This window comes from Nicotiana tabacum, chromosome 4 (assembly GCF_000715075.1).
Source record: "Nicotiana tabacum cultivar K326 chromosome 4, ASM71507v2, whole genome shotgun sequence".
NCBI classification, from domain to species: Eukaryota; Viridiplantae; Streptophyta; class Magnoliopsida; order Solanales; family Solanaceae; genus Nicotiana; species Nicotiana tabacum.
Window position 1 is genome coordinate 95,359,682 of NC_134083.1, and position 72,089 is coordinate 95,431,770.

Sequence of the window (72,089 nt, forward strand, 5' to 3'; positions counted from 1 at the left end):
TGATATAACTAGGGCTCAACTTGACCTTCTTGTCGAACCTCATCACACACTTCATGGGTGAAACTCAGAGCAAAACTCGCTCTCCAACCATGAAGGCAACATCACGAATTCCCCGATCGGCATAACTCTTCTGTCTAGAGTGGGTTGTACGAAACCGATCCTGAATCAACTTGAACTTCTCCAAGGCATCTCGAACCAAATTCGTGCCTAATAACTTATCCTCTCCCGGCTCAAACCACCCAACTGGAGAACGACATTGTCTCCCATATAGGGCCTCATAAGGGGCCATCTGAATGCTCGACTAGTAGTTGTTGTTGTAGGCAAACTCCGCAAGTGGCAAGAACTGATCCCAAGAACCCCACGAAATCCATAACACAGGCACGAAGAAAATTCTCTAATATCTGAATGGTGTGCTCGGACTGTCTGTCCGTCTGGGGGTGAAATGTTGTACTCAACTCAACCCGTGTGCCTAACTCTCACTGCACAGCTCTCTAGAAATGTGATATAAACTGCGTGCCTCGGTCAGACATGAAGGATACTGGAACGCCATGCTGTCGGACAATCTCACGGATATAGATCTGAGCCAGCTGCTCAGAAGAATAGATAGTCACCGCCGGAATGAATCGAGCCGAATTGGTCAACTTGTTTACAATCACCCACACCGCATCAAATTTCTTCTGAGTCTGTGGGAGTCCAACAAAGAAGTTCATAGTAACATGCTCCCATTTCCGCTCAGGAATCTCAAGTCTTTGAAGCAAGCCGTCTGGCCTCTGATGATCATACTTCACTTGTTGACAATTTAGGCATCGAGCTACATACTCCAATATGCCTTTCTTCATTCTCCTCCACTAATAGTGTTGCCTAAAATCCTGATACATATAGCGGCACCCAAATGAATGGAGTACCGCGAACTATGGGCCTCCTCAAGGATCATCTCACGCAACCCATCCACATTGGGCACACATAATCATCCATGCATCTGCAACACATTGTCATCTCCAATAGAAACCTCTTTGGCATCGTCGTGTTGTACCGTGTCCTTAAGGACAAGCAAATGGAGGTCGTCATACTGACGCTCTCTGATGCCATCATATAAATAAAAGCGGGAAACCATGCAAGCAAGAACTCGACCAGGCTCTAAGACATCTAATCTAACAAACTGGTTGGCCAAGGCCTGAACATCCATGGCTAGTGGCCTCTTTGTTGTCGGTAGATATGCTAAACTTCCCAAGCTCTCCACCTTTTAACTCAATGCATCAGCCACCACATTAGCCTTCCAGGGATGATATAAAATAGTGATATAGTAGTCTATAAGCAACTCTAACCATCTCTGTTGCCGAAAGTTAAGATCCTTCTGTTTGAACAGATGCTGAAGGCTCCGGTGGTCAGTATAGGCCTCACAAGGGACACCATACAAATAGTGCCGGCAAATCTTCAATACATGAACAATAGCTGCTAATACTAAGTCGTGGACAGGATAAATCTTCTCATCGACCATCAACTGCCAAGACGCGTAGGCATCACCCTGCCATCTTACATCAACACCGCGCCAAGCCCAACACGTGATGCATCACAGTACATAGTGTAAGACCTCAAACCCGTAAGTAACACCAACACTGGGGCTGTAGTCAAAGAAGTCTTGAGCTTTTGAAAGCTCACCTCACACTCCTCGGATCATCTGAAAAGAGCACCCTTTTGGGTTAATCTATTCATAGGTGCAGCAATGGACGAGAAACCCTATACAAAATGGCGATAATACCCAGCCAAACCAAGGAAATCCCGAATCTCAGTAGCTGAAGACGGTATGGACCAATTCTGAACCGCTTCAATCTTTTTCGAATCTACCTTGATCCCCTCACTCAACACCACATGACCCGAAAATGCCACTGAATCAAGCCAGAATTCATATTTTGAGAATTTTGCATACAACTTCTTCTCTCTCAAGGTCTGGAGCACGATCCTCAGATGTTGCTCATGATCTTCCCGACTGCAGAAGTACACCAAGATGTCGTCAATAAACACAATGATGAATGAATCAAGATGTGGCTGGAATACACTGTTCATCGGGTGCATAAATGTTGTTGGGTTGTTGGTTAGCCCAAATGACATCACAAGGAACTCGTAGTGACCATACCGAGTCCTAAAGGCAGTCTTCAGATTATACGGATCCTGAATCTTCAGATGATGATACCCTGATCGAAAATCAATCTACAAAACACTCTAGCACCCTGTGGCTGATCAAATAAGTCATCAATGCGCGACAATGGATATCTGTTCTTCACTATAACCTTGTCCAACTGCCGATAATCAATACGTATGCGCATAGAACCATCCTTCTTCTTCACAAACAAAACTGGTGTACCCCAAGGCGATATACTAGGCTGAATTAAACCCTTATCAAGCAAATTTTGCAACTCCTCCTTCAACTCTGTTGGGGCCACACGATATGGTGGAATAGAAATGGGCTAAGTTCCCTGTAACAAGTCAATACCAAAATCGATATCCCTATCGGGCGGCATGCTCGGAAGATCTACTAGAAAGTCTCTCACTACTGAAACTGACTCAACGGTAGGAGAATCAGCACTAACATCTCTCATGAAAATTAAATAAGCATTACACCTCTTCTCAACCATCCTCTGAGCCTTCAGAAATGACACAACCCTGCTAGAAACATAATTCAATGTACCCCTCCACTCCAACCGTGGTAAACCTGGCATAGCCAATGTCACGGTCTTGGCGTGAAAATCTAGAATAGCATGATAGGGCAACAACCAGTCCATGCCCAAGATCACATACAAGTCTACCATACTGAGTAATAATAGATCAACTCGGGTCTCAAAACCACCTATACAACTAAACACGACCGATACACATGGTCCACAACAATAGAATCTCTCATAGGCGTGGATACATAAATATGAGAACTCAAGGAATCATAAGATATATCCAAATACAGAGCAAAGTAAGATGATACATATGAATAAGTGTATCCCGAATCAAATAAGACTGATGCATCTCTATGACAAATCGGAACCATACCTGTGATGACTGCGTCTGAAGTGACTGCCTCCGTCCTACATAGAAAACATAGAATCTGGCCTGCCATCCCCCTTTAGGGCGATCTCTACCCACCCGTCCCCTACCCCTAGCTGGTTGTGTGGGTAGAGCGACAACTAGAGCAGTAACCATGGGTTGTGAAGCCTGTGGACCTGGATGAATTCATGGAGCCTGAGTAATCTATGGAGGTACACCCCTCCTGAGTCTGGGGCAGTCCCTCACCATATGACAGGTATCACCAGACTCAAAGCAAGCTTTCGGTGGGAGTGGCTGTTAAGACTGGCTCGGGCCTGGTCAGCTAGACTGACCGTCAAAGGCACCCCGTGTAGAAGGTGCACTAGAAAGTGGCTGAGCAAAGTGTGCAACCTGAGACCTTGGAATAGACAAAGCACCACTAAAAGCTGGAAGTTCTAAATGAACTAGACGACTCGCATAGCCTCTACCATGACGGGCTACAACTGCGGTGCGGGCACCACTATATCTACCAGAATCTTGAGGCCTCTTAGCCTCCCTGTCTTCTCCCTTACAGCCCTGCATACCCTCCAATCTTTGTTCGATCTCTACCATCTGCTGATACGGAGTATCTATCTCCAACTCTTGAGCCATGCTGAATCTAATGACATAGTTAAACCCCTTGATGAATCAACGGACTCGCTCTCTGACTATGAAAACAAAGGCAAGTGCATGTCTGGACAAATCACTAAATCGGAGAGCATACTCTAACACTGTCATAGTACCCTTGCGCAGCTGCTCAAACTCCCCGCGCCATGCATCCCGAAGGGTCTGGGAACAAACTCTCTCAAGAATATTTCTAAAAATTGAGTCCATGTAAGTGAAGCAACATCGGCTGGGCTACTGTAAGGCCCCATAAAATTTCACCTAAAATTCGGGGTTTCGTGGTGCCGAGGTAGAATAAAGTGTTGAACAGTGCGTTGGGGAGTTAAAGAAAAGTTTTGGCAGTGTAGGGCATTTTCTACGGTACATTCTACGATCACTGAACTAATCTGCGAACCGCAGATCTGCCACAGAATGAAGCAGAAACATGAGTTAATATTAGGACCACTATGCGGTCCATTATGCGGCCGCATAATCATTTCGCGAGCCGTACAATCCATCGCAGATCCAACATAAATATTTCTGGAGGGAAGTTTTGCGACGCATTTTGCGACCACAGAATTAGTTTGCGGATCGCAGACCTGTTGCAGAGTGATGCCAAAATGCCCAATTCCTGAGGGCCATTATGCGGTCCATTCTGCGGGCCGCAGAAGCGTTATGCTGATGCGACCGCAGATCTGCATCGGGGCTTCATTTTTCTAATTTTTTTAACCCGACCCTATTTCGATATATAGTCATTGAAGACCATTTGTAAGGTAAAAACCTAATAGTTTTAGAGAGAGAAAGTGCCATAGAGTGTGAGGGAAAGTTCCTAAGATTACTGTCCATCAATATTTGCTCAAAGTTGGAGAATTCACAAGGAGAAACTCACAAGTTCTTCATCCAAGAGGTAAGGTTCCATGTCCTAGTCTCAATTTCGAATTTGGGGTAGAAGATGGTTAATGAGGGGTGTGATTCTTGGGTGTGAGAGTGTATCTATATATGCATGTACAATCATGAGTTGTGAGAGGGTGGTTGAGCTCAAATGGGTAGACCTTGGGTTGTGGGGTGAAAGAAATCCACCATAGGAGAAGCTAGAAATCATAATGTCCACCTAGTGTTTGATAAAATGCTCAAATGTTCTAAAAACATGAACTCCTCCCTAATTTGTGTTCAATCTTGTTATATCTCTAAATAGATCAAAGTTGCTAGGACTTCCCGAACTATGTAGTGAATTAAGGAAAGCTCAAAGCGAGGTATGTTGGCTAAAGTCCTCTTTTAGAATTGAACCCCACAATGGCCTTGTAAGTCCTGTGTTGCTCATTATAAATTGACTATTCTGAATAAGCCTTGTGTCAAAAGATATATGCGTTCAATATGTATTCCTAATGCTCTTGTTATGTTGAGTTACTATTTGAGAATGTGATTTAAGCATGTGATGTGTGTTAATATGTTATAACTTTAAGTCGTGATTCAAATGAAAGCTATTATGCCAAATTGTGTAAGAAATCTCTATATGCTTAACATTCTTATTTGCTCACATGTGGAATTAAAGTCTTGAATATAAATGCTTTGTTATTGATGATCCGTGATGATGTTTGAAAGTGAAAGAGATGAACGTGAAATATGAAATACGGCCAACGTTCCAAGAGTGATATTGTGTTATTGCCATTGGTGACAATGAAATGAATGATATATAAAAGATAATGAAATGAGTTTTCAATCCTTTAAATAAATAAACACCCTAGGAGTATCGTTAGTCATCGAGCAAGGGTAGGTTGAAATAACCTAACCCTAAAACTATACATGCCGGTGTAGGGGTGAATTGTGATTGTACCCATTTATTAGGATGAGATTTATGTGATGAGAATATTCCACTTTATTGGTATGAGATGATTGCTAGAAAAGGGTGATGTCGATCCACACGGCATTGTGTTGAGATGGCCTAGCCGGTCGGGTCGTGATCGGACGCCATGCCGCACACATGGTGGTGATTGTGCTTGCGATTATGATTGAAACAATGATTGATATTAAGGTAATGTTTGTGATTGTGGTTGATGTCTTTGGGTGAGACGGCCTAGCCGATCGGGCCGTGATCGGACTCTGTGCAAAAATCACGATGGTATATTGGTGATAAGATCTCCCAACCAAAAATATGGAAATTTACCTGAAAACTTGTCTTGCTCCTAACTTGATGTTTTTGTATTGTTTGAGGCTCTCATTGATTTTATGATTGTCCTTCCTTCTGTTATCATTCGTTCTATTGGGAGGGTGTTTAGTCGTTCATACTAGTACTATTCCAAATATACTAACGTCACCTTTGTCGGGGGGGCTGCATCTTTAATGGATGCAAGTGGTTCCACGGTAGGTGGCTTTAATCAATAATAGCGGTACACCCTCTTTCCAGCTGACTTGGTGATCCCCACTTTATATCGGGGTCGTATATCTTTTGTTCCTTGTGTATTATGTTTTGAAGTATAGCCGAGGCCTTGTTTCCGGCACTATCATCATACTCTTTTGTGTCTATTATAGGCTCCGTAGACATAGTGTGGGTGGTATGTTGGTGTTGGGGAAGTCAAACTAGCAATGTTTTATTTGTATCACACGTTCCATTTCAAACTATGAAAGTGTATGTATTTTGAACTTTATAAATGATATAACTAATGATAAGGAATCGGTGTTGTTCACATGATCCTCCCTATTGTCTAATTAATGAAATGGATCTTTCCTTTATTTGTGAGTGAGTTCGGGTAGAAGGCATTGTACTGGCTTGCTCGGCCAGGTTATCTCGGTTGAGCATTGGTCGCGCTCCCCGAGGTCGGAGCATGATATCTACCCTCCTTGTAAGCCCGCCACCACTGATACGCTGCTCCTGGTAGCTGGAATATAGCAAAAGCAACTCCGCTCATCTCTATAATACCCATGGTGCGGAGAATACGGTGGCACTTCTCTAGAAAATCATGTGCATCCTCTAAAGCTAAGAAACGGAAAGTAGGAGGATGATACTTCTTGAACCTCTCAAGTCTAAGCTGCTCCTCCTCAGATGCCACTGCCCAAACCTCGAGCTCAACCGGAATAATAGTTTGAGCTAGCATAACCTCTGGGACCCAATCAACATGGACCCGTTGCTATGGAGTACGGGCCGTGGGAGTCTAAGCTCTTCCCTCAGCCTGGGATGTGGTTGGTGCAAGTGGAATTAACCCTACCTGAGATAGAGTACCGAACATGCTCAAGAATTGTGCGAGGGTCTCCGGAAGTGCACGGGTGCCAACATGCGCCTCAGGTGACTGTCCCCCAATCGAAGCTACTGGTGGCTCCGCTGTCGCAGCTCGGGCAGGTGCTCTAGCCGCATGATGTGCCCCTCCTCGGCCTTTGCCCCGGCCCCGGCCTCTCGCAGCTTTAGCAGGGGTTGCGGGTGTCTGATCGTTAGATCTAGCAATACGTGTCCTCACCAGCTGTGAGAGAATAGAAAGTCAAAATTTAGTTTTCGAAGTCAACTAATTCGCACGATAAGGAATAAATGAAGTGGAGTTTTCCTAACAGTTCCGTAGCCTCTCGAAGATAAGTACAGACGTCTCCGTACCGATCCGCAAGACTCTACTAAACCTTCTTAAGACTCGTAACACCAATGAATCTAGAGCTCTGATACCAACTTGTCACGACCCCAGTTTCCTACCTTAGGATGTCGTGATGGTACCTAGTCTATAAGACTAGGTAAACCTAACATTAATAATAACTTAACAAAAATAATCAAACAGAAATACTAAAGCAAGTCTGATAAACTCAAATAAACTCCCAAAATAAGATCTCAACAACATATTTTCCAAAACCGATGGAACCGAGTCATAAGCTCTACAGATCTAGAATATCTACAACTCTGTCTGAATGGAAAATACAACAAAAAAGAAAGATAAGGGAAGGTGACTCTGAGGCCTGTGGACGCCGAGCAGGTATACCTTGAAGTCTCATCATGACAGCTACAACCAAATACTAACGTCCAGGATGGGCAAATGTACCTAGATCTGCACAAAAAATGTGCAGAAGCATAGTATGAGTACACCACAACGGTACTCAGGTAAGTATCAAGTCTAACCTCAGTAGAGTAGTGACGTGGCCAGGTCAAGACACCTACTAGGATATAAACTAGACAGTATAAAAATGATAACGTGCAGTAATAGAAGACGGAGGAATAAATGATATGAAACAAGTTAATAGCATAGACTACTGACAGAATTGTAAGCATAGAGTAACATAAAGGAAACAATTAAAGGGAACCAAAAAAGTCAAATGCGGACAAAACTGATAAGACCAGCCAGAATAAAAGCAACAAGAAGTGTTCCGCCAATAACTCTTTATACAACATGAGATAAACAACAAGAATTACAAACAAGGTACCGCCTCGTATACAACAAGAATCACAACTGCGGTACCGCCTCGTACACAACAAGAATCACAACCGAGGTATCGCCTCGTATTCAACTTCCACAATTTCAATTACAATCTTTCCTTATATCACGCCGCATATGCAAATAGCAATAATAACAATAGCATGGACAACTCACGTGCAATCACCCCGACAATCCTCTCAACAATCCCACATGTGCCAAGAACATAACAACACAATATAATAACTCGCACCACATGTGCCCATATACCACAATGTTTCCATAACAACAATTCCAATACCATAACCACACATAGCCCACGGCTCAACAACATCGAGTACAACAAGAACGACAATAACATGAGGGTGCGATAAGTAAATCAACACAAGAATTATGACAATACAATGAAACGGAAGAATAAGCTCAACAATGAAAGACATAACAAGTAATGACTTCAAGTAAGAGTAGTTCAACAATAAAAGAGATAACATGTAACAACGACTTCAAATAAGAATAAATCAACAATGGATGAGATAACATGTAACAACGACTTCAAATAAGAATAAATCAACAATGGACGAGATAACATATAACAACGACTTCAAATAAGAATAATCAACTATGGAAAAGATAACATGTAACAATGTCCTCAAATAAGAATAAATCAACTATGAAAGATATAATATGACAATAAAAGAGGCAACAACTCCAATTAAAGCATATATGAGTATATTTGGCAACAAAAGATAGAACATGAACCAACAACTTCAAATAAAGCATATAAGAGTAAATTTAACAATAGAAGATATAACATAATATGGCAACTTCAATTTAATGTATATAAGAAACCTAAGAATCTAAACCAATCAAATTTCCACATATAAGTCTGTGTACACACTCGTCACCATGTGTATGCATCTTTCACGTAATTCAATTAGTGCAATCAAACCAATTCCTACGGGGTAGTTCCCTACACAAAGTTAGGCAAGATACTTACCTCAATTAGGCCAAGTCAACACTCAAAAATAGCTTTTCTTTTAAAATTCACCTCTGCTTGGCTCAAATCTAGCCAAAAACGACTTAATAATATCATACAATGCAAGAGAAACCAATTCCCATTAACAAAGCTATGATCTTTGTACAATTTCTCAAAAGTCAACAAAAGTCAACCTCAGGCCCACCCGGTCAAAACTCGAGTCCAAGGATAGATTCCGACTACCCATAATCCTACGAGTCCATATATATATTTTATTTTCAAATTGGAGTCCAAATCGGCTCTTAAAACTCAAATTTTCATTTTTAAAAACTTTAATAAAAATCCCCAAATTTCCTCTTTGATTCTCATACATTTGATGTTCAATCTAGTATATAATCATGAAATATAGTTCGAAGTTGATTAGAATCACTTACTATCACGAACCCAGTTTCCTACCTTAGGATGTCATGATGGCACCTAGTCTCTAAGACTAGGTAAGCCTAATATTAATAATAACTTAATAGAAATAACCAAACAGAAATACCAAAGCAAGACTGATAAACTCAAAAAACTCCCAAAATAAGATATCAACAACATCTCTCCCAAAATCGGTGGAACCGAGTCATAAGCTCTATAGAATAATCTAGAATGTCTACTATAACACAGTCTGAATGAGAAATATAACATAAATGGAAGATAAGGGAAGGTGACTCTGAGGTCTGCGGACGCCGAGCAGTATACCTTGAAGTCTCCGGATGACAACTACTACCAAACACTAACGTCCGGCATGGGAAGACGTACCTGGATCTGCACAAAACGATGTGCAGAAGCGTAGTATGGGTACACCACAATGGTACCGAGTAAGTATCAAGTCTAGCCTCGGTAGAGTAGTGACGAGGCCAGGTCAGGCACCTACTAGGACATAATAAACATAATGAAAATATAATAACGAGAAGTAATAGAAGGCGGAGGAATAAATAATATGAAACAAGTTAATAACATAGACTAATGACAGAATTGTAAGCATAGAGATAACATAAAGGAAGCAATTAAAGAGAACCAAAATAGTCATATGCGGGCAAAACTGATAAGACAAGGAAGAATAAAAGTAAAAAGAAGAGTTCCGCCAATAACTCTCTATACAACATGAGATAAACAACAAGAATCACAAACGAGGTACCGCTTCGTATACAACAAGAATCACAACCAAGGTACCGCCTTGTATTCACCTTTCATAATTTCAATCACATTCTTTCCTTAAATCACCGCGGGAGCCTTACATATTGTTTTAAAAATCATTTTTCCCGAAATGGCTACCCGCGTTTTAGCCCACCTTATCACACCGCGTGGCTTCAAGTAGTTCCCCTACTAGCAACACGCGTATCAACACCACCTTATCTCACCGCATGCGTATCAACCCCAAGCTTTATACCACTGCATGCGTATCAATATCACAACATAATCAGAACTCGCACCACAAGTGCCCATATGCCACAACTTGCCAAAAGAATCAACAATAACAATGTTCCCACAACAAATAGCTCATGGCTCTCATGGCTCAACCACAATCTGTACAAGAATCTCAACAATAACACAATAAATGTGAATAGCTCAATTAGAAAGATAAATCTCAATAATTAACAACTTCTCTTCAATGGGATAACGGCTTTCTCAACTTCAACACCAATAACTCAACAATAAGATATATCACGAAATAACAATTTCAATTACAAGTAATTCAAAAATTTAAAGATGTAACAAAACACAAGAAAGGCAATAACTTCAACTAAGCATATAAGAGCAATTAGCAAATAGGAGGTGAAACAAGTGTTAATGTCAATAAAGCATGTAAAGGTAGATTAGCACATGAAAGGGTGGATTTAAAATGAAGATATAACATGTTAAGACAATTCAATTAAAAGCATGAAACGAGTCTAAATAGCCTAAACCGGACAATTACCAAATATAGCCCATATACCCACTCGTCACCTTGCGTACACGGCTTTCATATAACACAATTAGCACAAACAAACCAATTCCTAAGCGGTAGTTCCTCCACACAAAGTTATGCAAGATACTTACCTCAACTAGGCCAACTCAACCCTCAGAAATAGCTTTTCCCCGAAAATTCGCCTCCTCACGGCTCAAATCTAACCAAAATTGACTTAATATCATCAAACAATGCAAGGAAAAATAATTACAATAGATAAAGCTATGATCTTTACACTTTCCCAAAAAGTCAACAAAAGTCAATTCGGGGCCCGCCCGATCAAAACCCGTGTCCAAAGGTAGATTCCAACTACCCATAGCTTCACGAGTCCATATATATGATTTGTTTCAATATCCGAGTCCAAATCGACTCTGAAAACTTGATTTCTCATTTTTTTCAAAAACTTGACAAAATTTTCCAATCTTTCCTCTTTGATTCACATGATTTGATGTTAAATCTAAGATATACTGATGAAATATAGTTGGCAATTGATTAGAATCACCTATCCAATATTAGTAGATGAAAATCCCATCTCCTAATCGCCTCCTACCGAGTGAGAAATGAGGTGAAATCCCGGCTTCCCAGCCCTTATGACCAACTGTAGATGTCGCATTTGCGACACAGGGTTCGCAATTGTGAACCCTCACTCAAACCAATCAAAATCTGATTTCTAGTTCACTATTCTTATGATAAGAATTTATGTCTCATTCATGTGAAAGAAAGACCGTACAGACTCCGGAGGGGCTCCTTCAACCCAAGCGCTATATCAAGCCAATCATGGCATAAAATCAATGAAACTTGTTGCGGCGTACAGCCCGATCCCATAAATATCCTCACAATCAAGCCCTCGGCCTCACTCAGTCATCAACCTCTCCAGTCTCTCGGGCTCTCAATGTCATGAAATATCATCCCAAAATAATTATGTGATGTATCAATATGTAACAACAGAGACTGAGGTATAATATGAAATGAATGAACATGACTGAGTATGAAATTACAATGTAAGAAAATAACTCAACAGCAGTAACGACCTCAATGGGTCCCAACAGAGTAAGCATGTCGCCTAGGCATGGTTTCTAACATAATCACACTCAATAGTTCTAGTACGTAGATTTCGTTGTTATAGATATGACCAGGTAGCTACACAGTACCACAGAAATAACGGAATTACAACTTACACGGTGCACGCCCACACGCCCGTCACCTAGTATGTGCGTCACCTCAACACCAATCATACAACACATAATGTGGGGTTTCATACCCTCAACACAAAGTTTAGAAGTGTTACTTACCTAGAACAAGCCAATTCTAATACCGAGCAAGCCAAGCGATGCTCCAAAAATGCCATCTACGCATAGCAACCTCCGAACGACTCAAAACTAGCCAAAAACAACTCAAATACATCAATTAGTGCCCAAGGAAACAATTCCAAATGAAAAAGGTCGAATCTTTAATCAAAAGCCCAAAATCGGCCAAAACGTCCAACCCGGGCCCACACCTCAAAACCTGACAAAATTTATAAAATCCAACAACCCATTCAATTATGAGTCCAACCATAGTAGTTTCACTCAAATCCGACTCCAAATCGATGTTCAAAACTCAAAAATTCACATTATGTAACTTTAGGATAAAACCCCCAAATTTCTCTTTTGGAACCATCAATCAAATGCTGAAAACGCAGATAGATTCATGATATAAAATCAAAAATAGGTAGAGAAAACTTACCCCAGTCCACATGGTGAAAATTGCATCAAGAATCGCCTCAATCCGAGCTCCATAGCTCTAAAAATGCAAAAATGGTCGAAACCCCCGAAATAGAGTACTTTATACTTCTGCCCAGGCATCCTCTTACGCGAACGCGGGAAGTCCATAACGTTCGCGATGAACAAAAATACACTGCCACCAAAAGCATTACGCGTTCGCGATGCACCCCATGCGAACGCGATGACCACTAATGCAAAGCTTCACGAACGCGACTCACCTTTCGCGATCGCGTTGAAGAATTATCCAACTCCCAGCAGCCAAACCTCAACACTACGCAAACGCATAGCAATGGATGCGGACGAGAAGTCAAAAATCTTCAACTCAGTGCGAACGCGACCTCAGAAACACAAACGCGAAAAACAAATAGCTCCACTGACCAAACACTTTCGCGATCGTGGCGACACCTTCATGATCGTAAAGAACGCCAGAAGCTACAGGTAACAGCAGAAAAACCAGCAATGCAAAGCCATTTGAAATGATCAGAACTACGTCCGAAATTCAACCGAGCCCCTCGGAACCCCGTCCGAACATAACAACAAGTTCCATAACACAATGCGGACCTACTCGAGGCCTCAAAATACACATAACAATATCAAAACGATGAATCACACCTCAAATCGAAATCTATGAACTTTGAACTTTTCAACTTCAATAATGCGTGCCGAAACAAAGAAAATCAACCCGGAATGAACCCAAATTTTGCACACAAGTCCCAAATGACAAAACTAAGATATTCCAATTCCCAGAATCACAATCCGGATCCGATAACAAAAGGTCCACTCCCGGTCAAACTTTCCAAAAATCTAACTTTCGCCATTTCAAGCCAAATTCAACTACGAACCTCCAAATCACAATCCGGATGCGCTCCTATGTCCAAAATCACCGAACTGACTTACCGGAACCATCAAAACTCCGTTCCGGGTTTAAATTCACAAAAAGTCAAACTTGGTCCACTCTCCCAATTTAAAGCTTCAGCAATGAAATCCACTCTTCCAATTCGATTCCGAATAACCTGAAAATCAAAACTGACGATTCACATAAGTCATAATACATCATACGGAGCTACTCGTGCCCATAAACTACCGAGCGAAGTGCAAATGGTCAAACTGACCAGTTGGGTCGTTACATTCTCCCCCACTTAAACATACGTTCGTCCTTGAACGTGTCCAGAGTTGTTCTCAAAGTCATCAAACCGCCGTGTAACCATACCATGCACATACCCGGGGGTGATCTCACGTCACCCTATCCCATAGGTCTGATAAAACAACATAACTGAGATTTCCTTAATTCAACTTAGCCCATAAGCCTTAGAATCCAATTTCCAACATCCGGAACTTTTTATAAGATCAGAATCTCGCATCAACACTTTGTATAAGTTTGAACAAGTTGTACCAAGCCATAACCATAACCCGAGATGTAATCACATGATATACCGCATAACTCAAATACTCATAGCAATGATTTCTAATCACAACAGCTGTCCAAAACGACTCTATTCCGGTAATAAACCTCATGTCAAACCAAACCTCGTCCTAAAACCTTCGTACACTGTCGATGATGAAAGAAACACGCGGAAACTCATAACCATTCATCAGACCAACAAGTCAAGGAGCTCCCTCTACTTCAACAAGAACTATAGCCAATTCCTAAGCTGACTTCTGAAAGCACCCATCCTAGATCTGACGACTTCATCTTATCAAATACTAACTACTCTACTGACAAGCAACACCAATACTACCCAGATCCACAAATCGTGCAATCCATGCACCAAGAAGCAACAATCCAAATGTACTCAATCACGAAAATGATTCAAACAAGAGAATCGTCCCGCAAGCTCAACGGGTACCACCAAAACGCAATGCTAAGAACCCATCACACACCGTAGAACCATAACACACGAATCTAACACAAAGGATCATATCTCAACATAACTCTGCCGCAATGCGCGAGCCCATCCAAACACTGACCCATATGAGATACCTCGAGCCACCATGCTCAAAATTAATAACCACGCACAATTCGACATCAAGTACCGAAGGTGCATGACCATAACCACGGAGAAGCAAATGACACAATGTCACACAATCCCGAAAGAACATAACCAATGTGCAATCAATCATGCATCACCCAAATACGCATCTCGCATAAATTTCGCTATAAGACCCCAATAGAACTGCACCATGTGTGCATACAACCAACGAATCACAACCCCTCGTAGCATAGAAGAGTAACTCACAGAACGTATCAGAACACGAATAAGCTTAACACCAACCGAATGGCACATCCCTCAACAATGGCAGTACGGAGTCGACCAGTTTGACCCGGTGTAGAATACACATACCTATTGGGCTTACCAATGAACCCCAAAATAAACTCTGACCTCCCACAATAGATAAATAACCCTCCAAAGGTCCACAATAACTAAATCATAACACTTACTATCATCTGGCTAGCTCTGGCCACAACTTCATAGCCCATAACCACGAAACAATCTGCTCCTGAAAACTCCCGATTTCCAAATCCATAGAACACACGAATCACCATTTCTAATTACATATCCACCTCCCGAATGTATAACACATCTCTCATACACGATCATCCCTCGAGGAATACTTCTAAAATTCTTCCGTGCCACCTAACAAAATTTGAATATCAGCAGTGGATCAACCAGGAGAGTGTCACAGTACCAGTGAAGTATCCATAATTCAAAACACATTGCCCCTTCTGAAATGTATACTCTCATCAAGCCATACCAAATAGTAATATCATTTACCTAGTCATCTAAAACCATCCATGCTGCCTAATAATTTTATGACCTTCCTTTCAAAACTGAACTGTGATCTCGCTCAGGTAAATCTCAATCCCACACAACACATCGCATATATCATGCCATCATATGAAAAATACGAGAACTTCATAGTCCACTACGATTCATAAGCAACTACATACTCAATTAGCCAAGGACCTTCCATTTGTTTTCAGCGAGGAGAAAATCATTATACACCACATGCTCCTCACGCCAGTAGGAAATATACTCCTCGAACCGTGGTAGAAACCATTGAGAACTCTTCGAAGCCAATTTGCACATAATCAAGATATCATAACTAAATCTCTGTAACTCAACCCATCCACGCAGGTCGCCAAAACCCAAGAGCATTGCCACGAAACACATGTAGAGACTAGCCACATCATAAGTACCTAAATAACCGATTATATCTATTATTGTGCTGATCCAACCTATTACCAAGTTGTCCTAACTCTCCGAGTTCTTTCTGAATTACCTTCAAATTGATAGTTCTCCTCACCATAATACCACGATCCTCAACCAAAACTCACCACACAAGAGACCCTAGTATAAAACCACAATGCCCAATGGCCCATAAGCCGTTGACTTCCCTATTAAGCACCCTAAAGCACCACAAACAGGACACCTTCCTAAATGCTGAAATGTAGAATTCATAATGATATAGAAATGCCACAAGTCTCGACACCATCCAATGTAAATCTCAGTTTCTAGCCATATACAAATCCTGAAAATTCCCAATTGCTACATATAAATCTTGAATCCATTAGAACCATTATCGAGAGTCATCTACTCTACTCCAATCTCAATTCAACCGACTAAACGGATCGAATGACTTGTTCCCTCTTAGCACACCAACACCCTAAGAAGTAACCCACACTCCTAAGCAATCGAGAAAATTCCTGCTCCATGCATACTACATCCTTCACAAATAACCACGCACTTATTTTATGATTCCCATATACCCATAGAGTGTATTACAACTTGTATCCAGAAATTCCTTTACACGCATCATCCTCGATCTCAACCTCTGCAAGTCATAACTGATTCACTAGTAAACCTCAAACCGGAACCAATACAACACATAACCGTGCAATAAACTCGTCGATACCAGACTTCCCCACTTGGATCAAAGCCATAGAACAAAATAGTCGATAACATCACGATACCCATACTCTATTACTGCCAGAATCCCGCATTGAAGTTAAACTAAATCCTTCGTAAGCTCATGTAACACAAACTATATAATACCTCAAATCGTCTGCAAATCTCGCATTCATCCTCGTAATAGTCAGGTCAACTGTTAAAACCGATCCAAACTCAAATCGCACAAATATACCCCACTGGTAGAAAACAAAGCCACCACACAAAGTTATAAAAACCACACATTTGTAGATTACCATGCAGGTTATAACCCACCTGCTTAGCCTCAAACTGAAATCTCTTTATACCTTTTCACAGCCACAACTACTAAGCAATCACTTAATCTCCATGAGTCTGATCTCCACAATAAGACATGAGAACCTATTTTAATCCAGCATTAAGCAACAGAAAGGATCCTTTAATGCACTCATACTTGAGATTATATGTCACATCAAAACGAAAATCAAGCACCCAATGGCCCTTCCTTTACATTTCAAGGAAACACTTCTCGTCATATTCAAATCATCTTAACACATCCCGCAGTTACATCATACTCATCACAAAGCCATTCTGCCGCTCATCGAGCCACAAATTCCACTCGTAGGGACATAAACAAAAATAAAGGTCGAAATGTACAGGTTACAACTGAAGCTACCGAGCTTAAGCTGCGGTCTAACCATGGCCTCAAGTCCTCCAGACTGGCCCATCACCAAAACACAGAATACACATCTCGAACCTCGTTTATAGAATCATAAGCCGACGATGCACAGCTGATATAGAGCGCTTATGTGCGCATGCGAATGCGCGGAAGGAATTCAAAGAGTTATGTCTCAAGGTGAATCAATTCCGCACGATAAAGAAAGAACGATTAGAAGAATATGTCCTAAATTCCCTGTAGCCTCTCGAAGATAGGTATGGACATCATCATACCGATCTGCAAAACTTTACTAGACACTTGCTCATGACTTATAGAACCTATGAACCTAGAGCTCTGATACCAACTTGTCACAACCCAAAATCCAACCTAGTCGTGATGGCACCTAACCCAACCCATCAGGTAAGCCAATTAACCACTAACCAATTCCAATGACAATTAATAAAGCAATTAAGTAAAGAAATATCTGAATCTTATACATTCCCCAAGGTTTGGTAGTACAAATCGTGAGCTTTTAAGAATAGAGTTTACAAAGATGGTATGAAATAAATACATTATCTATTCGAAAAGGACATAAACAGAATTTTATAGATCTAAGGCTACCATGAACAAGAGGCAGCTGCAACCGGAACGCAGGTACATCTTCAATTACGACTACCGTCGATCATAGTAATGTCAGTAGTCAATATATGCACGCAACCGACCCCATGTACTCAATAAGTAACAAACCTAACCTTAGGTTAAAAGTAGTGACAAGCTAGAACAAAGGTCGGGTCCAATACCAATATCCCACAACAAATCATAACAGCATAGTATAAGTAATAAAAGGAGTATCTCAGAAATAACATGCTCAGCTCGTTTATAGTTCCAGAAAATAGGCATATTTTTCAAGTATCTCAGTGAAAACCCAAATGTTTTACCGAAATTGCCAAAAATATGAGTAAGTTTGAAAACTGTGATTTTCCCCAAAAATCCTTTTAACAATCAATAAGGTGTTTCATTTTTCCTTTCAGATAGCAAGTGTAAGATGTCTCTCTATGCCCATATGTCAAAATGTATGAGAAGTCATAAACAACGTGATACTATACAGCATAAGGAAAAATGCATCTCTATGCCTGTATGTAAAATATACATACCAAATTCATTGCAAATCAGTGATAAAGACCATATGCATACTCTCAGAGTATCAATTCACTCAGTCCTCTCAGTCACTCAGTCCTCCCAATTACTGAGTCCTCACAGTCACTCAGTCCTCCCAATCAATCGGCACTCGGCACTCTCCCTCAGTAGGTATCTGCGCTAACTGGGGATGTGTACAGACTCCGAAGGGGCTCCTTCAGCCCAAGCGCTATATCAAGCCAATCATGGCATAAAATCAATGAAACTTCTTACGGCGTACAGCCCGATCCCATAAATATCCTCCCAATCAAGCCCTCGGCCTCACTCAGTCATCAACCTCTCCAATCTCTCGGGCTCTCAATGTCATGAAATATCAGCCAAAAATAATGATGTGATGTATCAATATGTAACAACAGAGACTGAGGTATGATATGAAATGAATGAACATGACTGAGTATGAAATTGCAATGTAAGAAAATAACTTAACAGCAGTAACAACCTCAATGGGTCCCAACCGAGTAAGCATGTAGCCTAGGCATAGTTTCTAACATGAATCACAACTCAATAGCTCTAGTACGTAGATTTCGTGGTTACAAATATGACTAGGTAGCTACATAGTACCACAGAAATAATGGAATTACAACTTACATGGTGCACACCCATACGCCCGTCACCTAGTATGTGCGTCACCTCAACACCAATCATATAACACGTAATTCGGGGTTTCATACCCTCAACACAAAGTTTAGAAGTGTTACTTACCATGAATAAGCCAATTCCAATACTAAGCAAGCCAAGCGATGCTCCAAAAATGCCATCTATGCGTAGCGACCTCCGAAGGGCTCAAAACTAGCCAAAAGCAACTCAAATACATCAATTAAAGCCCGAGGAAACAATTCCAAATGAAAAAGGTCGAATCTTTAATCAAAAGTACAAAATCAGACAAAACGTCCAACCCGGGCCCGCACCTTGAAACCCGAAATAATTTACAAAATCCAACAACCCATTCAATTTCGAGTCCAACCATGCTAGTTTCACTCAAATCCGACTCCAAATCGATGTTCAAAACTCAAAAATTAACATTATGTAACATTAGGCTAAAACCACCCAAATTTCTCTATTGGAACCATCAATCAAATGCCGAAAACGCAGATAAATTCATGATATAAAATCAAAAATAGGTAGAGAACACTTACCCCAGTCCACATGGTGAAAATTGCCTCAAGAATCGCCTCAATCCGAGCTTCATAGCTCCAAAAATGCAAAAATGGCTGAAACCCCCAAAATATAGTACTTTATACTTCTGCCCAGGCATCCTCTTACGCGGACGCGGGAAGTTCATCGCGTTTGCGATGAACAAAAATGCACAGCCACCAAAAGCACTACGTGTTCGCGATACACCCCCACGCGAACGCGATGACCACTGATGCAAAGCTTCGCGAACGCACACTACTAGAATTTCGCCAAAACCCGACCAAGGTCGACCGACCAACTTTGGTCGGTCAAACAACCAACCAAAAAACCGACCAAAGTTGGTCGGTTTTTCAAAATATTTTATTTTTTAATTTTTTTTACGAGACCAACCAACTTTGGTCGGTTTTCTTTGGCTCAAAAATGCGGGAAACTATTTTTGAGTCCTGCGAAATTTATTTTTCAACAAACCGACCAACTTTGGTCGATTTTTTAATTAAAATAAATAAAAATTAATATTAAAAAAACCGACCAAAATTGGTCTATTAATTCGGCCGGTCATTTTAAAAAACTGACCAACTTTGGTCAGTAATTTTACTTTTTAATAAAACCGACCAACATTGGTCGATTATTTTCGTGCGAAAATACAATTAAAGAGTATAAATCAAATAAAAGACAGTCTTAAAACAAAATGCACCAATGGTCTAATGGTAGAATAGTATCCTGCCACAGTACAGACCCCGGTTTGATTCCCAGATGTTGAATCTTTTGATTACATAATTAAAATACCGACCAACGTTGGTCGGTTTTTTTTGCAATTTTTGTTTATTGAATTTAATTGACCGACCAACTTTGGTCGGTATGCCTTTCCGACCCCTAAAATACCGTCCACACGTAAATGGTCGCGTTTTGGTCGGTTATTGGCCATTACCGACCAACGTTGGTCGGTTGTTTTGGTCGGTTTTTACAGGATTTCTAGTAGTGCTCCTTTCACGATCGCGTTGAAGAATTCTCCAACTCCCAGCTGCCAAACCTCAACACTACGCGAACGTATAGCAATGGACGCGGACGCGACGCGACCTCAGAAGCACGAACGCGAAGAACAAATTGCACCATTGACCAAACACCTTTCGTGATCGCGGCTACACCTTCGCGATCGCGAAGAACGCCAGAAGCAACATGTAACAGCAGAAAAACCAGCAATGCAAAGCCATTTGAAATGATCCGAACTACGTCCGAAATTCAACCGATCCCCTCGGGACCCCGTCCGAACATACCAACAAGTTCCATAACACAATACGGACCTACTCGAGGCTCAAAACGCACATAACAATATCAAAACGATGAATCACACCTGAAATCGAAATCTATGAACTTTGAACATTTCAACTTCAATAACTCGTGCCAAAACATAGCAAATCAACCCGGAATGAACCCAAATTTTGCACTCAAGTCCCAAATGATAAAACGAAGCTATTCCAATTCCCGAAATCACAATCCAAATCTGATAACAAAAAGTCCACTCCCGGTCAAACTTTCCAAAAATCCAACTTCCGCCATTTCAAGCCAAATTCCACTACGGACCTCCAAATCACAATCCGGACGCGCTCCTAAGTTCAAAATCACCCAACGGGCTTACTGAAATCATCAAAACTCCATTCCGGATTCAAATTCATAAGAAGTAAAACTTGGTCCACTCTCCCAATTTAAAGCTTCAACAATGAAATTCACTCTTCCAATTCGATTATGAATAACCTGAAAACCAAAACCGACGATTCACATAAGTCATAATACATCATACGGAGCTACTCATGCCCGTAAACTACCGAGCGAAGTGCAAATGCTCAAAACGACCGGTTGGGTCGTTACATACTCCCCCACTTAAACATACTTTCGTCCTCGAACGTGTTCAGAGTTGTTCTCAAAGTCATCAAACTGTCGTGTAACCTTACCATGCACATAACCGGGGTGATCTCACATCACCCTATCCCATATAGGTCTGATAACACAACATAACTGAGATTTCCTTAATTCAACTTAGCCCATAAGCCTTAGAATCCAATTTCCAACATCTGAAACTTTCTATAAGATCAGAATCTTGCATCAGCACTCTATATAATTCTGAACAAGCTGTATCAAACCATAATCATAACCTAAGATGTAATCACATAATATACCGCATAACTCAAATACTCATAGCAATGATTTCTAATTACAGCAGTTGTCCAAAACAACCCAATTCCGGTAATAAACCTCATGGCAAACCAAAAATCATCCTAAAACCTTCGTACACTGCCGATGATGAAAGAAACACGCGAAAACTCATAACCATTCATCAGACCAACAAATCATGGAGCTCCCTCTACTTCAACAAGAACTGTAGCCAATTCCTAAGCCTACTTCTGATATTATCCTTTCAAATATACCGCAATCAAATCCGATAGCACCCATCCTAGATCCGACGACTTCATCTTATCAAATACCAACTACTCTACTGACACGCAACACGAATACTACCCAGAGCCACAAACCATGTAATCCATGCACCAATAAGCAACAATCCAAATATACTCAATCACGAAAATGACTCAAACAAGAGAATCGTCCCGCAAGCTCAATGGGTACCACCACAACGTAATGCTAAGAACCCATCACACACCGTAGAACCATAACACACGAATCTAACACAAAGGATCATATCTCAACATAACTCTGCCGCAATGCGCGATCCCATCCAAACACTGGCCCATATGAGATACCTCGAGCCACCATGCTCAAAATCAATAACCACGCATAATTCGACATCAAGTACCGAAGGTGCATGACCATAACCACGGAGAAGCAAATGACACAATGTCACACAAACCCAAAAGAACATAACCAATGTGCAATCAATCATGCATCACCCAAATACCCATCTCGCGCAAATTTTGCTATAAAACCCCAATAGAACTGCACCATGTGTGCATACAACCAACGAATCACAACCCCGCGTAGCATAGAAGAGTAACTCACAGAACGTATCAGAACACGAATAAGATTAACACCAACCGAATGGCACATCAAAAAGAAATATCTGAATCTGATACATTTTCCAAAGACTGGTAGTACAAATCATGAACTTCTAAGAATAGAGTTTACAAAGCTGGAATGAAATAAATACATTATCTATTTGAAAAGTACATAAACAGAGTTTTATAGTTCTAAGGCTACACTGAACAAGAGGCAGCTACGACCGAAATGCATGTACATCTTTAATTCTGGCTCCCGTCGATCACAGCAACGTTAGCAGTCAATATCTACATGCAAGTGACCCTATGTACTCAGTAAGTAACTAACCTAACCTTAGGTTGAAAGTAGTGACGAGCTAGAATAAAGGTCGGGTCCAATACCAATATCCCACAATAATTCACAACATCGTAGTATAAGTAATAAAAGGAGTATATCAGAAATAACATGCTCAACTCGTTTATAGTTCCAGAAAATAGGCATGTTTTTCAAGTATCTTAGTGAAAAACCAAATCTTTTACCGAAATTGTCAAAAATATGAGTAAGTTTGAAAACTGTGATTTTTCCCAAAAATCCTTTCAACAATCAATAAGGTGTTTCATTTTTCCTTTCAGATAGCAAGTGTAATATGTCTCTCTATGCCCATATGTCAAAATGTATGAGAAGTCATAAATGATGTGATACTATACGGCATGAGGAAAAATGCATCTTTATGCATGTATGTCAAATGTGCATACCAAATGCGATGCAAATCAGTGATAAAGACCATATGCATACTCTCAGAGTATCAATTCACTCAGTCCTCCCAGTCACTCAGTCATCCCTATCACTCAGTCCACACAGTCACTCAGTCCTCCCAATCACTCGGCACTCGCACTCAGTAGGTACCTGCGCTCACTGGGGATGTGTACAGACTCCGGGTGGCTCCTTCAGCCCAAGCGCTATATCAAGCCAATAATGGCATAAAATCAATGAAACTTGCTGCGGCGTGCAGCCCGATCCCATAAATATCCTCATAATCAGGCCCTCGGCCTCACTCAGTCATCAACCTCTCCAATCGCTCGGGCTCTCAATGTCATGAAATATCAGCCCAAAATAATGATGTGATGTATCAATATGTAACAACAGAGACTGAGGTATGATATGAAGTGAAAGAACATGACTGAGTATGAAATTGCAATATAAGCAAATAACTCAACAGCAGTAACGACCTCAATGGGTCCCAACAGAGTAAGCACATAGCCTAGACATGGTTTCTAACATGAATCACAACTCAATAGCTCTAGTATGTAGATTTCGTGGTTACAGATATGACCAGGTAGCTACACAGTACCACAGAAATAACGAAATTACAAATTACACGGTGCACGCCCACATGCATGTCACCTAGTATGTACGTCACCTCAACACTAATTATATAATACGTAATTCGGGGTTTCATACCCCCATCACAAAGTTTAGAAGTGTTACTTACCTCGAACAAGCCAATTCCAATACCGAGCAAGTCAAACGATGCTCCAAAAATGCCATCTACCATGTAGCGATCTCCGAACGGCTCAAAATTAGCCAAAAGCAACTCAAATACATCAATTAAAGCCCAAGGAAACAATTTCAAATGAAAAAGGTTGAATCTTTAATCAAAAGCCCAAATTCGGCCAAAACATCCAACACGGGCCCGCACTTCGGTACCCGACAAAATTTACCAAATCCAACAACCCATTCAATTACGAGTCCAACCATACTAGTTTCACTCAAATCCGAATCCAAATCGATGTTCAAAACTCAAAAATTCACATTATGTAACTTTAGGCTAAAACCCCCAAATTTCTCTTTTGGAACCATCAATCAAATGCCGAAAATGTAGATTGATTCATGATATAAAATCAAAAATAGGTACAGAACACTTACCCCAGCCCACATGGTGAAAATTGCCTCAAGAATTGCCTCAATCCGAGCTCCATAGCTCCAAGAATACAAAAATGGCTGAAACCCCCGAAATAGAGTACTTTATACTTCTGCCCAGGCATCCTCTTACGCGAACGCGGGAAGTCCATCGCGAGTCCATCGCGTTCGCGATGAATAAAAATAAACTGCCACCAAAAGCACTATACGTTTATGATACACCCCTCGAAAACACGATGACCACTGATGCAAAGCTTCGCGAATGCGACTCACCTTTCGCGATCGCGTTGAAGAATTTTCGAACTCCCAGCAGCCAAACCTCAACACTACGCGAACGCATAGCAATGGACGCGGATGCGAAGACAAAAATCTTCAACCCAGTGCGAACACGACCTCAAAAGCACGAACGCGAAGAACAAATAGCTCCACTGACCAAACACCTTTCGCGATTGCAGCTACACCTTCGCGATCGTGAAGAACGCCAGAAGCAACAGGTAACAGCAAAAAAACCAACAATGCAAAGCCATTTGAAATGATCTAAACTACATCTGAAATTCAACTGAGCCCCTCGGTACCCCGTCCGAACATACCAACAAGTTCCATAACACAATACGAACCTACTCGAGGCCTCAAAACACACATAACAACATCAAAATGACGAATCACACCTCAAATCGAAATCTATAAACTTTGAACTTTTCAACTTCAATAACTTGTGCCGAAACATAGCAAATCAACTCGGAATGAACCCAAATTTTGCACACAAGTCCCAAATGACAAAATGAAGCTATTCCAATTCCCGGAATCACAATCCGAATCGGATATCAAAAAGTCCACTCCCGGTCAAACTTTTCAAAAATTCAACTTCCGTCATTTCAAGCCAAATTCCACTACGGACCTCCAAATTATAATCCGGACGCACTCCTAAGTCCAAAATCACCCAACGGACTTACCGAAACCATCAAAACTTCATTCTGGACTCAAATTCACAAAAATTCAAACTTGGTCCACTCTCGCAATTTAAAGCTTTAACAATGAAATCCATTCTTCCAATTCAATTCCGAATAACCTGAAAATCAAAACCGACGATTCACATAAGTCACAATACATCATACGGAGCTACTCATGCCCGTAAACTACCGATCGAAGTGTAAATGCTCAAAACGACCGGTTGTGTCGTTACAAAAGTCAACCTACAGTCAAACTTATCAAAATTCTAAGCCTTTAAATTGCCAACCTTCGGTAAAACATGCCAAATCAACTTAGGGACTTCTGAATTCAATTTCGGGCATACGCCTAAGTCCAAAATCATGATACGAACCTACCAGTCATCAAAATACCATTCCGGGGTTGTTTTCACAAAAATCAAACCTTGATCAATATTTGCAACTTAAGCTTCTTAAAAGAGAATCACTCATCAAAATAAATCCCGAAACATCCGAAAATCGAGTCCTACCATGCACGAAAGTCATATTATACAATATGAAGCCACTCAAGACCTCTAACCACATAACGGAACGCTAAAGCTCAAAACGACTGGTCAGGTCATTACATTCACCATTTATTAAACAAATGTTAGTCCTTAAACGTGCCAAGAGTCTTTCTCAAGCCATCATATTACTGCATAAACTCATCATACACATGCCCACGGGTGATCCTACATCACCCAAATCCACATAAGCCCGCCAACATCATCTCAACCGAAGATTATTCCTTCCACTCATATCGATAAGCCTTAGAACCAAATTTTAACACCCATTAAGGGCCCTATTATCACACAAACACACTATAAAATCCTCAACTAGCTGCAATAACTCATGCATACATCCACAAGGTATGACCATACGACAAAACACATCACCCATATGGAACCCAGGTACCTTAGAATAACGGTCATAGACATGTATTTGTAATTAGGTATAGTGATGACTAAATTTAGCACATCAATAGTTTCACAAAGAGTCTATCATATTTAATCAAGTTGTAATAGGCTGAGTCATGGTTTCTAGCATTGAAATTTGTGTCCATACTATTATAGAAGTCAAGTAAGACAATAGGTAAGAAACTCACGTAGTCTAACAAGGCACAAAGAATCATACATTCTACCACAAGCATGGATAACATTGTACATGCATATACGATCGTCACCTCACATATATATTACCCCCGAATGTAGCAAACAATATCATTTTATTAGGATAAATTCCCTCAATAAAGTTAGGCAAGTCACTTACCTCTTTTTTGAAACAAGTCAACAATAAACCACTGTTTTCCCTTTTAGAACAGGCCTCTGAACCAATCAAATCTAGCCAAATATCGTCCAAACAATTCAAAACAAGCTTAAAAAACTACCCACGAATAAAAAAAAGGTTTGATTTTGATCATAATTAAAAAAGTCAACAAAAAGTCAACCCATACCCACGTGGCCAAAATCCGATACTCAGACCAAATGCCGATTACTCATTCACCCCCGAGCCAGGATATGTAATTTGTTTCGAAATTCAACCTCAAATTGAGGTCTAAATCTCAATTTTATAAAATTCCTAAATTCTACCCAAAATCCACAATTTCTACTTTGAAATTCATAGATTTGATGATACAATTCATGAAAAAGTAATTAAAATTGATTGAAAACAAGATAAAGTATGAATTTGGGAAGAAAATGCTCTTCAACAATCGCCTCTATAGGGTTTAGGGTTGAAAAATGGTGTAAAATGAGCTAAGTCCTGAAATTTCCCACATTTTACCCAGCTGCAGATGTTGAAATTGCGAACTCTTTTTCGCAATTGCGACGTTCTCAAAAGCGAACAACAGGTCACAATTGCGGACCAGTCTCTGAGCCTTTAGCTATCACAAAAGCGATAAGATTATCACAAATGTGAACCCTGTGCAGCCGCAAATGCAAAGCTGCCCAAAATTCCCATTGTGTCACAAATGCAACAAGCTCTTCGCAAATGCGGAGACCCCCTATCCGCAAATGCAATACAAACTTCGCAAATGTGAAGCGTCCAGCCTAGCCCCCACATCGCAAATGTGAGCTTAGCATCACAAATGCGAAGCTTGCATTTGCGAACAGGTCTTCGCAAATGCGAGACCTGCAGGTCAGTTGCACCAGCAATTCTTCTAAGCCAAAAACCAGTCCGTTAAGTATCCAAACCTCACCCCGAGACCCTCGGTCGCTATCTCAAATCATCAAAATAACATCAAATGTCAAGAATTGAGCACCAAAACTCAAGCTTTTTCAACTCTGAAACTCAATTTTCCAATTTTTCACATAATGCGCCGAAATGCACTCGGGTCACCAGGGACCCCAATCAAACATACGTACAAATTCAAAATTATCATACGAACCTACCGGAATCGTCAAAATATTGATCCGATGTCGTTTACTAAAAATATTGATTGTGGTCAACTCTAGTCATTCTTAAAGTCAAAAAATCACATTTTCTTTAAAAATCTGCATTTAAGTTTTTTGAAAATCAACACGGACCACGCATGCAAGTCATAAATCATCAAATAGAACTATGAAAAGTCTCGGATATAGAAAGGAAAGCTATTACTCAAAATGACCGATCGGGTAGTTACAAAGGTTATTTGTAGTATTGGAAGTTTAAATACAAGTTTAGATACAGATTTCTTGGATACATGTTTATTGGAAGTTAAGCTACGTACAACCATTTTTTTAAATACAGGTGTCTTGGATAAACTGTTTTTATCATAGGTCTGAAGCCTAAAATCTTTCACAACTTCTTCATCCTGCTCTAAGATCTATAGCAAAGTGATTTGCATTCGGTTCAATATATGTAAGTTGTAACTTTACTCACTGCAACAAATGCCGACAACTTAGTTATACCTCTTTTGCTAATATCATTGCAGTCAGCCAGAAGCAGATAAACACTACCTTTCTCTGACCAAATTTCACATCAACAACAAGACTAAAGGTCGTCCCTTATGAATTCTGCTTTTTCTTTCGAACAAGCCTCCAAACCAATGGAATTTAGCAAACAAATATTCAAATAATTCAAAATAAGCTTTAGAAACTACCCACAAATGAAAATGGTTCCATCTTGACCATTATTGAAAAATTCAACAAAAGTCATCCTCGGACTCAGGTGGTCGAAATCCGAGATTCGGACCAAATCCCGATTACCCATTCACCCCCGATCCCAAATACGTAATTTGTTTCGAAATTTGACATCAATTCGAGGTCTATATCTCAATTTTATAAAATTCCTAAATTCTACCCAAAATCCCAATTTCTACTTTGAAATCCATAGATTTGAAGATTACATTCATGAAAAGTAATTGAAATTGATTGAAAACTAGTTAAAGTTGCTTACCAATGAATTTGCAAAGAAAATCCTCTTCAAAAAGAGCCTATTTGGAGTTTAGGGTAAACAAATGGTGTAAAATGAGCTAAGTCCCAAAATTTCCCATATTTACCTAGCTGGAGGTATTGCATTTGTAATTCCGACGTCCGCAAATGTGAACCACTGATCGCAATTGCGATCAGTACCTGAGCCTAAGAAATATTGCAAATGCGAAAATAACTAGGCATTTGCGAAGGTCTCTTCCCTTGCAAATGCAAACTAAGAGCGAAGCTCTCCAAAGCTGCCCAGTGTCGCAAATGCGACACACCAGTCACAATTGCGATGACCTAGCCCTTTGCCAATGCAGCTCCAACTCAAATGGAAGTGCCCCAATCCCAGCCCCCTTCTCAAATTTGATACATTGACCGCAAAAGCTATGCTCGAAAATATGAGCTGGAGGTATTGCATTTGTAATTCCGACGTCCGCAAATGCGAACCACTGATCGCAATTGCGATCAGTACCTGAGCCTAAGAAATATCGCAAATGCGAAAATAACTTGGCATTTGCGAAGGTCTCTTCCCTTGCAAATGCAAACTAAGAGCGAAGCTCTCCAAAGCTGCCCAGTGTCGCAAATGGGACACACCAGTCACAATTGCGATGACCCAGCCCTTTGCAAATGCAGCTCCAACTTTGCAAATGGAAGTGACCCAATCCCAGCCCCCTTCTCAAATTCGATACATTGACCGCAAAAGCGATGCTCGAAAATATGAGCTGGACCTTGCAAATTCGAGATCTGCAAGCTCACACCAACAACAACTGATACTCAAATATTCTAAAACATTCCAAAACTCACCCGCAACTCACCTGAGCCCCTCGGACTGCAATACAAACATTCACACAAGTGTATTAACGTCATGCAAACTCGCTCTCTAACTTAAATCATCAAAATAACATCATATATCAAGAATCTATCATCAAAACTCAAAATTTTCAACTTGAAACTCAACTTTTGCTAGTTTTCACAAAATGATCTGAAACTCTCTCGGGTCACCCCGGGACCCCAACGAAACATGCGTACAAGTCCAAAAATATCATACGAACCTACCGAAATCGTCAAAATACTATTCTTATGTCATTTACCAAAAACATTGACCGTGGTCAACTCAAGACTCATTTTAAGTCAAAAATCACATTTTCTTTAAAATTTCACACATACTTTTCGAAAAACGACACGGATCATACACACAAGTCATAAATTATCAAATAAAGCTATGAGAGGTCTCGGAACACAAAAAAAGCTACTAGTACTCAAAACGACCTATCGGGTCGTCATATCACTTGTCTCGAAAATGAACTTCTCTTTACTTGAATCTCTAAAACCCACTCAAACAATATCTGTTAGCCTCAATCTATTTAGGAGAACTATTCCCTTAATTTTAGGAAGTTTCGAAGTCAAAGTAAACTTTTAGTCAAATCCAAAACCGATCACGGGTGAACTATGCAAATCTCAAATTTAAGTTCAAAAATTTATTACCCATAAGTTATGAAATTTAAATATATAGTTGAAATAGAATTTTAATATCAAACACTAATCCAAATCCTCAATTTACCATTTTTAGTTATGTTTAAAATACCCAATTTTTAACCTCATAGAACTCATGATTTAACTATTCAAATTGCGTAATAGTCACATGTAACATTGGGTCAAGTATAAGGAACTCATGCCTTAAATCTCAGGTCAAAACTCCATCATTTCAGATCTCATGCACAAGCTCAATATTTTCAAAGCTAGTGTAAATAGATGTTGAAATCGAACTTCAGCTATTTATACAACTACATGTCCTTCTATGCGATCGAGACCCTAGGTCATGCAATTGCGATGTAGTTGTAGCCTACTCTATGCGGTTGCGATCGAAACCTCACCTTCGTGATGCATGTGGGGCTAACACCTTGCATTCGCTTCTCTAGCTCCATGTTTGCGATGAACAAATGCCCTGACTCTATCTGGCACCCTTAACCTTAAGCGCTCATGACCCTCTTCATCATAATCGCGATGAGCACTTCTCCCTATGCTTCGTGGTCACGTCTAGTGCTGCTCGATTTGCGATGAATGCACCAGTACTACAATATCTACAATTCCAAACATGTAACTTATGGTTCCAAAACACTCCTGAGGCCCTCGGGTACCAAATCGAACGAACACACAAATTCAAACATATAATATGACCCTGTACGGAGTCTTAAATCATGCAACAGTACATAGATATTCAAAAGGAGGCATTGAGTTATTACATCAACCGAACAAGTTGATTCACAGTAGTTTAAATTTTGTGAATTGTTATAATGGGTAAAATTCAGTTACTTTCATGTGACATAAAGAAATTAATTTTAATGTGATAATGATAAAGTTCAATTACAATAATGAGAGATAAATAATTTTGTGATTTTATCGTTATAGCGGGTAAAGTTTAATAACCAAACATAAAATTAATCTGTCAGTTGTGATACCGAACCAGTGATAAACTTGATGACATTTTAAACTTAAAAATTTTCAATAGTTAGCTATGAAGGATTGAATGCACTAGTAAATTGTTTGTAAGAACTCTTTAATTTTTATCAATATACTAAAGTTTTCAATTCTTTTTTCCCTTTCTTGGTTAATTATCGAATATTTATATACTATTAGGGAGGTTTATGGTATTTTGAAAAACTTCTAGTACGTGGACAATCACCTTGTAAATGACCTCCTTTTCCAACATTTTCAATTTCTAAGTTAGAAATAGCTAAGTACCTACCATTTCTTTTCTCTGTGATCAATTGATCACAACACTATCCGAAATAAGTAAAAAGGATTCATTTAATTACACACACACACACACACACACACACATATATATATATATATATATATATATATATATATATATATATATATATATATATATATATATATATATATATATATAGAGAGAGAGAGAGAGAGAGAGAGAGAGAGAGAGAGAGAGAGAGAGAGAGATGATAGAAAAATGATTGTGTGATGCTAAAATTTGAACTATGGCATCTTGCTCACTACTCTGCACGAGTAATTGGTCCAGTAAGTAATATTAATGGTCATCTAATCAATTATTAAGGTGACATTGGACATTACTTTTCAAACTAGAGGAAAAAGCAAGAAAAGTCAAATTTAGTCAAAAGCATTATTCAATTACCAATATTTTTTAGTAACTGCACAAGGAATAAATGAAAAATGTCAAACAAATTCCAAAAAACAAAAGATAAAATATAACTATTTGGATATAAATATAGTATTTGATTCATACATCTATCTGGTTGATAATTTTATTTTCAATTTTATAGAATCTTAAAATAAATTACATGTGTCTGTTTATTATTTTTATAATTTGATTGAATCTCCTATGCTTCATGCTAATAATTGATGTAACTACTTACTAAAAAATCAACACTACTAACTTCAAAATCATGTCCTATCTCTATTATAAAAGGAGAAGCTATTAAACACTTATAAGCACTTCTATAGAGAAAAAAGTACTTACAAGCAAAATATATCATTGTTTAAGATGGCAAAATCAACTAATTCTATGGGCTACATCATTATTGTCTTTTTTGTTCTTTTTTCTCCATTAACTCTAGCAACACTATCATATGCACCAGAAGCAACATCACCGATAATGTCATTAAAGCTGTCTACCGCAAGTCGTAGCACTCGTGTGTCTGTTTCAGGTAACTTAGTTTTAAGGATTTTTTTACTTTTTTTCTTTTTTGATTATTATTGTCCTCATATTAATAGAAAATATATTTTCAACTCAAAATGTGCATATATAACTAAATGTATACATGATGTATTGATGTTGAATATATTTAACTATTCAAAATCACATTCACATTTCAGAATGTTTAAATTTGATATTTGGATGTCAGAATGTCCTGATAGTTTTTTAAAAAACAAATACGCTAAATGATTGAAAGTCTTCTAAGTATAATTATTTTATAATCAAAATTTTGGTTTCTAAATACATACTCTCTCGTTGATTTGGATCGGCTCATCATGTTTTCTTCTATTATATGAGGAGTCTTTATGATAAAAATTTTAATTTTTTGATATATTTGTTTGGACAATTTCAGGTTGCTTTGGATTATGTAAAAAATTCAAATGTTGCAATTGCCAGGCCGAGTTTCCCTATTTATGCATCTCATGTTGTTGAGAATGAAAATAAAATAAATCATGTTTTTGTTACCATGATGTGGTTAACAACTAATATATGATGAGTGGCCAATAAAATTATTATATGTATTTGAAGCGTTCATTTAATAAAAGCAATTGCAATGAATGATTATCATATTTATGCTAAAAGAGCTATGTTTGTACGTTTTCTTTTTCGTTTTTGCTCTTACTTTCATTTCCCCCATACGTATGACAAGGTTTTCACGAGAACAAAAAATTAAAAAGACAACAAAAAATTTCAAAAAAAATAGATAGATAGAATGACATAACATTTCGGGGGAAATAACATAACAAAGAGAGATTTCCGCTACAAATAACGAAAATAAAGAAATCACAATAGAACAAAATAAAGAAAGACAGAAAAGAACTAACTGAAATAATTTGTTGCAACATATTGTTCTCTTCAATTAAAATAAAAATATTCTATTAAATAGATGGGTATGTTTAACTCTTTTCCCTATATTTTTTTTAAATTTCGTATAAGGGGCCTCTCATATGTCCATCAACAACTCAAATAGAACAACTCTCTTGAGTAGAAAATTTTCTATACTCCATTTCATATAGGAACGCTATCATACGTTTATCACTAATTCAATAAGAATTTCTCTTATGGTTCACAAATTTGATCAATGACTGACATAGCTTGCCAAAAATAACATCAGCCAAACCAAATAAGAAGAATATCTAAGATAATTGCTGCATATGCACCTATGCTTCAATGAAATTCTTCACATTCTTGATCCACATCAAGTATTCTCTGCTGTCCTTTTTGATCATGTACTCGTGCAAGAAGTTTGTTGTGCTGGGCTTGATTCCCCTGATCTCCAAATACTTGTGAAATGCTTTCTGGAGGTTCTCATCCAAATCCCTGATGAAAAACAGTTTAAGTGTTTCAATTAGTACCAAAGGCCTAGGCGAAAAGAAAATTCATGTCTAGCCCAAATATAGATGAAGGAAAGTTGAATAAAATTTTGTGCTCGTTTACAGCACCAATACTTACGAGAATTCAGGTCCTTCATAAGCAATCTGTTCATCAGCTGCATCAGGGTCTTTAATAGCTAGATGGTCAATTACAACCTCATCAGGATACGCTGTGCAACCAAACTCCAAACATGGACCATTCCTCTTAGACACTCTAACAACAAGGGGAAGTTGAGATTGAGCGGGCCTTTCAGCATCATCATTGTCATTGCCATCCTCATCGTCGTCACCAGTAACAAGATCAGGCATATGAACTTCAACATTTATACTTTCACCGTGATACTCTTTAGTCAAGGATATAGTCTGCTGTCCGGGATGGTCTTCAAGCTTAAAGGGGAAACCCTCAGGCACCTCATCAGCCTAAAAATATCAAGCAAGATGATCATAATTCCCAAGTAGACTCAAACAGGAAACAGAATATAATCTAATGCTGGAACTTGAGACAGAGAACATTCCAAGATCAAATATAGCATCCAAAGCAGATCTAGAATTGTCACTACTGCAAATACAAATCGTTTGCCTTCTAGTGAAGGAAAATAAGATGAAATGATCCGAGATTTCACAGTGTCCCTCAAATTACAACAGCAGTTAACCTGAGATTTTAATCAAGCTTCTGAAATCGTTCTATCACACAATCCTTAGATGAAACTGAATATCAGGCGAAGAAACTTACAGTTCATGCTTTACGCCGTTGTCATTACGAACAAAACAAGGTACCATAAAACAAGTCAAGATTTTACCTTTATTATTAAGTTCCCCTTTCTCCTCAAACCCTACAGGACAGCCCAAAGCAAAAACTAAAGAACTAGGGGGGAAATATTACAAGATTCATGAAAGAGGTAGCAGCCTATCACAAACTAAATAGGGTAGTAGCAATAAACAGGAAGACTAATCTAAAAACTCACAATCTTAACATCTTCTCAGCCTAACAGTAAGTCGTTGGGTACTCACACTTTTGAGCATAGCAACCCTGCAATTAACTCATCTATATATACTGCAAAGAATGGAACATGAGAGACAGACTATGGAATCTGAAAATTATAATTTCGTCCATTATTTCTAGACTCCCTGCGTTCTTTCTCTCTTCTGTTTTTACTCTCTAAACTCTATTCCTTCTCCTTCTTAAATCTCTTCCTCTCTTTTTAGTTCTTCTTCTATTCCTCAGTTCCTCCTTAAACTGATCAGTTGCAGAGTTTGACTGTAATTACCATTTGAATGAGGTTATTAGTAGTAATGAAAGTTGCTGTTGGTTGACGAACGAATCAAAATTACAGTTAAGTTGGTCGCATTTCTGTTGTTATTTCCTTAAAAAGTAGGATCATAACGTAGTAATTCACAGAAACAGTAAACTAGAACTCAAAAAGCTTTGACGTCTTCTCACCCGCAGTAAATTAATAATTTTTAGGGTGGAAATTGATAAATGGGGGAAGTGAAAAAAAAAAATGAGGGAGAATGAAACCTTGTTTTGTTCATCGGACTCCTCGGCAAATTGGATTTCAGACTGAATCACTTTGAGGAGCGACTCATCAGAGCTTGATCGCTGGGTAGAATAGTGATGCAGAGTAGATGGAACTGAGCTTGGGAACAAGTTCCGATGCACGGCACGGCGGTTCATGACGGCGGAGAAGAGAGCAGAGTGGTGGTAACTCTGACTTCTTCGTATGGATCGAGCTGCAAGGGGTACAACCAGCGAAGCTGTCCTTCTGATAACGTTAGAGAGCGCCATTTCTGTAAGGGTTTTGGTAGAGAGATTTAGCGTTTTAGGGTTTTTTCTTTTTTATGAGGGTTTAAGACATTTTTCCAAGAGTCAAGAGAGCGAGGCGGTTCTTTTCGGTAAAATTGCTCAACTGGAAAGACAAGATTCACTCTTTACAGTTACTTATTAACTTTTTTTTGGGATTTCCCTAGACGAAAGAAAATATGGTTGTTTCAAAATAATTACAGGCAGTAATTTAAAACATCCTGGGTGTAGGATTTTGTTTTGTGACGCTTACTTTGCAAGTGTCTGATCGTGCGATCTAATCACACGTTCAGGTTCGCCCAGCGATTCCTGCACAAATTATGGGTTAAATTTTTTAATTAGCACTATTGACAGTCAAATTGTTTTAACGCATGACTGATACAAAGTTCTCTTTATCAATATGAAAATGAAAGATCGAGATTAACTCAAATAATGAGCCATGATATTTTATATTTTATAATTGAGAACATCTTGAGGGTAAATACTATTTAAATATTTTTTCTGAAAATTTATAGCCGATATTTATATTCACTTACTATTGGGTCTTCATGTTTAGTCTCTCAAAAGTATATAAAATGCGGTTAATTTTACCGTGGCTCAAGCTATTATTGCGAAAATTGACGAATTTACTAATTGAAAGTGATTTTATATTTATTCATGAAGGGGTAATTTTAAATTATAGCACTGATAATATTTATTGATTATTTAAGTTTAGGAAGGCAGAATATTTAGTTTGACAGTATTTTTTTTTTATTTTAGTTATTCGAAGGTTAAGATGTTATAGCTAATTTTTATCTCTTGATAACTTTAATATTACTACATTATTTATACGTTTATAAGCATGCAAGATTTTCTTTTTCTATGATCTTCTTTAATCCTTTTCAATTTCTTGAATTTAATTTAATGTATTTTTCATATTTTTGTGTTATTATGATATTTGCACAAGATTCCAGAAATAGACAAAAAAGAAATTGCAAAAATTATAACTCCGTATGCGAGTTCCCGTTAAATGTTTTCTTTTCATAGTTTCGATTAAATAACAATCCAATGTTTATTGTAATCTCTTTTTTCGATGCGAATTTGACACGACATAGCTAGTTGATCGAATAATGGACTAAAACTACTCTAGGGTATATTTAAGGGATTATTTTAGACCTAACTCAAAGATAAAGGACCATTTTTATAATATTCTCCGAGTCCTTATCATTATGGTAATTTTTTACTTTTTTTTTATCAGGTCTTTTGTTCGTCCTGTTTATCTCCGAGTCCTGTTTATGGGAATTTGTCTTGTTATAATCGTACTTTCCTAATTTTCTCCGTTTGTTAAAGTAGTTTATGTTCAACTTTTAGAAGAGATTGGGTTCCAGTAGACGATAAGGGAGCTTTGGTATGATTTAAAGAAATGATTTCCCTATAAGTGGGTTCGTTGAAACTTTGATTAGCTTCACCAGACATCACATCTCACATCATTCTTGCTTTTCCAAATAACCTCCTCTTTTCCTATTCATTAACCAACTTAAAAATATATATTTCCTTTTCAATATGGGGTAAATTATTGTTTGATTACTCTGTTTTTGTTAGAAAATTGATTAGGTATAAAGATGGGAAAAGTCATTCTACAAGTGGAGATTGAGAAGAACAATCCCTCCTATCTTGACTTTACTATTGTCAGCATTCCAGTTTTCCTAATCAAACGCTAATAGAAAATTCAAACACCAATTTCATCTCTCTTTTTCCAAAAGAAAAATTGTTTTCTCTCTCTCTCTATCTATCTTGTTGTCAAATCTGCAGGAACAGCATCTTATGGGAATGTTTTTAAACATTCCCCATCTTCTCTCTGTAAAAATTCAGTGTTAGATTCTTTCGATGAAGGAGGTGTTTGGGAGTCCAGGGAAGGTGAGTGGGCTAATATTGAGGATGGGTCAATGTTTATTTGCTTCTGCTTCTATTGCAGTTATGGCCTCTGCTTCTGGTTTCTCCAGCTCCACTGCCTTTTGGTATTTCACTCTCTTCTTCTTGATCTTTTCTTTTTAATTATATCTTTTAATAATCTGGGCAAACGGTTTATATGTCAAATAGAGTATATGTGCTGTATATATGGAATACAAGTTCAAAAGAAAGCTTGTCTTACTAGTATCAGACTCATGTTTAGATATCTGAGCTAGGAGACATTATTTCTGTAGCACATTAGCTCTTCTATGTAATTCTGCTTGTTCATTCTCAGTCAGTAAAAAAGAACCTACTTTTATAGCCACAGTTCTTTTATTTAATTTCCTCTTTTGGTTGTTGAAAGTAAAGTTTTATCCTCCAGTACTTGTCCTCTCTAGAATTTGTAGTGCATAAGAATTCTACAAGTTTGCAGATAAGGTAGTAAATCACTAGAAAAAAGGACAGTGAAGCTTTAGTTTTGCTTTCCAAATCTTGGAAAAACACATGTTCTTCCCAGTTTTGGCAACTCTGATTGAATCTGGGATTGAGCAAATATGCTGTCATACTTCATGATAATATTTGCCTGTAGATCAATTTGGCCTTCTTAAATATGTATTTCCATCCGCTGGACCATATTTTGGCAATTAACTTATGCTTGGTTAATAAGTTAATTCTGCTTCCTTCTTTCTAATTCGTATTCCATTTAAAGGAAAGGAGTGGATACTTGCTATCTTGTTCTTAGAGACAAACATAGTGACCCAACATTAAGTAGTTTCCTTTGAAGTATCAGTGTTGAGTCCACTATCTTTTTAGTATTGCTTTTATTACCTTCTCCTAAGTCGAGGGTCTACCGGAAACAACCTCTGCCTTCTTGAAGGTAGGGGTAAGGTATGCGTACACAATACGCTCCCCAGACCCCACTTGTGGAATTACACTGGGTCTGTTGTTGTTGTTGTTGTTGTTGTTGTTGTTGTTTTATTACCTTCCTATTGTTTCTCTCTACTTTGCACTAACTGTAGGTTCTGCTAAAACAAGGAGTTGATTCTCCAGCTCAAGACTGCTTTCTTTAGACTATAAAATGAAGCTTACCTTCAGAATTCTTGCTAACTTAAATGCATTGTTCTTCCTTTCGTAATACTATTCCTTGTAGTGTTCAATGACTCAATTATGGCTCATGCTCTAAATGCCTGATTTTCTTGGTTCAGTTATTTAATAGCATCAATGGGGTTGCAAGTATTGTGGAGCTTTGCTCTTGCCTGCTTGGATATCCATGCTTTAAGATTGAAGAGAGATCTGCGGAATCATGTCTTTGTGAGCTTGTTCGTGGTTGGTGATTGGGTAATCTTCTCCATTTTGTCTTCTTTGTCATGCATCAATGCTTACCTGTGAAGAGTTACTAATCCAACAAAAACATGATCAAATTAGACTACATTATTTGCTTCTCAAATGCATATTTTCAAGCATTCTCACTTAGGTAAGAAGGTTCTCCCTCACCCCCAAAAAGAATTTAAAAGAGTTTACCAGGATAGAATTTACAGGTCCTAACTCCGTCAAAACTTAGAACCCCTTTCTAAGTTAAGAAAATGGAAGAAACAGAGATTGGCTATTTATTTAGCTATGTTAACTTCAAGATCACTACTGTCGTTTTCCAAAGTCTAGAAACGTTCCAGGGTAACAGATAGCAAACTAACTAGTGAGGGGCTGCACCATGTGTCATTTACAAAGAGTTTAATTTCTCTTTAAAAAGAAATATGCTATTCTGCTACTACATACTGAAAAGTAGCTATTTTACTTTCCGCCACATCCTAACTCATAGGACAGCACAGAAAATAAAAGGGTTAAGATTTACATGAAATACATTTTGTTGGGTAGCTAAATTTTGCAGCTTCTAATCTTTAAAATTTTACATGATACAAGTTGAGTGGAAAGATATCTAGAGTCTGCATATGGGACGAGAAAGACCAAGAGTCCAAGAGTATGCTTATTTATGTATTTCATATGTAATTTATAGAATGAGAAAGACCTAGTATATGTTTATTTAAAGGATTATTAGGTTCTGCTAAGATCATGTTATGTCCATTTCCATCAAGCATGCCGAAGCCAAGTGATCCATGTATTTCGCACTATCTTCTTTACTTGATATGGAACTGCATCAAGTGGTTTATATGACGACCACTTTCCATTGCACAACCTACAGATATTCTTTTGTTCTGAAGGTGTCTTATACCATGAATTTGTATGTAACTCAGTAATAAGATGCTAATGTTGATATGCACTTTTGGATGTTCTGACGTGCTTTGTGCACGAGTACATCCCTCCGCCCATACCAAAAAAAAGAAGATAAAGAAGAATAAAAAGCCATACATCAGGGTTTATGTTTGCTACCCCAAAGTCAAACGTTTTCAGGATGAGCTTGAGTTAGTACTGCCTACTCTGTCCCGAATGTAGAAGCTAGGAAGATTGGAAGTATTTTCAGGAAGCGATTGTCACACGATTGCGATATTTACACATGGTAGTTCGAATGCGTTTTATGTTTTGAAGTTAATATTCAACTAGGCATGCATGCTTAATATTAGAATGAATTGGAAAATAGGTGAAACTTTGAGATTATACTGGAGATAAAAGTATAATACATGATATTAGTATGGGGTCGGTGTATCCAAATATTCCATTCATTCAAGGAAAACTAGACCTCAAGCCAAAGATAGGCACCCTGACCTGTGCCAAATTTTGCTCATACACTCTTTTATTGTCCATATAGCGAGTGCCGAGTGCCATGGTTACCCTTTAGAAAAAGCTAATATAGTGTTGACTTGCTAATTAAGTATGTGCTCAAGTTTGTGGTGCAGCTCTAGTTTTATAATTTTAATCTTGTAAACAATGACTCTCCACGTAATATTTTAACTAATTCGTAACTATAACTGCTATTTTTATGACTAGTTCAGTAAATGTAGCGCCCCAACTGCTGAAAGTTCCCAAAACAAAGAGAAACGAAATCATGGCAAACAATGCAGAAAATTAACTTCTTTTCAAAGATTTCATTGTTTCTCTGGTGAATTGATCCTCCAATGTCTCACCTGCCTGTCGCTGAGTAATGTTGTAAAAATTAATTTCTGCTTAATAGTCAGGCTGTGAGCAGGCAAAATTCTCGTTGTCTTTCTCCTTTTGTGTAAGGTGACACTATCAAATTGTTCCTTTTTTATGTGTGTCAGTTCAAGACTGATTTAGCATTCATATTGTAGTTAATGGCAAAGCCATGTTTACTGAAGGGGGTTCAATTGAATTCCCTTCGAGGAAAATTGTACTTTTGAATCTCCTTGATGAAATTTCTGATTGTGGTCGTGTCATAATGTAGGTGACAGCCACTCTATCCCTCGCGGCTGCCTGCTCATCAGCTGGCGTGGTGGTTTTGTTTGTGAAAGATACAAATATCTGCAAAGTTGAGAATAAACTATCCTGCGACTTGTTTCAAATTTCAGTGGCTTTGTCTTTTCTCTCATGGTTCCTTCTTGCTATCTCTTCCTGCGTCATGTTTTTGCTTGCAGCCTCTGACTAAAGGATATTATTTTTCTATTCATGTTGTGAATATTTCAGAAATTATGTACAGGAAATAGTTAAAATGTCCTCTCACTGGCTTTCTTCTAAAGTCATGTTATGACACTCAGTATATTCGGAAATGAAACGTTCATCATTTTTTGTTGCAATTACGGTGTAATGTTTGAAATTTGATTTCTGGCATCTTTTAATCAACTCCTTTCTTGTCCTTTCATCTTTCTATATAGGGTGGAATTTTATCTAGAATAGCTGGTGCAGATACTAGATCAGCTTGGAGCTGATTTGCATTAATATTACAATTCTGCAGTCTGATTGTGAGAGAGAGATATATTAACTTTTGGTGTTTCTTGGGTTATCAAATAAAATTATGAGTTGACTTGGTTGGTAGGCTTGCTACAAAACCACTTCACCTGATTAGGTACCATCCCCTTATCAATAGGTCCTGTCTCATAACATTTGCTTTCCATCTTTAAACTGGCAGTTAGTTTCTGGTAGTCAAAGCATTGGCTTATAAGTATCAAAAACAGTCAATGTATGCCAGATACTCCTCATTTACCCTTTCCACTGACCTGACACCTAACTAGCCTGGTCTTAAGTACGAAACCAACCAAGAAAAGTTGAATGTTTTTATAAGAAAAATTAAAATATGGTGGATGTCTACTGTTCTTCATTATCTTCATAATTCACACAACTCTAATACTTATGGAGTTATGATTGTAACTCCGTGATTTTCCTCTCAAATATTCAATGACATATTTTTTCACTTTTCATGCCTATATAAAGGCCTTGTAATAGATAAGAAAATATACACAATTGAAAAAGAAAATCTCTTCCTTTTCTCTATCTCAATTTTTTGTTCATGTTTTACTAAATTATTTTTATTTCATAACACGTTATTAGCACGAACTGCCTATTTCATCTTTTTCATAAATTCAATATGGTAGGTACTCGTTAACATCTAAGGCTTCAGCCTTCTCATAACCTTTTGTCTATTAGGTAATTTTATTTTAATCTTTCTTCATAATGGTAGGAGTTTATCCATTTGTACAGGTCAAATTTTATATTCCTTACTCCTTAGAAGTCAGATTTAATTCTGTCACTTTGTTATTTTCAATGGTGTGCATATTTACGTATTTTTGGGTGTTGTATTCGGTTTAATATGATGAACTACATTTGAATATCTAAAATGTATTTATAACCACTTCCAGCGTTTTGATTATCGTCAATTTTTGGTAGTTGAATACTACACTAGTATAGAAACTTGATTAATTTGGAAATGATATGTTATCATTCATTATGATTGATATTATGATTGATATAAATCAGATAATTTTAATAGATGAATTTGTTGGAGTTATCATCATTTTAAATTATACAATTAAACTATTATATATTTCTTCAAGACCTGAATATTTCTTTAAGAAACGTAAGACTAGTTATCACTTTCCATTGAAATGTTAAAGTAATAGTTTCACTTTCTAGATACTCAAGAGTGTTCAAAACAAAATTTTATGTTTTCAAGAGTAAAATAGTTTTGTGAGATAAATTTTATATTACTTTTGCTATCATTACTGATATTGTGAAGTATTTTTTAAATTTTGCTTCTACCCAAATTTAAATTGCTAATGTTTATTATTTAATAACTTCTATTTCTCTAGATAATTTCACTAGATGCTATAAATAATTGATAAAGCTTTACGCAGATTTGAGGTTTATATATTTATTTAGGAAGGCAAATTTGATTTGCTAAGTTGCAAATTAGTTGTATACAACTTTCTTGGCATGTGATTAAAATTAAGGCTTGAGAGTGAATCTCAATATTGTTTAGCCTATTATGCCTTGATTGAGAGTAAAGAGGTAAATTCAAGTCCACTGCATTGTGAGAATAAAATATCGGGTGTGTGAGTTCCGATGCACCATGATAATAAGAGTTGAGCTCGAGTTCCAACTCATTATGGCCTAAGATGTCTTATATGGGTAAAACATTTGGTTTGAGTCCTAATGCACCATATTGATAATAATAATAATAATAACTAAAGAAAAATAATGTATTTTTCATAAAAAGCATGAAACTTGCCCCACTTGATTTGCTCCTTGAATCCCTTGATTTCTGGAGCAAATAAAATGTGATAAATATATGGGCTCAGTCACCTGTCATGTAGACCTTTTATTATTATTATATGATTTTAATAGATGCATTTATTCTATGGTCACATGTGCATTTGTTCAACTTGTAGTTTGAGTTTTGCAAAGTTACTTGCTCAAATTATTAGTGCAAAGTTTCAAAATATAAATTATGATGATTTATCTTGATAATACTGGTTTAAATCCAAGTTTATTTGGCAAAAATTGTTTACCTCCAATTATAGCTAAACCATTGATTATGAGAACAAAACTCCTAAAACGAAATTTGGTATGAGATATATTATTTAATATACAGCAGCACTTGTACGCATCTAGCCAAGTTATGAACAGTTCTCCCTATCACAATCGGTTCAGGGTCAGGAACCAAATAATTTCTATCTATAAATATGGATGTGCTATATGATTTAATTATGCCACCACAATGCATAAAAATGAGTTTCCAAAGAAGGTTGGTAAATGTGTTAGTGATCCCAACATTAGGGGGAGAAAATGGACAGCTGAGAAATTGATACGTGAAATGAATTATTATGAATACATATAGATCCTCGTACAATAGAATATGAACTTGAAGTTCAAGTGATAATTCATTTGCAAATTATTGCCAGACGCATTTGCTGACCCAAAGCTAAATGTTATATTTCAGCTCCTAATGCTCCAAATAGAATAACGTCCCCGGTGGACAGATTTTATGACACATATAAAGCATAATAGACTAATCGGTTCCAGAGATAAAACTCCTTGAAAAAGGAGAGTAGCAAATGTTCAAGATGGTCATAATAAGGAGGCAAGAGTTCTAGAAGAGCACCACGACATAACACTTCATAAGACCTTATGGGAGAGGCCCGGGTACCTGAAAATAATGAGATAAAGAGATCTCAATAAGTTATGTCTTTATTGGGTAATAATTGAACTGATATAAAATGATCGTCGACGATGTTGTTAATATAATATAGTGCTCAATATTATTAATATTGACGAGGATCTTGAACTCAAATCTGTCATGGAATATAGACAGATAAATAATTGGCCAGCAATCAAGATTGATTTTACCTAAAATATGTGAAGTTGGACGAATAGTCCTAACATCTGAAAGTATAAAGCCAGTGGTGGTATAAATGTATTCTTGTGCGAAAAAGGTCAAGTCGATAGACATAAAGACGACTTGTGACACAAGAAGATTTATAAATATTCTGGCATTGATTATATAGAGACACGTTCTCCTGTGGTGGATGTAGTTATTTCAGGTTTTAATTTGGTAATACATAAAAAAACTTGATATGCGTATAATGAAAATCATTGAAGGATTTAAATTGTTTTGAAGTATATTAAGGTCTCCAAGAAATTTATTAAATAAAGCTTCAAAAATTCGTATACTGATTGAAACAATCAGGGCGCATGTGGTATAATCGCCTGAGTGAGGACCTGTTGAAAGAATGGTACAAGAATAATTCAATTTGTCTTTGTGTCTTTATAAAAATATCTGGATCTGAATTTGTTATAATCGTCGTGTATGTTGATGATTAAGATATCATTGGAACTCATGGGGAGCTTCCTAAAGCAGTAGACTGTTTAAAAAAGAATTTGAAATGAAAGATCTTGGAATGATAAAATTTTGTCTTGGTCTACAAATTGAGTATATGAAAGATATAATTTTTGTCCATCAATCATCATACACTGAAAAGATTTTAAAGCAATTCTACATGGATAAAGCACATCCATTGAGTATTCCCAATGGTTGTGAGATCACTCGATATAAATAAAGATCAATTCCGACCTCATGAAAATAATGAAAAGTTTCTTGGTCCTGAAGTACTATATCTTAGTGCAATTGGTGCACTAATGTATCTTGCTAACACTACGGGGCCTGGCATAACTTTTTCAGTTAATTTCTTAGCAAGATATAGCTCTGCTTCTACAAGGAGACATTGAAATGGAATCAAATACATATTGCGGTATCTAAAAGGGATTACCGATATGGGCTTATTTGATGGCAATGATTGAAATCTCGATCTTGTTAGTTATGCCGATACCAAGTATTTATCTAACCCACTCAAGGCTCGATCTCAAACAGGTTATGTGTTTATATGTGGAGGCACTGCCATATCTTGGTGATCGACTAAGCAATCAATCGTGACTACTTCATCTAATCATGCTGAGATAATTGCTATTCATGAAGCAAGTCAAGAATGTGTATGGTTGAGGTCTATAATACATCTTATTCGAGACAAATGTGGTTTGAAGTGTGACAAACTACCCATAATTTTGTATGAAGACAATGCAACATGCATAACCCAATTGAAGGGAGGATTCATAAAAGGAGATAGGACAAAACACATTTCACCAAAGTTATTTTTCACATATGATCTTCAAAAGAATGGTGATATCAATATGCAACAAATTCGTTCAAGTGATAATATGACTATGTGTTCACCAAATCTCTACCGACGTCACCCTTCAAGAAATTAGTGTACAAGATTGGGATGCGAAGGTTCAAGGATGTGAATTGATGCTCTCATCAGGGGGAGTTAATACGCGTTGTACTCTTTTTCTCTTACAAGGATTTGTCCCACTGGATTTTTCTTGCAAGGTTTTAAACGAGGCAACCAAAAAGCGTATTTCTAAACATGTGTACTCTTTTTCCTTCACTAGGATTTTTTTCCCATAGGGTTTTTTCCTAATAAGGTTTTAACGAGGCATATTATCTATGGACATCCAAGGGGGAGTGTTATAAGAAAAATTAAAATATGGTGGATGTCTACTCTTCTCCATTATCTTTGTAACTCACACTACTCTAATACTTATGGAGTTACGATTGTAACTCCATGATCTTTCTATATGATCTCCCTCTCAAATGGTTAATGACATATTCAATGACATATTTTTTCACTTTTCATGCATATATAAAGGCCTTGTAATAAATAAAAAAATATACAAAATTGAAGAAGAAATCTCTTACTTCTCTCTATCTCAATTTCTTGTTCATGTTTTACTAAATTGCTTTTCATGTTTTACTAAATTATTTTTATTTCATAAGAAATGTAACAAATTTTTAAGGTTTAAGTATAAGTTTTAACCTAATTTTAATTGCATAAAGACAATGAATTCTGGTTGGACTCAACTTTCTCGAGCTCCTTAAAGTTGTAACAAGATTTGGGATCCTAGGTCCCGTTTGGGTATAAAAAAAGATTCCCTTTTTCTATTTTTTTATTTTTTTTTCGAAATTAATGTTTGGCCATGAAATTTTTGATTTTCACTTGAAGATGAATTTCAGATTTTTTTGAAAATTTTAAAAACTCCAAAAGGCTATTTTTCAAAATTTTCACTTCAGATCACTCACAAAAAATTAAAAACAACCCCAAATTATATTCATGTCCAAACGCAACTCTAATTTTCAAATATTATTTTCACTCGATTTTTTTCCGGAAATTTTACAATTTTTATGTCCAAACGCCCAATTAGTATATCTGATTCACAATTCCATCAGTACGTAAATTGATTGCCTTTTTGGTCAACAAGCTTCAATATTGTTAACAAATTGCTAGTTTTTAAACCTAATCTCCTTTTCAATCTCTGAAAAATTTGCTCACATACAACATGGTATTGGTAGGGTCAAGTTATTTTGTCGTTTGCCCAAAGCATTATAATTCTTTATAAAGGCTTTTCTATCACTTTACAGGAAAACTTGGTTATTGAAACAAGGTTCGCTTCAAGAAAAGGTCCACAATAGCTAATTAAAAAAACAAGAATTAACCTAAATAACTACACATCAAATCGTTTAAATTAAAAATAGTCGACAAATATATAATATATATGTATAACCGTATATAATTATTGTATAATTTATGCATATCAGCTAGAAAAAGTAAACAGACTGACACCTATTTGTGTAAAATTCTTTTATTAGTGGTATTTAGTCTCTAATGACTTCAATATCTGGATCAGAGTATTATGGTTTAAGATTAATACAGACAACCATTATCTTCAAAAGAAAAAGGAAAAGAGGTCCAATCACGAAAAGTTCATATTTAATGAATCTTTGGAGTATCAATAGACGAAAGAGTACGAGCAAAGAGCAACCACATGACAAAAACTAATGTTTCTTAGTTGATGGAAATAAGTCCCACCAATATCTTGGGTCCCCATTGTTGTAGATTCTAAAATTGAAAGGGTATTATTTTTCAGTTTTTTTCTTTTGCAGTAGGTAAAACATCATGTATGAGCTGTCAATCACATGAACACTAGAGATAAAATACATACATGAGTCTGTTCAACCAAGTAGACTGTTTACCATACAGATGCAATCATTCATCATTTAGTAAACCATTGCCTTCCTGAATACCCCATTTTAAGCTACAGAGAAACTAAACAGACAAATTGGCGCTACTAATTTGTACATGGTTAATCCAACGAATTAAACACAACCTCTAGTAGAGTTCTTTATTTGTATATACACCGAAAATTACACAAGAAACAGACCTTCCAACATCTCATACCTTTCACAACAGCAACCCTTCAGCACATCACCTTACATCACTCAACATTCCCCTACTTTTACAATTGAAGAGGAGGAAATAGAAAACCAAATAAAGGAAAAGGACAAATACATTTTGAACAAACTGAACATATAACTTACTGCTTTCTAGCACTAGAAATTACTCTCACATCACTATTTCCGGTTTCAGGATGCTAGATTTGATCTCCTTGTGGGGTAAGACTACTCCACCATTGCTGTAAATTTCATCACAAACGTGGACATCTTCACCGAGAATGGTCATGTTCTCGACACGAGCCCATTGTCCAACAGTTGAGTGCCAACCAATAATGCTACTTGAGATGCATGCGTGTTTCTTAACACGGACTCCACGCATCACAGTGCAACGTGAGAGTCTGACCCCAGACTCAATCACGCAACCAGGGCCTATCGCAACATCTGGTCCAATCAAGCATCCTTCTCCTATTGTTGCAGTTTCATCCACTAAGACATTTCCAACAATGTGAGAACCTGATGCCAGTTTCGGTGAAGATTTCTTCTTTAAAGAATCTAGGTAGAGTCTAAGGCCAGTGATGTAGTCCCTTGGCTGTCCAATGTCCATCCAAAACCCAGGTAGGACCATCGCATATAGCTTTTTCTCCGCTGCAATTTTTGGGAAAATCTCTTTCTCGATAGATGTTGGTCTTAATTGAATTCTGTCAAGAATGGAAGGGTCCAGCAGGTAAATTCCAGCGTTGATCTTGTTGCCAACAAATAACTTAGGCTTTTCCACAAATCTCTCAACTTGGCCAGTGGATTCTTCCGTGACAACAACACCATATTTCGAAGGCTCATCCACCTGTATCAACCAGTGAAATTTACCTTTTATACTCGACATCGCCCTCATAAATCTAGGAAGGGCCACACTATGTTAAATTCAAACAGAAATGTAACTGAGAACTTACCTTAGTCACCATTAAAGAAGCCTCACCTCCATGGGATTTGTGGAATTCAATCATCTCCTTGAAAGGATAGTCACTGATAACATCACTGTTAAGAACAAAAAACGGCTCACCAGAATCATCTACCAGCTTGTCTCTAGCCAAAGCAAGGGGACCTGCAGTCCCAAGTGGTTCAGTTTCTTGAGAACATGTGATCTTTATCCCAAGTTTTGTCTCAAATTCTTTCAAGAAGTTCAGCATCACCTGCATCAAAAGGAGTTTGTATATTCTATTAGTTGCTCATTAAAGATTTAGCCTTACTTAGATCTCTAAATGGAAAGATGCTGACCTCGGGCTGGTAGTTAATAGCCAAGACCACTTCAGTCACTCCAACAGCCTTGAGAGCCTCGATCTGACATACAAAATGTTAAGTAAAATTGGTGTTTTGATATAATAGCAAAAATAGAAAGAAAAAGAGAACATACAGAAAGTGCAAGGCACAATTAAACTCCTATTGAGATTTCCCATTCTCTTTTACAGATCATGACCTGGCAGAGGCAGGGTGATTAAGCCCTAGATATTCCAGAGCTTAGGACATTTGAAACTTTGTATGAGGGAAGAAAGGATTGGAGTCATATAGACAAATATAGTTTGAATTTATCGGGTGGAAAATAAGATATTCCGAATTCTTTTATATGATAAAGTACAGACTGGAATAGTGAAATGGCGTTTCAAAATCCACACAACCAATTAAAAGGATGAAAAACAAGATTAGCAATCCGATTAAAATGCATATTTCTTTGAGTAGGTGTGCAGTTAGAGTGATCTTTATGACAGAATCTACCATATGACTGAAAATACGCAATGCTAACTAAGAGTTCTCATAAAGGTTACCTGATGCAAAATCATGGGCTTGTTGGCAAATTCAACCAGTGGCTTTGGGACACTAAGAGTCAATGGCCTCAGCCGAGTACCAAACCCTCCGACAAGAATAAGTGCCTTCATCCTGATTTTTCGACGCTCCTGCTAAGAATCAGGCAGAATTTCAGCACAGTTGATCAGAAGACGTAAGAGAAGAAAACATATACTGCTTTTAAAAATGGGCTCTCTCCTCTCCAAATTTATCCAGCCAAAAGGAAGATACGTGCATAACTATGGAACCTTGTATTTACAACCGTACTGAAGAAGCAATGATGAAAGCTCACTATCACGTTCACCTATATGTTCAGTCGGTTGTCCATGACAGGTAGCGAATAAAGATTGTCATTCATATAGTGTTCAACTTGAAGTAAAGGGATTACCAGTCCATGAAAGCAGATTAAAAAAGAGACTACCAAAAGTTGCAGGAACGATTGTAGCAAACTGCCAAATTTATACGTGAATCTTGAGATTAACTGAAGTCATAAAGTGGTTCAGGAAAGCCAGTCCAAGCTATTTTGCTGGAAAGAAAACAAAATCCCAGCTACATCCCAGGCTGGATCATTTAATAGGGGTGGAAATTCCATTCAATTTTTCATTTCTTTTGGTAAATAGTGTGGTATCAGTAGTTTGGATAAGGGCGGTTTAAACAGAGTTACATAAACGAATGCTTCTTGGTTTTCTCCGTAATTTTGCAGTCACAGTACATTAAAAGAGATTGAAAATGCAACTTCTCTCTATCTCCTTAAAAAAAAGGACAGGAAAGTTAGACTTTTCTCACACTTTTAGGCATGGTTACAGGTTAAAATAACAAAGGAAAAGTTGAAACATAACGCGTTGTCATTCACATTTTATACATGTTAGTTTCCTTCTATGTCACTTTATCTCTTCAATTATCTTACAGAAATAAGGAATTCAAATTTATCCTAGCTTTGCGGTGAAGCTTAAAAGAGACATTTCCCTGTCACATATTCTTTTGCTGATCCTTGAGCAGCATCTAGGCTTTTAACAAGTCAAAATATGTAACAGGTAAAAAAAAGGTTACAGGACCAAAAGAAAATCGCAGTAGCTTTATTTCAGCTGCATACAAGGGCGGATGTAGAGGATTACTTATGGGAACTCAGTAGCTTTGACTCAAACTCAGCATATGTATTAAAAAGTTCACTAAATAAGAACAAATAATTGATTTTGACTCGAACACAAAGTTCAAATCCTGGATGTGCTTCTGGCTGCATAGGTAAGCAGAGACATTTGGAAACGGAAAGGAAACTAGAACAAGTAGCCAAAAACCTCATTCCAGCTGTATTCCTAAAGAAAGAAACAAAGATTTAACCCGGAAACTCGGGCGTAAAAGCAAATTCATAGCTGCAGAAGATGACACTGAATTCCTAGAGGTGTCTAAACGACAAAATGGATTACATAAACACCCTAGCTTCTAGCACTAGTTAAATAGAACTTAAAATACGAAATCCTACGCAAAATTGTAACTCAAAAGCACCGTAAGAAAGGGGAAAAAAGCAAAGACGACAGCATCAATCAGATCCAGAGCACATTATGTACATAATTCTACACATAGCCTAAACTTAAGTCATCGATTAGGCATACAAATTCTCCCAAATAAACAAAATTGAACACAGAAATAAAAATGAACAGCGAAATTGCGAGCGCATTATCAAATTTTACATAAGGAAAAAATAAAAAGGGATCCAAACAAAGATAACGAAGAAAACACAGAAAAATGGAATCAAGATCCCTGTGAAGACGAAAAACAATGAGGAAATTAAGAAAGAGAGCGCGAAATTCACCTTTTGAATCAGAGATCTAAGGAAGGTGAAAAGAGTGAGTAGAAGAACGAGTTTGACTCAAGTTAAGGAGAATTCGTGGTTTGACCGTAGGTAGCGAGTGTCGTCAGGGTGTTTTCAAAGGGGTGGTTGGGTTAGATTTAGAAGAGCGTTGGCAAAAACACAAAGCAATTCTTAACAGAAGGATTATCCCCAAATATATATACACACACAAGGTTTCCATATTGACGGATTTCCAAACAAGGTTTACCTTTTTTACCGGTTCAAGCAATCGGTTCACGTCCGATTGGGTATATTGCTGAGTTGGCATTATGGGGAATTGGGATTGGGTAGCTTCTAATCACACCATAATCATGAATCTTACGTACACTTCCCTTTGTTGCCCAAACAGCCAATCCATAATTATAATATTCTCTTTATCCCAGTTTAGCTGATAGTCTAGGAATGACAAACGGGTGGGTCGGGTCGAAAACAGGTAATAAAAAAATGGATAAATTATTCGATCCGACTCATATTTTATACGGATAAAAAACAGGTTAACCGACGGATATGATCATTTTTGTGTGAATTCTTTGTCTCTCAAACTTGAGGAACTCCCAATTTAAGGCTTTACAAATCTAAAAGTTAAATTTATTAGTTATTCATTTTCTAAATGGATAATATATAGTTTTATCTATATTTGACCCATTTTTAAAAAATTCATTATCCAACCCATTTTTAATGAATAATTTGAGTAGATAACTGCTTTATTTTAACCAATTTGCCACCACTAGCTGATACCCTCTTCGGTACTTATATTACTACTATTTTATTTTTAGTATGGCACCCGTAGTAGTAATATTCTTTTATTTTTAATCTGTTTCAAGAATAATGACATCTTCTTATATTTAGAAAAAAATTTAATTTTAAATTTATTCTTAATAAGATAATATATAATCACACAAATATATTTTGACTTATTTTAGATCATAAATTTAAAATTATTTTTTTCTGTTTAAACTATATCTCTAATCAAACATCATCAGACAAATTAGGATAAAGAAAGTACCAGTAGATACCTTTAATTTTACCTATTCACAGTATAAATTCTTTTTCTGATATATATTACATTTAGTGGTTTATGAAAATAAAAATGCATTACATAATTTTAACCTTGTACAAGAAACGGTGCCGATGCAATCTTGTGTACTTCTAACAGCCAGTAGTGCTTAGCTTTCTTCGCTCCTGATTAGCGAAGTGCGAGATCTAAATCTGAGCAGTAATTATAATTGATACTTCTATGAAAGGTCAGAACACACAGTTTAAGGGAATATAATACTTATAGATCATCAATATTCAATATTCAATCATATATGTGGGAAAACTTGGCTTTGAGATTCTATCTCAACAACCCAACATCAGTATGGTAGGTGTAATATAACTTAAACGCATTAATTTTCCAAGAGATACTTTTAAGAAGAATCAATAAATAAATAATTACAATAAGATATGGATATTCCATCTTTCTTTTGAATTAAAAAGTTTCTACAAGTTGGTGATATGGATTGTCATTGAGTAAATAGACGCCATGAACTACGGATTCATGAGATTTTACCAAAAAATAACAACACATTAGGCGTTCATTTAATTAATTTTTACCTTTCTACAGTCATACCCCTTAATTCTAAGCTCTAACTTGTACTGTTTTCTTCAGATTTGGTTCACTTTATACTCCATATTTAATCTTCTTCTTTTTCACTCCTTTTTTTTTTTTTGGGGGGGGGGGGGGGAGAATATAGGTTTCCACAAATAGTTGTCCTCTCCAAAATCTGGCTGTGTCATGATCAATGCTTTATAATCTCCAGTATTTTAGTATTACATTATCAACTTTTGAATTTCTTAAGTTGAGTTGTAAACTGATGTATCACAAACCTCTCTCACAAAGATTGGCTTTTCCCTTCTTCAATTTTTTTTTTTTGGCATTCCTACTATGAGTAGACTTTTGATTTCTTTTCCCCAAAGTTAGTTTGACTAGTGCATGCTAAGATAAGCTTTAGTATAAAAAGAATTTTGGCTCAATTGGAACTTGATATAAATGTGCTTTACCTCATATAAATAAAAATGGAGGGAGTAATGGTTTTTCATTATAAAAAGAAGAAAAAATGTATAGAAGTAGCAGTAGTAGAGAAGGGATAATAAAAGGAAAAATTTTAGTTAGAACATAGAAGAATGTCATACTATAAATTTGAAAATGTCCAAGTTTAGATCATTATAATTTTCCTATTATTCCCTCTTAGTTATGAAGAAGAAAACAAAACAAAAATGAAAGGTCATTTGGTTGGAGGGATTAAGTGGATTATTTCGGTGTAAAATTTTGAATTAAATTTATTTTATATTTGATTGAAGATATTAGTTAAATTTGCGGTAGGAAAACAAAAAAGAAAGGTCGTTTGGCGGGAGGGATTAAGTGAATAATTTCCGGCATAAACTTTAATAAATTTATTCTATATTTAGGTGAAGGTATTAGTTAAATTTGTGGTAAGTTAGTAGTACTTATTCCACATAAAAGGTGGGATAAATAATTTCAAAATTAATTATTCCGAGATAAAATCTAAGATTGGCTATATTACCCCTCAAGCCAATTCTTTTTCATTGTTAAAGTGATACCACAATGTAAGCTTTCATAATTCCACTTCATGATAAGTTAGTTGTTCCAATAAGAATAAACTGCAGATGATTTTATTATTTATTGAGCTGTTTATAGTTGATTTTATCATTATTTATATAATTTGCTAATGAGAGAATTTTTTTAATTCTATCAGGGTGTTCACTGTTGCAACTTTTGCCTATGGGAGTAAACTGAAGCTGCAGTTTGTTTTCTACGGCTAAAATCTTTTAAAATTGTTTATCCGAAAAACGGATAGAGTTGAATTTATACGTAGTTCTAAGGATACGTGGTATAAATTGATACAAATTGGGAAAGATATGTAAATGAATATCGAAATTAGTTATAAAAGAAATGAATGCAAACCAAATGAACTAGTTGGCCTAAATCTTCAAATTTTGTCACCTTCAAATTGAGTGAAGAACGGCAGGTAGAAGTTACAATATGACTAAATATCAAAAGCCCAAAAAAGGATAGTGTTTGCTTTCTTTGCTATGTATCTTAGAATGAATCAGGTAAAAAATCTCCCCTTTATACAGATGATAACCACTCTTAATATAGTGGGGGAATCCTACTTTGGATACAATAAAAAATACATAGTGGGGATCCCATGATACTCTTAATATAGTGGGAGAATCCCGAGATTCTCTCTCCAAATACGGCTATAACGGCTTTTTTGTTTCTTGGCTCGATCTCGATCTAGGCCGATCTCAATCTTGGCCGGTCTCGGTCTCTAGGTCTCGAGCTTGATCTTGACTCGTCCTCGATCTTGACTCGGTCTAGATGTTGATCGGTCTCTGATGCTCGAGCTCGACAATACAAATGGCAGACTCGGTTTTAACCGTATACAAATAGTCCCCTTGTTTCTCGGAAAGAAGATGGCGAGAAATGATATGAATTTCTAAACTTTGACTTGTTGGATGATGATGTCAGCGACGAGCCCGATTGTGACGTATGCGACAAACGTCTCGTCGGTCCAGTTACCAAGGCATTAAATGCGCGTCAGTCGATGGTCGATCACTTCCAGTTTTAAACCGTCGTTGTGAAACCAATAAATAGCCTCTATCTTTATCATTCCAAACTTTTAGTTTCAAATTTTTTTCATTCCAATCTTCATAGTTCTATGCCTTCTCCAAAGCTCCCTATTTCCAGGTCTTCAAATTTCTTTGCATGTTCTTCCTAAAATACCAAATACTTCCATCTCCATTCTTCTTTGTTCATAAAAACTAAATGGACAAAACATCTAAAACCGTTCCGCAGAAAAAGGCTGCTTCCTTATCTCGGCCGGCCGGTGAGAAAACAGTGGTGGAGCCACGCCTTGAAGAACTTGTTTCGAGGGTGTGTGTTATTGATTCCGACTTTAAGGTCGAAAGACCCTCATCAGTTGTTAGTTGATGCGAGCCTGCATCGAGATATATATGCTCGATATCCAAAAACCTTCTTGATATGGTGAAGAAAGATTGCAATTGGGAAAACAAAGAGATTATGATACCGGCACCGGAGAAAGTGATCACTACCCACATGGAAGGGTACCTGAGTGTTTACACTTATCCTTTCATGTTGGGTCCCCTCGATCCGGTCATCGTCGATTTTTACAAGAAATACCAGGTGACCCTCAGGCAAATTCACCCTTCTTTCTGGAGGATCGTGATACTGCTCCGTTTCTTTGTGAGAAAAATCGACGGGTTTCCCTTTACCCTCGACACCTCGTAAGATTATATAGCCCTCGACTCTACCGAGGAGGGATGATAAAGCTTCAACATCGGGCCACCAAGGCGTTCACCTCGAGTATAGATGAAGATAAAGATCGGGGTTGGATGGGCCGGTCCGTTCGGGTGAAGACCTCAGACCTGATCCCGGTTGAGAGCATGCCATTTTCTAAGAAATGGAATATGAAGCGTAAGTATGATTCCGTTTTAAATTTCTGTTTGTTGTTTTACTTCTTCACCCTTTCTTATCAGTGTTTTTCTCGATGCAGCCGTTGCTTAGATGCTGGGTGCGGTTCCTCACCTCGAGAACTAGGTCAGGAGCCTGGTTTCGACGTCAACATACACCGAGCACGCGTGACGCGATTTGTCAAAGGGTCGGTGGGAGGCTCCTAAGCCATTTTTTCCCAAGCATGAGTTTACTTATTTTCTCCTTTTGCAGGCCTCGGAAAGGATGCGGCTATGAGACTTCCGTCCGATGATAAAGAAGCTTTACCACCTATCTCGAAACTGGCGCAAGTGATTAAAAGAAAAAGGGTCTCAAACTCAGAGGGCCAAAAACTCAAAAAGAAAGCAGCCCGTAAACCCAAGGGGAACACAACTCCACTTACTATGGAGTCAGTCCAAAGACTAAGGGATGAATAAGAAGAAGAAGGTGATTCTGGGTTGGTGGCGCGTGCACGAGATAGCACCGATATTCAGAAAACTTCGGAACCAGTGGGAATTGATAATGCTTCGTTTATGCTCGATGAGGTCGAGGAGGAGACTCCGACCCAAGTTCCGGAGTTGAAGGGAACTTAAGATGCTTCACCTTGGGGTGGAGATACCGTTGAAGAGGCGGCGGATGCCGATGCAGAAACCATTCTTGAGGCTCGTCAAAACGGAGGCGGTGCCCCAAAAAACCTACTTGTAGCAATAGAGATCGGGGATTCCCCCTCGTTTCTTTCATTTTCCCAGTCGATGATACGTAATGCTCAGGCCGTAGAGACTTGTCACGGGGAGGGAGCCCATAGAGAGAAAGATCTTTTTCGTGGTTATTTTGTTAGGGTAGAAGATGCCACCGGTTTGAGTGATCTGGAGGCTCTGAAGAAGAGCTCGGGCGAGGCGGGAGTTTCTTCTCTTTTCAACGAAGCTCAATAGGCCCTGAATCGGGTAAGTTCATTTTCTCTTTGTCAATTTTCATACTTGTACTTTTATTTCCTTGCATAATTCCTTCTTTCTATTTTTGTAGGCCTCTATGCTTCATCACGAGGTGTTTCTCCGATCCCGAGAGGAGTTGAGCCGGTACGAAGCCAAAATCCAAGGGCTTACTGAGGAGAGAGATGCCTTCAAGCTTTCAGTAAGCAGAGGGAAGGAGAAGCAAAAGGACTTCGGGGTGAGCTAGAAGTAGCTCGGAAAGAACAAGCCGATTTGTCCGAGCAGGTAAAAAGAATCTTTGAAGTTAATGACACTGACTCGGGTGTGATGGCTAACAGTTTGGTCCCACAGGTCCAGCAAAAGTTCGATGTGATCAGGCAGCTTCGTGTTGAAGTAGACGCAGTGAAAACGGAGGCCGAGGAGTGGAAAAGAACGTGGACCGCCTTACCTCAGAAAAGGAGGCTGCCCGAGCTCAACTGGCCTCGGCTGAGACCTAACTCTGAAGCTTGAAAGAGAAGGCCTTGGTGCAAGCCAAGGAAATCGAGGAGTTTAAGTCTCAGTTGGGCTCAACAACTTCTGATCGAGAGAGATTGGCCACAAACTTGCAGTGGCCAAATCGGAGGTCGAAACAACAACGGCTGATGCTAATGCAATGGTGGTCGTTTACCGATCCGATGCTGAAGCTGCTCAGGTTCGAGAAAAGGAGGTTATCGAGGCTGTTCAGGCTCGAGCAAACTGGGTTGCCGAGCATGCTAAATATCAGTGTCGAAGGGAGACTCTCGAAGAGATCCATGCTCGTGGCTTCGATCTTACAACCGAGATCGAGAATGCTAAGGAGCTTGAAGCCTAATCCAGAGTGTTGGTCTTTCCTGATGATGATGATACCGCGAGTATGAGCGGATTTGAAAGCGAATGAGGCCTTAAGGGCGAAGATGCTGCTCCCGGAGATGACTTAATCCTTTAGTTTTTTTTTGTGTTTCATTTAAGACCGTTTCGGTCTTTTGTTGAGAAACTCGATCGAGCCATGCTGCCCTTGTAAATGATTTTTTTTTTATATATATATATAAACCTTCTTCCTTTCCTCTTTATAAAATTATGAAATTGTATTCTAAGATCCGAGGTTTAAACAATTTGATCAGAACTAAATTAGTATAGCCCTTAGACTTTATGGTCGAGTGAGTGCTTGCTCGAACTTGAAGTGAGGTAACCCTTAGGTTTTTTATTTGAGCGAGGACGATCTCTCGAACTCATGACAAAAATCAGCCCTTAGGCTTTTGTAAAAAGATTGTTTATGGCTTTATCCCCTTTTTGGCTTTTATTTGCAAAACTTGTAATGCCTTAGCATTAAATAGGGAATTGTTCGAGAGTTCGAACAATTTTGTACTTATTAGAGTTTTCGAGACTTGATATTATCGAAGCCTTTTTATGATTTTGCCGGGGGTAGCCTTTTTAACCAGTTTATGAAGGATTTCGAAGGCCTATTTTGTTACGGAATTCGGACGTCTCCGACCCGTGCTGATTCGGTCATAGCCTCTTTAGTTCGGGATTTGCCTCTTGGGCTTATTCTCCCGTTTATTTCGAGATTTCCTGAAGTGTCAGTCCCCGAGTGGGGTGGCCGTGGCCTATAAAATTTTTTCTTTAGTTCGGGATTTGCCTCTTGGGCTTATTTTCCCGTTTTACTTCGAGCTTGCCCGAAATGTCAATCCCCGAGTAAGGTGGCCATAGACTATAAAATCGAGGGTTGCCTAAGAGGTCTTATGATCTTCGGAGTTTATATAAATCGCTCTCGTTGATTTTTCGGACGGCAGTCCCAGATTTGTGGGGGTAATTATCCGAACTCCGGTCATGGTTAGCCCTTAGGCTTGTTTACATAATCGATTAATAATCTGAAGTAGAAAAGCTTTTCTAATGTACGAGATATCAGTGAAGAAGAATACTTTTCTTTATAAATCATTATACATGCGTACATGTTTTGTGCCAAGGCTCGAGCAAACTATGCGGGCATGGTTCAGTTGACCGTTTGGCCCTTACAAATCTTTCCTATCGAGGCCATATTGCCATGAAGTAACTTCCTCGCATCAAACTTAAGATTCGAGGGTAATTCCCCCCAGTATTCGAGGTTATTTGTAAAGAGGCCTTGGATACTGTTGAATTGTTCTAAGTTAGCACGATCAATGGTTGCCTCAATAAAAAGCTCGCCGGAAAACCCATTTTGGACAAAACCGGTCTAAGGAAAAAATAGTGCAACGCGTGCTTTCAGACCTAAAGGCTTTGTGTTGAAGAATCCATCGCTGCTTCTGGTCGAACACATGCAAGGGTTAGTTTTGAAATATAAATGAAAATGGAAGGGGTCGTACCTTAGCAGTAGTATCATTTTAGGTGCGATATATTCCAATTGCTCGGTAGTTGTTTGCCGTTTATCATGCCGAGCTTGTAGGATCCTTTTCGGATGATTTTGAGAACCTGATACAGTCCTTCCTAGTTCAGACCCAGTTTTCCTTCATTCGGATTTCGGGTGTTGAGGGTGACTTTTCTTAGCACCAAGTCCCCGATGTTAAAATGTCGAAGATTGGTTCTTCGATTGTAGTACCTTTCGATCCACTATTTTTGGGCAGCCAATCGGACGAGAGCGGCTTCTCGTCTTTCGTCCAACAATTCTAGGCTCGTATTCATGGTCTCGTTATTCAACTCCTCTGTTGCATATCGAAACCTGATGCTAGGTTCTCCGACCTCGACCGGGACCAGAGCTTCGACACCATAGACCAACGAGAACGGTGTTGCTCCGGTACTGGATTTTGATGTTGTGCGGTATGCCCATAGGACCTCGGGTAGTATTTCTCTCCATTTTCCTTTGGCGTCGGTCAATCTTTTCTTAAGATTTTGGATGATGGTTTTGTTGGTCGATTCGGCTTGTCCGTTCCCGCTGGGATGATAAGGTGTTGATAGGATCCTTTTGATGTTGTGATCCTCGAGAAATTTAGTTACTTTGCTGCCGATGAATTATTTTCCACTATCACATACAATCTCAGATAGCATCCCGAATCGACATATGATGTGGTCCCAAATGAAGTCTATGATTTCCTTTAATCTAACTTTCTCGAAAGCATGTGTTTCAACCCATTTAGAGAAATAATCAGTCATAAACAAAATAAACTGAGCCTTACCTGAGGCCGATGGGAGGGGGCCAACGATGTCCATTCCCCATTTCATGAAGGGCCATGGGGATAAGACCAAGTTGAGTAGTTCCCGGGGTTGATGAATCATGGGCGCATGCCTTTGGCATTTGTCGCATTTTCGAACGAACCCCCTTGCATCCTTGCCCTTATCGATCCAATAATACCCTGCGCTGATTACTTTGTGGACCAGCGGATCGACACCAGAAAGATTTTCACAAGTTCCCTCGTGAATTTCTCGTAGGATGTAATCTGTATCTCCATGTCCTAAACATATTGCTAATGGTCCATCGAACGTCCTTCTAAACAGTGTTCCGTCTTCGGATAGGGTGAACCGTGCTTCCTTTGTGTGCAGAGTTCTCGATTCCTTTGGATCTGATGGAGGCTTCTCGTTCTTTAAGTACTCTACGTATTTGTTTCTCCAATCCCTGGTTACACTACTAGAAAATGGCAAATTTTCGACTGTCAAATCAGTCAGAAATCGAGCTTTTCTGACGAATTACCGACTGAAAAAGGTCGGTTGGAAAACACATGGTCGCAAATAATTTGCGGCTGAATCGGTCAAAAATTTCCGAAGGATTTGGTAGCAAATTGAAAAATAAGGACGCGCTTAAATATAAGAGAATTGCGACTGAATTAGTTGGTAAATTTCTGACCGATTCGGTCACAAATTTAAATAATAAAATAAATACATAATTTAAATTTCCGAATAAATCTGTTGTAAAATTTGAGAATAAATAAATTTAAAAAAATCAAAAAATCATAATCTCATATGGCATCCCGAATCGACATATGTTGTGGTCCCAAATGAAGTCTATGATTTCCTTTTCTCTAACTTTCTCGAAAGCATGTGTTTCAACCCATTTAGAGAAATAATCAGTCATAAATAAAATAAACCGAGCCTTACCTGAGGCCGATGGGAGGGGGCCAACGATGTCTATTCCCCATTTCATGAAGGGCCATAGGGATAAGACCAAGTGGAGTAGTTCCCCGGGTTGATGAATCATGGGCGCATGCCTTTGGCATTTGTCGCATTTTCGAACGAACCCCCTTGCATCCTTGCCCTTATTGGTCCAATAATACCCTGCTCTGATTACTTTGTGGACCAGCGGATCGACACCAGAATGATTTTCACAAGTTCCCTCGTGAATTTCCCGTAGGATGTAATCGGTATCTCCATGTCCCAAACACATTGCTAATGGTCCATCGAACGTCCTTCTAAACAGTGTTCCGTCTTCGAATAGGGTGAACCGTGCTTCCTTTGTGCGCAGAGTTCTCGATTCCTTTGGATCTGATGGAAGCTTCCCGTTCTTTAAGTATTCTACGTATTTGTTTCTCCAATCCCTGGTTACACTACTAGAAAATGGCAAATCTTCAACCGTCAAATCAGAGATTTGCGATTGAATTGGTCGGTAAATTTCAGACCGATTCAGTCACAAATTTAAATAATAAAATAAATACATAATTTAAATTTCCAACTGAATCGGTTGTAAAATTTGAGAATAAATAAATTTAAAAAAAATCAAAAAATCATAATTTGCGACCGAATCGGTCGCAAATTTGGGAAATGTTTGTGAATGATTCAGTCGCAAATTCGCTCCATATCTGGAAAAACAATTTAGCAGAATTATGATATATTTTTAACTATACCATATGCCAAATTATGCTGTATTTTTAACTATACCGTATTTTAAATAAAACAGCCAACAATCTCAAACCTAGATTCAATCAAATTCTTGGACAACAATCTAAAACCTAGATTCAACTACCAAATTAATATGAAAAGTGTAATAAAAGCATAATAAGAATAACAATTAGTTGCACAAAAAAATCAAAAAGTGCGTACTAATTTACTCTCTTCTTCCTTAGTAAATTATTCCAAACTTGTTCCACTATTAATTTTTTGTGGCTTTTCGAGTTTTGATAATAAAGATACTGTGAAAAAACGAAAATTACAAACACCAATTTCAGCAAACAATGTGTTTTTCTCTATGAGGCTTAGCAAAAAATGGAAACAAAGAAGAAAAAATCGAGGGAGATGGGAAAACTGACCGCTAGAGGGAGAGAGAGAGAGAGGTGTCGCCGGAGAAAGAGGGCTATCGCTGGAGCACCTTGATGCATGGGGGAACGGGTTTCTAGCGAGGAAATAAAGAAAAGAGAGAAGGAAGAAAAGATATATAAAAAAAAAAAAGAAAGGAGTCGGGGGGTTTTAAAAACTATTTCCGACTGAATCGGTCGGAAATTTAAAAAAATAAAATAATTTCAACTAATTTGGTCGCAAATGAGGTCAATGAAATCAGACCTCGTTTTAATAAATTTTTGCGACCGAATCGATCGCAACTTTATTATTTTTTTATTTTTCCGACCGAACCGGTCACAACTTTTTAATTTTTTAAATTTTTTAAATTTTTTCGACTGAATCGGTCGCAAATAAGGCCAACGAAGTCAGACCTCGTTTTAGTAAATTTTTGCGACCAAATCGGTTGCAAATGCCTTCGCAGTATTTTTCGCCAAAATTTGCGACGGATGTAGACAGAATATCCGCCGTAAACATTAATAAAAATGGAAAAATATATTTTTATGCCATTTCCAACCGATTCCGTCGTAAATTTTTGACTATCTTTTTCGGCCGAAATATTTCGGTCAGAAATGGGCCGTTTTTATTAGTGTTAAACTTGTGGAGTTTATCTCGGCATGACCTTCTTCGATTACCGATCTCATAAGTTGTACGACAGTCCCCGATTCGAGTTCGTCGTCTTCGACCGATGAACCCAGGTTTGCAAGAGCATCGGCCTCGCTGTTCTGTTCTCGAGGTATATGCTGCAAGGTCCATTCCTTAAATTGATGTAGAGTCACCTGTAGTTTATCCAAGTATCTCTGTATTCGATCTTCTCGAACTTCAAAAGTCCCGTTAACTTGGTTTACCACGAGAAGGGAATTATACTTAGCCTCCACGACCTCTGCTCCTAAGTTTCTAGCTAGTTTGAGACCTGCAATCATGGCTTCATACTCGACCTCATTGTTAGTTAATTTTGTAGTTCTGACTGTCTAACTACACTACCCGTGGGTGATTTTAGTACGATGCCTAGTCCGGACCCTTTCGCGTTCGAAGCACCATCCATAAAGAAGGTCCAGACTCCCGAAGATGTACCCAATTTTATCAATAGTTCTTTCTCAATCTCGAGTACGAAGGCCGACATAAAGTCAGCCCCGAAGTCCGCCAAGATTTGAGATTTGATGGAGGTTCGGGGTCGATACTCAATATCGTACCCACTGATTTCTATAGCCCATTTGGCCAATCGACCCGAAAGTTTGGGTTTGTGTAAAATACTTCGAAGAGGATAAGTTGTTACAACACATATCAGATGACATTGGAAATATGGTTTTAGTTTCCTAAAGGCGCTTATTAGAGCAAGCGCTAGTTTTTCTAAGTGTGGATATCTAGTTTCGGCCTCACCTAAGGTCCGACTGACATAATAAATAGGGAATTGCGTACCTTGTTCTTCTCGGACCAGGACTCCACTTACCTCTATCTATGAGACAGCTAAGTACAGGTAAAGTTGTTCATCCACTTTCGGGGTATGAAGAAGCGACGGGCTCGATAAATACCGCTTTAGTTCCTCCAAGGCCTGCTGGCATTCCGGAGTCCATGCAAAGTTGCTCTTCTTCTTAAGCAGTGAGAAAAATTGGTGACTCCTATCTGAGGATCTCGAAATGAATCGTCCTAGGGCGTCTATCCGTCCCGTTAGCCTCTGCACGACCTTTACATTATCCACTACCGTGATATCCTCGATAGCTTTGATTTTATCGGGGTTGATCTCGATTCCCCGATTAGACATCATGAAACCAAGAAACTTGCCCGACCCAACCCCGAATGCATGCTTTTCGGGGTTGAGGTTCATATTATACTCCATTAATATATCGAAAGTATCCTGTAAATGCTTTAAATGGTCATGTGCTCGGATGGACTTAACTAACATGTCGTCAATATAAACTTTCATTGATTTTCCTATTTGTTCTTCGAACATTCGGTTTACTAGGCGTTGATAAGTTGCACCAACATGTTTTAGACCGAATGGCATTATGTTATAACAATAGGTACCATACTTAGTGATAAACGAGGTCTTTTCCTAATCCTCTGGGTTCATCTGTATCTGGTTGTACCCGGTGTAGGCGTCGAGAAAACTGAGAGTCTCGTGGCTGGCTGTGGCATCGATCATACGATCGATATTAGGCAAAGAAAAAGAATCTTTGGATCACGCTTTATTCAGGTCTTTATAATCTACACATATTCTAAGTTTGTTTCCCTTCTTAGGGACTACCACCACGTTTGCTAGCCATTCGGGGTACTTTATTTCTCGAATTGATCCTATTTTGAGAAGTTTGGTTACCTCGTCCTTGATGAAGGCATGTTTGACTTCGGACTGGGGCCTTTTTTTTTTGCTTCACCAGATTGAATTTCGGATCCAAACTTAGTCTATGAGTGGTGATTTCCGGTGGTATCTCTGTCATGTCAAGATGGGACCAAGCGAAACAGTCCATGTTAGCTATAAGAAATTGAATAAGCTTTTTCCTGAGCTTGGGACTTAACCCCGTGCCCAGGTATACCTTTCGTTCGGGCAGATCTTCGATTAATGCTATTTGCTCCAGTTCTTCGACCGTTGATTTGATAGCGTCGGAATCATAGGGGACCACGAAGAATCGAGGGATCCCATAATCATCATCTTCGTTAGTCTTCTGCTTCTCTAGTTGGGTCAAGACTGACGTTTGTGATTGCTATTTGGTATCCTGTTTTTCCCTCGAATTTGATCCCCTTGTCGATGAGAGTGATGATATCAGAATCACTTCATCGATGACACACATTTCCTTTGTGCCTGGTCTCTCCCCATAGACTGTTTTGATTCCCTCTGGTGTTGGGAATTTTAGAACCTGGTGAAGTGTCGAGGGTACTGCTCTCATGTTGTGGATCCACGGCCTCCCGAATAGGGCGTTATACCTCATGTCCCCCTCGATCACGTGGAACTTCATTTCTTAGATGGTCCCGACCATGTTTACTGGAAGAATTATCTCGCCCTTAGTAGTTTCACATGCCATATTGAATCCGTTTAGTACTAGGGTTGCGAGTACGACCTGGTCCTGTAGACCGAGTTGCTCTACGACCCTCGATCAAATGATGTTGGCCGAACTACCTGGATCAATTAACACACGTTTAACTTGAGTTTTATTCATAAGTACAGATATTACCAGTGCATCATTATAGGGCTGCATGATTCCTTCTGCGTCTTCATCATTAAAGGACAATGTTTCTTTAGGTATGTAATCTTGAGCTCGAGATCGCTTCTTTCTTACAATCGACATCTTAGTGCATTTTAGCACTGGCCCCTGGGGGACATCAATCCCTCCGATGATCATGTGGATAATGTTTTGTGGCTCTTCTTGTTCGTTTTGCCTATTGAACTCTCTGTTTTTGAAATGATTCTTGGCCCGGTCACTTAAAAACTCTCGAAGGTGCCCTTCATTAAATAACCGAGCTATCTCTTCTCTCCATTGCCTGCAATCTTCCATTATGTGGACATGGGTGCTATGATAATTGCACATTTGATTAGGATTTCTCTGGGCCGGATCGGTCTGCAGAGGTTGAGGCCATCTTTGATGCTTCCGATAGCCGATACAATGGCGGATGCATCAATGTTGAAGTTATACTCTGACAATCGCAGTGCTTCCTTAGGTCCGGTATGTCTGTCAAAACCATTCTTTTTCATCAACCCTCGAGACCCTTGGCCTTGATCACTTCTCCATTCATCTCATACGGAGTTGCGCCCTGGTTCGCTGCCCCTACTATCTCCATTATACGTCCGGTGTCTGTCCCTGTTCGGCCTCGGTTCTTGGTCGATGTCCTTTTTAATAACGGACCCAGAAGGGGCCCCCAACTGGTCGTCTTCGACTCTAATCTTCGATTGATATCGATTATATACATCGGCCCAGGTAACAGCCAGCTACTCAATCAAATTATGCTACAACTGTTGTGAAGCCATTAAGCTTCGTTCGTTTAGCCCTGGGTGAAAGCTTGAATGACCCAATCATCTGTGACCAGTGGTAGATCCATTCGTTCCATTTGGAAACGAAATACAAACTCTCTTAGCATCTCGTTATCTTTTTGTCTTACCTTGAAAAGGTCAGACTTTCTGGTCTCGACCTTTATGGCTCCGACGTGTGCTTTTATAAAATAATCTACAAGCATGGCAAAAGAATCGATAGAGTTAGGTGGTAAATTATGATACCATATCATTGCTCCCTTTGACAGGGTTTTCCCGAATTTTTTTAATAATACGGATTCAATCTCGTCATCCTCTAAATCGTTCCCTTTAATGGCACACGTGTAAGAGGTGACATATTTATTGGGGTCGGTCGTCCCATTATATTTAGGAATTTCAGGCATGCGGAACTTCTTGGGGATTGGTTTGGGAGCTGCGCTTGAGGGGAAATGCTTTTGTACGAACTTTTTGGAATCCAAACCCTTTAATATTGGTGGTGCCCCCGGGATCTGATCAACCTTGGAGTTATAAGTTTTTACTTTTTTATCGTTTGCTTCAATCCTCTTTTCTCCTGACTCTATCCGTTTTGTCAGTTGCTCGAGCATCTTTATAATTTCAGGGTTAGTCCTCGATTCTTGTTCGTTTGGCCTTATTACAGCTGGCCCCATTCTGTGGGTGACTTCTCGGGGGTGGACCGGCTCGGGCCTGCTCGGTGCCTGGGTTTGGCTCTGCAACTGAGCTATCGCTACTTATTGAGCTTGCAACATTTCGAAAATTATATGCATAATGATCCCGTCTTCTCCAACATTTTGGGTATTTCGAACTGCAGATCGAGTTCCACCATGAATATTGTTTTCGGGGTCGAAATGTTGGTTCGCTTCATTGGCCACATGCGAATTAACGTCAATTGGATCTACGACCCGAGTTCCAACGGGGTCAACGAGTGGCCTTTCATTCCCGGGCACCAGGTTGTTATTCTCATCTTGATGGCTAGTTTTATTGTCGATAGGTAGGGCCATTAATTGAGAGTTCGTCATTTTTAACCTGAAATCAAAGATACTTCCAAGATCAAGTGTAAAAATAGTGCATTTTTCAGAGATTCGTACCAAATAACCACAATTATCCTTGGCCCCATGGTGGGCGCCAAACTGTTTACCCGAAAAACGGATATAGTTGAATATATACGTAGTTCTAAGGATACGTGATATAAATTGATACAAATTGGGAAAGATATGTAAATGAATATCGAAATTAGTTATAAAAGAAATGAATGCAAATCAAATGAACTAGTTGGCCTAAATCTTCAAGTTTTGTCACCTCCAAATTGAGTGAAGAACGACAGGTAGAAGTTACAATATGACTAAATATCAAAAGCCCAAAAAAAGATAGTGTTTGCTTTCTTTGCTATGTATCTCAGAATGAATCATATAAAAAATCTCCCCTCTGTACAGATGATAACCGCTCTTAATATAATGGGGGAATCCTACTATGGATACAATTAAAAATACATAGTGGGGATCCCATGATAGATTAATTAATTAGCTTTTCCTTAATTCGAGCCGTGATTTTTGCCGAGATTCTCTCTCCAAATGCGGCTATAACGGCTTTTTTGTTTCTTCGCTCGATCTCGATCTTGGCCGATCTCAATCTTGGTCGATCTCTAGGTCTCGAGCTCGACCTTGACTCAGTCTCGATCTTGGCCGGTCTCGGACTCTGGGTCTCGAGCTCGATCTTGACTCGGTCTCGATATTTACTAGTCTCTGAGGCTCGAGCTCAACAACCTAACTTCATATCGTGGCTCGATATTACGATGATGAACCTTGGACCATCATGTTCTAATCTCGATTAGTCATACAAAGGGCAGACTCGGTTTTGACCGTATATAAAAATATATCTAAATTATTAAATAACGAAGGGAAAAAAATGGAAATAAAAATTTTATCCATATTTGTTCAGTTTCAAGACAACCATGTCTTGAATTATCCCGTTTTTAAGCCGACAAACCAAAAAAGCCTCGCAAGTGTGTCATATTAGTTGAGCAAATAAGTTATCTTTTTATATAATATTGGATAATTATCATATCATGAGCTAGTTCTTGAGATTAACGGTTCATTTATATTACCTGGAAGCAAAGACAAACACATTTAAGTTTTTGGTTATCAAGGCTGACCCCTTGTGCTATATTGTCCACGTTCATGATGTTTAACTATATACATGGATAGAATGTTGAGTATTCCATATTTATCTATCAATACTATATTAAAAGTACAAAGTCATTTAGCTAAATATTGTTCGTTTTTTTATCCTTTAAAAAAAAAATTTAAATTGGATAAAATTGTAATTTAAATTTCTTTCCTAATATAGGACTTTTAAATCACTAAAAATTTTGCATATTAAAATTTTTACTTATTTAAACAATTATGTAAGAAGTCTTAATATTAAGGACTTCAAAACCAATTACAATTTTACCTTTTTTTACCTAAATTTTGAGATCAAAATTAAAAAAAATAAATCAAAATGCTCCTTAACACGTATTTCCTGATATGAAATATTTAGACCAAGCTATAAACATATAAAATGGTTAAAATTAAGAAGAAGGAAGAAAAGGGAATCCGGTGTTTCTCAATTATTGAATAAGTTTACTCTTCTTTTTTTGCGTCAATGTAGTGAAGTTACACAAATTCTAACATTTTAGAGAAAAAAGGTAGCAAAAGAGTATAAATTAAACACTTACATTTAATCTGAAATTGTGTTACTCCTTTTGTCCTATTGTAGTAAAGAAAGTCAAAGTAAAAATTTGATTTCAAAGCCTTTTTTAGTTTTAAATAACTAATCACTGTAGCAACCCTACTTTATTTATATTGTGTTGGATGATGTTTTTCGATGAGCTCAAGTTCTAATTTTAGCAATTAGTGCTTCATTTCAAATTCTCTGTATTTGTAAAGTGAATTTCTTTTAAATCTATATTCTTTTGTAACAAAAGTATAAAATAATAAATAAAAGAATCTTAAAAGCAGGTAAATATTTAAAATTTAAGACATGATAAGTTGCACCTTGAGAGCTTATTGTATGTAAAACTTTTGTGTAATTTGAAGTATATCCATGTTCCTGCACGTATTTGTAGGTTTACACTATATTATTATTTTAGAGCCATTCTCATGGCTAGGGTATAGTATCTTTATATTATTGTATTCTACTAGCATCATAAGTGAAGGTAGACTGACAAATAATGTCATATTTTACGTCAAAAAAATCTAGAAGTATATATGTATTTACCCGTAAAACGGTACAGTTGAATTTATACGTGGTTTCTAGATAAGTGAATTAATTTAATCCTAAAATAATACAATAATACTTAGCCTTGAAATATAGATGAAAACAACAGAGATGACAATTTTGGGAACAGTGTTTCCGGGCACAACGATGATGAGATCAAAAAGCAAAAAAGTAAAATTGTATAAAGCTTTGTATAGAATAAAATGTAAGTTTAGCCAGAAAATTCGTGTCATTTACAATGATAACTGAGCTTACTATTTATAGCTATGTCTAGGGAAGGAAGTCCTAGGATAATGTCCTCCTTTAGTGTGAATTATGAGGGTCCTTGATGAAGACGTAACGGTGAACATAAATGTCAAATTCTCTGTAACGGACCGTCGCTCTTAATGCTGCAAAATATTCTCTATTAAATACTACCGGACCTAGAGCATTTAACACACCTTTATGAATGTTATCCTTCCCGGTGACAAGCGAAATGACTGCGTTCGGTCTTCGGTCATTCCTGTCTTGGGTTCCACATGTCCTCTCTTTAGACGTTCACGTGTCATATCATATTTCACCCTATACAGATAGTCCCCCTGCTTTTTGGTGACATAACTTTATGTTACCGGAAAGTTGATAGAAATACCTTTTTGGCAGGAATTACTATAACTCCCTCTAAAGGTTCTTGACAGTTGATTAGACACACGTCTCTCCGCATTTAATGCCCCAAACACGTGTCATCCCATGATTCAGCACAACTTTTGCCAATTATCCAGGTAATCATGGCCATGAATTTAGCCGCCAAACTTTTACTTATACGCCACATTCTTTTCCTTTGCGTTTCATAATTTTTCAAGCTCCTGATTTGCATATTTGTTTTCCATTCTTTCTCTAGTTCTCTTCAAACACAAAATATTTTCCTTCTTCTTTTTCAATGGCTTCTTCCTCTAATCGTGGTGGTTCTACAAAGAACAAGAACAAAACTGAAGACTCTGTTCCTCCAACGGTGGGTTCCATCATCCCAAGAAAACTCAGAGAAACTCCCTACTGCTAACCCTCGTACATGGGTTGTTAGTAAGTACTCTTCTTCCATTCGTCCTTCCAGTATTCCTGCTTTTAAGGAAGACTGTCGTTTCCATGAGTTGGATATCATCGCTCCTAATCTGTCGGAGCGAGTGACCCTTCCCAAGGAAGGTTTTACATACTTTTACACGTATCCCTTTACTTTGGGTGCGTTTTCTTTGAGTGGAGAGCTTGATTCCGTGATTGTGTAGTTTTGCCTTCGCTACCAAGTGTGTTTGGCACAGGTAAGTCCTTCAGTGTGGAGGACGGTCGCCTGTCTTTAACGCTTGTGCCAGGAAACTGGAGAGGCGCTAACCTTAGCTAATATGATGCATCTCTATTCCCCCAAAATCTTCCGCGGGGGAATGATAAACCTTTGCAGGCATGGCCACCGTGCTTTGCTATCTAGCATGGATGATGACAACGATCGTGGGTGTATGGAATAGTTCGTTGTATTTGCCACCAATGACATCATTCCGACAAAGGCTTCATCCTTCTCGGCCGCTTGGAACCGCACTCGTAAGCTCATTGTTTTGTATTTCGTTTTACTAGATATTCCTTTGTGGTCATATAAACTCTTCACCCTTCGCACGTTTCAGCAACTCGATGGATCCCACCGGTGGGTTAAAAAGATCTTGAATATCACAACGCCCGAAACTCGTTTATGGAAAGAACTGGCCCTTAAATACGGGTGGAAGGCCAAATATCATGGTAATTTTATTTTACCTTGCTTCCATTATGAAGAACTTAGTTGAACCCTTCTGAGTTGTTCATGAAATTAGGTCTACCTGCGGGCTCTGTTGTTGTCCCCGAGGAGGACGTTTTGGCTGATCTTGATGATGCAGCGAGGCTGCTTCAGGAAGCACTTACTCGAAGAGGTATCTCTAGGCCTGTTTCGGGCACAAACACTTCTTTACGAAGTCTTCGGCCGGAGGATAAGCAACCAAAGAAAATACGTTCCTCCGCGGCTGGGGAAAAGAATAAGAGGGCAAAGATTGATGCCCCCGAGTCATCTTCGGTGGCGATGACGACTGGTCCTCCTTCCGGGTAAGTCATAGACATAATGATGATTGATGATGATGAAGAAGTTATTGATGAGGGATCTTCTTTACATAGAAGGGGACGATCCTCATTATCTCAACAAGATGCTCGACCTGTTGAGATAGTTACACCAACTGAAGATGATGTATCAGCACTTTGGGGAGAATCTGATTTGGTAGAATATTCCAACTCCCGTTTTCGGGCCCCAATTGATGTAACCGGTGCTGCGGGGCTGAGTACCGAGTCTTTGCCGTCTTTGGTTGGCGAGCATCCAACAACCAGCACTGCATTTGATGCAACTGCTTCTCATTCTTCAACTCCATCAACTTTATCTCCATCTTCACCAACACCAGAAACTGCTACATCTCTTCCATCTTCATCCACTCTTCCACCAGCAGTTGCTACATC

General features: G+C 38.3%; 3 protein-coding genes across 5 annotated transcripts; 1 reads left to right on the plus strand and 2 right to left on the minus strand.

Moving 5' to 3' along the window:
• Positions 1-33,670: 33,670 nt before the first annotated feature.
• On the minus strand, positions 33,671-36,051 carry LOC107771895 (uncharacterized protein At2g39795, mitochondrial). Its single transcript, XM_016591358.2, has 3 exons — positions 35,583-36,051; positions 34,143-34,483; positions 33,671-34,010 (listed from the first exon to the last, which is right to left on the minus strand). Exons 1-3 carry the CDS (start codon positions 35,847-35,849, stop codon positions 33,851-33,853), a joined length of 768 nt encoding a protein of 255 aa, XP_016446844.1. The 5' UTR covers positions 35,850-36,051; the 3' UTR covers positions 33,671-33,850.
• A 1,139-nt stretch (positions 36,052-37,190) lies between these two features.
• On the plus strand, positions 37,191-41,497 carry LOC107771894 (CASP-like protein 5B1). The gene is made up of 3 exons (XM_016591357.2): positions 37,191-37,861; positions 38,999-39,131; positions 41,149-41,497. The coding sequence occupies exons 1-3, from the start codon at positions 37,731-37,733 to the stop codon at positions 41,347-41,349; spliced, it is 465 nt and encodes a 154-aa protein (XP_016446843.1). The 5' UTR covers positions 37,191-37,730; the 3' UTR covers positions 41,350-41,497.
• Positions 41,498-47,904: 6,407 nt separating this feature from the next.
• On the minus strand, positions 47,905-51,950 carry LOC107771893 (mannose-1-phosphate guanylyltransferase 1). 3 transcript variants are annotated; one of them, XM_075252221.1, is made up of 5 exons: positions 51,876-51,950; positions 49,800-49,931; positions 49,255-49,317; positions 48,930-49,169; positions 47,905-48,823 (listed from the first exon to the last, which is right to left on the minus strand). In XM_075252221.1, the coding sequence occupies exons 1-5, from the start codon at positions 51,933-51,935 to the stop codon at positions 48,152-48,154; spliced, it is 1,167 nt and encodes a 388-aa protein (XP_075108322.1). In that variant the 5' UTR covers positions 51,936-51,950; the 3' UTR covers positions 47,905-48,151. The 3 variants fall into 3 exon arrangements, with proteins under 3 accessions (XP_075108322.1, XP_016446841.1, XP_016446842.1); XM_016591355.2 differs by lacking the exon at positions 51,876-51,950 and adding an exon at positions 51,629-51,843 and having other exon boundaries at positions 49,800-49,928; XM_016591356.2 differs by lacking the exon at positions 51,876-51,950 and adding an exon at positions 51,629-51,808.
• Between the last annotated feature and the right edge of the window lie 20,139 nt (positions 51,951-72,089).

Bases quoted from the DNA above. Each gene is read 5' to 3' on its own strand.
- LOC107771895 (XM_016591358.2), bottom strand. From the start codon at position 35,849: ATGGCGCTCTCTAACGTTATCAGAAGGACAGCTTCGCTGGTTGTACCC. The intron at 34,484-35,582 runs GTTTCATTCTCC...TGATATTTTTAG, and splicing joins AGTCCGATGAACAAAACAAG to GCTGATGAGGTGCCTGAGGG. The intron at 34,011-34,142 runs GTAAGTATTGGT...GTTTTTCATCAG, and splicing joins TATGAAGGACCTGAATTCTC to GGATTTGGATGAGAACCTCC.
- LOC107771894 (XM_016591357.2), top strand. From the start codon at position 37,731: ATGAAGGAGGTGTTTGGGAGTCCAGGGAAGGTGAGTGGGCTAATATTG. The intron at 37,862-38,998 runs GTATTTCACTCT...TTCTTGGTTCAG, and splicing joins TCCAGCTCCACTGCCTTTTG to TTATTTAATAGCATCAATGG. The intron at 39,132-41,148 runs GTAATCTTCTCC...GTCATAATGTAG, and splicing joins TGTTCGTGGTTGGTGATTGG to GTGACAGCCACTCTATCCCT.
- LOC107771893 (XM_075252221.1), bottom strand. From the start codon at position 51,935: ATGCCAACTCAGCAATATACCCAATCGGACGTGAACCGATTGCTTGAA. The intron at 49,170-49,254 runs GTCAGCATCTTT...CTTTTGATGCAG, and splicing joins CTATTAACTACCAGCCCGAG to GTGATGCTGAACTTCTTGAA. The intron at 48,824-48,929 runs GTAAGTTCTCAG...TGGTTGATACAG, and splicing joins CTTCTTTAATGGTGACTAAG to GTGGATGAGCCTTCGAAATA.